The sequence below is a fragment of the Apium graveolens genome, chromosome 8, assembly GCF_009905375.1.
Source record: "Apium graveolens cultivar Ventura chromosome 8, ASM990537v1, whole genome shotgun sequence".
Taxonomy (NCBI): domain Eukaryota; kingdom Viridiplantae; phylum Streptophyta; class Magnoliopsida; order Apiales; family Apiaceae; genus Apium; species Apium graveolens.
Window position 1 is genome coordinate 80,947,248 of NC_133654.1, and position 72,089 is coordinate 81,019,336.

Below are 72,089 nucleotides of genomic sequence, written 5' to 3' on the forward strand. Positions count from 1 at the left end.
TTCATCATAATCAATTCCCTCCTGTTGAGAGTATCCTTTTATAACCAGCCTTGCTTTATTCCTTGTAATTATGCTATCACTGTCATTTTTGTTTCTGAACACCCACTTTGTACCAACAACAGACCTGTTCTTTGGTCTTGGCGCTAGGGTTCAGACTTTATTTCTTTCAAATTCATTTAACTCTTCTTGTATTGCTTGCACCCAATCAGCATCTTGAAGAGCTTCTTCCATTTTCTTTGGTTCAGTCTGAGAAAGAAAAAAATGATAGAGACATTCATTTGATGTAGCTGTTCTAGTTCTGACACCTGCATCAGGATTTCCAATAATTAAGTCAGGTGTATGTGCTTTAGTCCACTTCCTTGCAGATGGAAGGTTCTCTCTAGAACTGGATGCTCCCCCATCATTCATGCTGTCTCCATCAACATTTTTCGATGCTCCCCCTGAAATTATGCTCTCTGAGTTGGATCCTTCAGAATTTGAGTTTCCAGAAATATCAGAACATGAGTTTCCAGAATTATCAGAACTTGGCCCATCAGAACTTGACAAATCAGAACTTGAAGAGCATGTTATAGATTTTGATGCTTCTTAAGATGTGGTTGTATCTTCAGTATGCTCCCCCTGCACAGGTGCATCTTCCTTAGGCATAGTCACCATAGTTTCAATGACAACAGAGTTTAATCCATCAGAGTTTGCAATATCAGGATTTAGACTGTTAGGATTTACAGAATCAGAATTTAAAGCTTCATTTTCAAATCTCAGCTGATCATGATCATTGAAATCTTCAAGTCCAGTAATCTTCTTATCATCAAAAGAGACATTGATAGATTCCATGACCACCCTTGTTCTTAAATTGTAGAATCTGAAGGCTTTTGTAAAAAGTGGATATCCAACAAAAATTCCTTCATCAGCTTTTAGATCAAATTTGGATAGCTGTTCGGGATGAGTCTTAAGAACAAAACACTTGCATCCAAATACATGAAAATACTTCAAATTTGGATTCTTTTTCTTCACCATCTCATATAGTGTTTTTCCATGCTTGTTGATAAGTGTTGCATTTTGAGTAAAACAAGCAGTCTGCACAGCTTCAGCCCAAAAGTAGGTTGGCAACTTTGCTTCATCAAGCATAGTTCGTGCAGCTTCAATAAGAGTTTTATTCTTTCTTTCAACAACTCCATTTTACTGTGGAGTTCCAGGAGCAGAAAATTCCTGCTTTATTCCATGGTTTTTATAGAACTCTTCCAAGATCAAGTTCTTAAACTCAATGCCATTATCACTTCTTATGATCTTCACAAAATCTTTGACCAATTTATCCAGTTGCTTGACATGATCAATCAAGATAGATGCAGTTTCACTTTTTGTGTGCAAGAAATACACCCATGTGTATCTTGTGAACTCATCCACTATGACCATAGCATATTTGTAACACCCAGTCCCACATCGAGGAGATTTGGGACCTCTGTTTAGTTTATAAGGCAAAGTACTATTACTATGTGCACCAACAAATCATGATCTTTTGGGGGCCTGTGGTGGGCTTGTCGTAACCCAAGTTGGCTGCACTCGGGACAATATGCTTCGACTTATTTCGGACTCGAAATCGGGACTTGACCCGGTTTTCGAAAAAGGCTCGGGATTTGACTCGGGTTGTCACATATGGTATCAGAGCCGACTCTCGAAAGCTTGATGCGTCAAGTTGCCGGAGGTGGGGACACGAAAGCTGGTGGTATTATCCCAAAATGGCAAGAGGTCCGGAGGTGGGGACACGAAGCCAGCTGGTATTATCCCACAATGGCTAGAGAGGTACGATCTTGGTCCTATGGGTTGTCTGTTCGGGCCTGATGAGGATGTCAGGAGTTTAAGTGGGGGAGTTTGTAACACCCCAGTCCCACATCGAGGAGATTTGGGACCTCTTTTTAGTTTATAAGGCAAAGTACTACTACTATGTGCACCAACAAATCATGATCTTTTGGGGGCCTGTGATGGGCTTGTCATAACCCAATTTGGCTGCACTCAGGACAGTATGCTTCGACTTATTTCGGACTCGGAATCGGGACTTGACCCGGTTTTCGAAAAAGGCTCAGAATTTGACCCGGGTTGTCACAATATTTCTTCTTTGCAATAGACATGACATTCACTGGACCAAATAGTCAACATGTAGTAGGTGATAAGGCTCAAGAATTAGTGAATCAGTTTTGCTCTTAAATGAAGATTTTCTTTGTTTTTCCTTCTGACATGAATCACAAAGGCTATCAGGAGCAAATACTGATTTTGGAAGTCCTCTCACAAGATCTTTCTTGACTAGTTCATTTATATTGTTAAAATTTAAATGAGTGAGTTTCTTGTGCCCATCCCAGCTTTCTTCAATTGATGCTCTACTCAACAGACAGATTGCAAAACCATTAGTACTTGTTGAAAGCTTGGCTTCATAAATGTTACCATGCATGTATCCTTTCAGAACAACTTTGCCTGTAGATTTTCTTACAACTTCACAGTGTTCTTCAAAAAATCCACATGATAACCTCTGTCACAGATTTGACTCACACTCAGTAGATTATATTTAAGTCCTGGGACCAGAGCTACTTGTACAATGATGACATTCCCAAGATTAATATTGCCATATCCCAGAGTTTTTCCAATATTGTCATCTCCATAAGAAACACCTGGGTCAGCTTTCTCCACAAAGTCTGATAGCAGGGCTTTATTTCCAGTCATATGTCCTGAACATCCACTGTCCAGAACTAAAATGTTTTTCCTGTTGCCCTGCAATCACAAAGACCACTAATGATTAGTTTTAAGGACCCAGACTTGCTTGGATCCTTTGGCCTTTTTAAGTTTGTTAACGTTTGCAGCGGATTTAGCATCAGAGTTTATGTTAACAGTTTTCTTATCAGAATTTGCAATATCAGACTTTGCATCAGAACTTACACTAGAAGGAATAATGCTAACTTTCTTTACAGAAGGTTTTATTTGATAATAATCATAGTACAAACAATGATATTCCTTACAAGTATAAATGGAATTCCACAAACTACCACAATAAAAATAAGGATTTTATGGCTTATATCTAACAGACTGACTTTAACTCCTGACTTTGAAGGTAAGGAGTTTATGTTCTTATTCTTCCTACAAAAAGAAGCCAGATGGTTAGAGTTTCCACAGTTATGACATGTTTTTCTAGGAGCATTAGGAACAGGCTTATAATTGTTACTTTTGTTCACACCTTCCTTTCCATTCCTATTTTTCCTAGGTGGCTTTACCTTATTTACATTCTTAACATCTTTCAGCTTATGTTTAAGCTGCTTCTTAGTTATTAAGCCTATGTTAACTTCAGTTGGCTTATCCTGTTTAGGTTTGTCAGAAGTTACTTTTTCCTTAACTTCTGATTTCTCAATATTAGACTTTGTAGTTACAAACTTAACAGGATTTACCTTTGGTTTTTGTTTAACAACTATAGGCTTAGTTTCTACAGTTCCCTTACTGTTCTTATCATCTCCATAACCTAAGCCCTCTTTCCAGTTTCCACTACTAAGAATATCCTGAGTTGTTTTACCAGAGTTAGTCCAAGTCCTGATAATCTCTCTTTCCTTTTCTAACTCAGTTTTTAGAGATTCATTCATTTTTAGCACTTCATCCCTAACATAAAAGGCATCATCTCTATCTTTCTGAGTTTGATGGAACATGACTAACTCTTTTTCTAAATAATCATTCCTCTTTTTATAAGCAAGCTTTTCAGAAGTTAATCTTTCACATGTTAAAGTTTGATCTTTATAACTAATGAACATAGTTTTAAGATATCTTCTCAACTCAGTAATATCATCAGTATGAAAGGCATAAGTAGTTTGAGGTACCTTTAAGTCAGCAGTATCAGAACTGTTATCAACATTTGCCATCAAGTCATAGTTTTTCTCATCCTCAGAATCCGAAGCATCTGACCAGCTTTTCTTCTTTGTGACAAGAGCCTTGCCTTTGTCACTCTTCCCTTTTCTGCAATCAGGAGATATGTGGCCTTTCTCACCACAGTTGTTGCATTTAACATTTGAGTAATCTCCTCTGTCAGACTTTCCTCATTTGCCTTCAGATTTTCTGAAACCTTTCTTTTCAGAACTTACACCTTTCTTGGAAAACTTCTTTCCTCTCCTGAATTTCCTGTATGCAATCTTTGTGATTCCTTTCACCATAAGAGCACATAGCTTTATCATCTCTTCATCAGGGTTTATCTCAGGTATACTTTCAGTTTCTGAGTCATCATCACTATCAGAACTTGATGACTCAGTATCAGACTTTGTGATGAGAGCTTTTCCCTTACCTTTTTTTGAGGCTGCAACTTTGGGACTTTCCTCCTCAGCCACAAAAACAACTGTCCTTGACTTTCTTCCATTCCTCTTGCTTCTTTGTTCCATCTCAAGTTCATGAGTCTTGAGCATCCCATAAATTTCATCAAGAGTTGTTTCATCAAGATTATTATTGTGGCCTTCAAATCCCATCTTTCAGGAAGAGCTAACAGGAATTTAAGATTTGAATAGCGGAGGCATTTAGGAGAGTAAAGGGAAGGAGGTCGTAGGTGGCGGTAGCTCAGGTTCCGTAAAGCAAGAAATCTTTTGAGACAAGTAACTATGCCTTATATTATGAATTGATATAGAAAGGATATTACTGATGCCATGATGAAATGAAAGTTCTTTGTTATACTTGTTATTGATTCTTGAGATACCCTAAAATTGTTCCCTGGAATAAGCCCGTTTAAGTCCATATGACGATCCCTAACAGTAACCTCTTATTTCTAGAAGTTGTTACCATATCCCTGTATCTTAATAATCCTTGACCCTAAAAAGAGATTTATGAACTTTTCACATGTTATATCATGTTAACCGAGATGCCCTGTTATTCCTTATACCTTGTTACGTATCGTTCTTTAGAACTATCCTTATTGCAAACTTATACACTTGTTCAACGATTGATCAATATCTTTAACATATGACCCCTGCTTACTCTCGATTTGTTCACTTTCCTTGTTTTCTTAAATTGAACTTAAGAATGACTTTCGACTTAAAAGAGTCCAAATGATTTCATCGGTAATGTTAAAACCGAATTTAGATAAACTTTCTTGTATTCCAATGCAAAGGTTTTCCAAATGAATTCATTGAAGATTGGATAGATACGTAAGAGGCTAGTGAGACTAGTCCAGTTATATAAGAGGCTAGCGGAGCTAGTCCACTATAAAGCTGAAATAATGTCATAGGTAACTTAATGACCGGATGGAGGTCAGTACGGGCTGATCGCCCGTATTATATTTGAAAGACGGATATTTCAATCAAGGGTTTTTTAATGTTTTATAAAAAGGGTAATATATATCTTTGATAAAGCATCTTGCTTAATTACTTGAAATGAACAAAATGAGTAGTATCTTCCTCAAAGTAATGAAATTTGATCGAGAACCTTGTCACTTTACGTTGTTATTGATCCTCGAAACTTGAATGACTGCTTCCTTTGAAATGAGAAACTCCTTGAGAGCCCTGTTGTTGATTTATGATGAATGTCAGTTTTCTTCCAAACTTTGAATCTTGAAAGTCCAGAACCTTTTTTTCAAAGCCTTTACCTAGCCGTTAAAAGAATACTGCCATCTAGTTCAGTTTTATACAGAAATAGAATGTCTCAGTTAATATCGTTTACGTTGATATTTAGAACTGTTATATAGTTACTTGTTGAGCGTCTTTACACATTTATTTGCTTTGATCTAACCATGGTAGTTAAGCGAGAAGATAGCCAGACTTAGGTGCACTGCTCGTAAAAGCGTTCCTGACGGTCCCTACCGTACTGTAGGATTTCAGATGTCAGATCAGGTAGATGCTGTGTGAGCAAACGATGGTGGGAACTGTAATAGTTGAATCAAATACTTTTGGATTATCTGTCGATTTCAAGTCGGAATCGAATAAATTGAATTTATTTATATTTGGGTTGTAATAATTATATTTTGGTTGGTAATTGTAATTTTGTCTAATTTTTTATCCTGTTTAAATTCTGTTAATATCAGAGTTTATTATATTTTTGCTATTATGGTGTTAGTATATTGATGTGTGCTTATTTATTTCCTAATTCTGAGATTCAGGGCGTCAAATCAAGGAGAGTGAATATATTCAAGCCAGATCAAGTTAAGCTACATCAAGTTTTCGTCAAATTTTTATCCAAATATAACATATAAATTTTTGTTAAGAATAGGCCAAAAAAATTTTGAGTTGGATAACTGAGCGCTCAATTGCAAGTTCTATTAACCAAACGCCTTACAAATGATTTAAACCGGCAAAACCCAACCAAAACCCTTACCAGCGCTAGATCCTACCTCCACCAACAAGCATGGCCTCCATTGCTGCCAGATCCGTCTTACGGTCCGCCCGTGCAACATTCGCTTCGAAATTAAAACCACCCAAATCAGCCCCTTCTCCCTTTCGCTTACCCACTCTAAAACCCCCTTCTCATCGCATTTTGAGGTAGCATCTTACTTTTTATTTACTTATCAGTATGTGTTTGCTTTTTTTGAACATCACAATGATATTTATTCATATTAACTTAAAAATTCGTTTAAATATGTGATATTTTAATGGCAATAGGTCACCAGTTGAGATGAGCTTTTGTCTGGACTCAATGCTTCCTTATCATACTGCTACTTCCTCTGCTTTGCTTACTTCCATGCTTTCCTTCTCTCCTCGTAATTTTGCTTGGACTCTGGAAGGTACATGTTATATGTTTATATTTATTTCGAGATAGATTCCACGCGACCTATATTAGGTTCGTGAGAACCGTTATGCAAATTTGTTATTAATTCAAAATTAATAACAAATTTTCATAACACAACATTGAAAATGTGTATTACAAGTCTCTGCTAAAGTAGTTTGAGTCGAACCTTAGCCTATAAAGGGTCCAAGTTAACATGAATTATGTGCGAAATTAGAATGTGAGAACTAGATGTTTTGCAGCTATGTGTTTTTCTGCTCTTTGTGCTCAAACAAAACATTTTGTATTCACCTCTCACATGTAAATTTATATGAACCTATTTATATCAACACCTTTTTAACTTTTGAAAGTTGTAAACATGCTTTTTAGTGCCTTATTTTAATTGTAATCCAGTAATTTCAATATAATTGATCTAGTATTGTTCCCCATTAAAAAACTTTTGGTTAAATTGGTCAGGTAAATGTGTATTTGAACGGAAATTTGTCTATTGAGTACATATTTTTGTTTTTCCATGTACTTTTGTGTTTGTGCTGAGTATATGGTGATTAAGTTTCTGCATGTGTTAACGAATTGACATGATAACCTATTTGGTAGTATGTTTTTGAATTAGACTTCTTGGCGTTGTGAAGTTAGGGAAAGAAGTAATTCTGTTGATTGCAGGAAAAAAATTGTACCTATGGAATTTGAACTCATTTAATATATCTTTCCTACCCTTATATAGAGTATATATTAGAGTAGTCCATAGGCCATAAGTTTATTGACCAAACAAAAAGATGTTCACTTTGCGATGTTAACTATTTGTCTAATGAACATACAGTAACTCATGGATCCTTTTATTTTTTGACGTTATCAGATTTATAGCTTGGACAGGATAGCACCTCTGGTAAATCACAATTAAGGTTAATCCCAACTTTTTTAATATGCATAGCTATGTATAAATGTAGTAAGTTTTATGGGTTAACCATGACTTTACAATCATCTTCAACAAATAAAAATAGTACCATTACTTTAAACCGCCATTTTCTGCCCAATTCTTGTCCAAACATGATCCATTTTTATTATAATATTCCCAGTTTGCTGCATCTCTAATGTGCTCTGAATCTCGAAAATATCATCCCTATACTACCTTGTTTCACACGGTACTAGAAACTTGTTTCAAATTTTGAAAAGATATTAATATTGTATGATACTATTGAAGCAAAATACATCAAAGCATTTCATACTTCTTATGTGTATAAAATGGGGTTTTTATTGCTTTCACAGCACATAGTTTTAGTCCTGTATGTAGTGTGTAAAACTGTTAGCTATCGTTGTTCATATATATTAACTAGCCATCTTATAGCTGAATTAAGTATCATACAGAGTCTGAATTGGTCAGAGATGACCTTCATATTTACAGTCTACATTTTCTAGTAATATGAATTTAATTTTTTGGTGTAGAAATCATGCTGATACCTTCTATTTAATCAGAATGCAACAATGATGTATAATGAAGGACACTGGGTTCGGGCAAAGTTGTGTGTACATGCACCCTCAGTAGAATAATAGCAGCACTGATTGTGCTCCACAAACTCAATATTGTCTCTCTCTCTCATTTCCTTTCATTTTCTTATAATGGAATTAACAATCGGATGAACTAAATGATTAAATAATTGAATTATTTTTACCTTTATTAGTAAAGATATTTCTTTAGCTCTTTCTATCTTTAAAGAAAAATAATTAGGGTGAATTTGACTGTTTATTTTTTATTACCGCTACTGCATACTACTTTTAACTGCTGCTAAGCTAAGATGTTGGCAATAAATCTATCAAGCAAGAAACATGAAGATAAGACGAAACTGGTGTATAAATCTATCAAGCAAGAAACATGCAGTCCAATATTCCGTTTGATCACACTTAATTTTCTTTTGTTCGATGCAGAAGATAAGACGTAACTGGTGTATATATATATTTGACGAGATGATTTTTCTGGGAAATTGAAAGAACAGTCATGTCCTTGTGGAAAAGATTTACTTGCATATTGCATTTGGCTTTTTTTTTTGTAGTTCATGATCTAAATCCTTGTGTGCGTGGACTCTGTAGCTTGGAGATATATTAATAAACTAGTATTGTTATGCAATTAATATATATTTCTCCGCAACTACATTGTAGATGCCTAGATGGAGATGGTTGTTGCAAATTGATGGCTATTGATGCTAGAGGACACTGTAAAACTGCAGGCGCTTTCTACTTGCTTTTGGAAGTACAATATATATAAGGGAGACTTATAAGAACTTATGTTTCCTTGGCAATTTTGGAGTGTTCTCTTCTTATTTGGTAGGGGTTGTTTTTGTTAAAACTTAAAATAGTGAAATTGTACTCCAGACTTTAATAGTTGCAGGCATCAGATTATCACAGTGCTCATTTACAATTAGTGGCATATAACCTGTGCGATGTATGGATTGTTTTTAACACTCGAATAATTTTTAATAATATATGTTGTCTTAAAAATTAATAATATATTAATATAGATTTTCAATAGTTGAAAAAAATATATTGAAGAACATAATAAGTTATAATAATATATGTTTGATGATAATTTGAGACTTGACTGAAAATAAATAATATAATATATAATATGTTATTTACGGGAATTGAATCTTGAATATGTAGAATTTGTCAAAAATAAAGAATATAAAAGTTTAAATATAATTTGTTAACGGGATTCGAACTCTGAACTTATGAGAGCAGTTTAAATATTAATATAATATTATTTTATTATTACATTTAAAGATTTCGATTTATATTTCTTTAGATTTGACGGTTGTTATTTATCGCATAAATAACCGTAAATAAAAGGTGTTTAACTTATAATAGTATAGTACATATAGATAGATTTGTTGCTTGGTTTGTTATAGGAAGTTATTTAATATTTATTATGAAAGTTTCGGAAATACAATAGTCGGGAAATAGGAAATATAATTTATTCGATGGCAATATTTTACTTGACAAGCCTAAGTTATTAATGAAAAGATTGGTGAGCAACTTCTCATGATCGATCGATGAGTATTCATTCTTCCAAAAATTAACTTCCCTTACTTTTTGTTAATCAAACAATTTCTTCAAATCACACTTACTAGGTATTTCAAGTTCGGGGGTATTTTAATTTCAACCAAATTAAATGGTACTTTGTGGGTATTTTAAGTTTGGGGGTATTTTAATTTCAACTAAACCTCTTAGTATCATCTATAATCTATAAAACAATTAATAGTCCATCCTTTTGAAAATAACTATCATGCTAACTTTCCTGAAAAAAAAATCATAATGTTAACTTTTGACACAGTATTGAAATAATCGTTTCTCAATAATTGAAAATTATACATCAATTTAAAATTGAAAGATATTAATTTTTATTTGGCACAATTTCAAATTAGTAAAAAATTAACAATATTTTTACCCACATGCCGTGTCATAAGTTAAAAAAAACATTTTCTAGAAAGATGCAACTGATATTTAAATTTACTTAATTAAGTTTTAAAAATACAACTATGATTTGTCACTTTCCATTGACTTTAAATTAACTAATTCTTTTTCAATATTTTTTTCTAATCAAATTACATAAGAAAAGGCCCTGGGGTCTAATTCCCACCACAAATGGTGGGACAGGAGCTCAACCACACATCTTATTCCAATCAACTCCAACTTCCCCTGTCATCCCTTTAACTCCCAACATGCCACTGTTTTGAACTTGATCTACCAAGTCCATAACACTTCATTGCCAAAGCAGAAAAAAGCAATAAAACAAAAATAAAGCAAGCTCACACTTGAGACTCACATATATCATATATCACCTTCTTCAAAAAGCAAAATCTCTATATGAGCATGGTGGAAGCAACTGAAATCGGAGCATGAATAATTTTACATGCCAGCTGATATAACACCAGCTACTCGAGCCAACAAAAAGTTAGACTTTATAGATGATTTGCTATTGCCACCCTTTTATAGTAAACCTTCTTGCAGCACTTTGCACATTAGTAGTATATATATAATCGTTCAACATTCTTGAGTAACATAACTAATTTGTACACAACTAGAGACGGATTGATATCTTCTTGACTCCAAATTTGGCGGGTTCAGTGATTACAATGCGTCCCCATTCATCGATACCTAGCCTCGTAGAACATTAAGACATAGAATTTAGCATTCCGTATAATTACAGTTGCTCCTGGCATCATCAACTCAACTGCAACAAAAATAAATGCATCATTACCAACAAGCAATATGGCAGGATAAGGACACAAAGGGATATAGATAAAGATTGTATGGCAATCCAGTATCGAGCCGACTTCTAAAGAGTTTTTATCGAAGTAGATTATCAGTCTTATTCCAATATAACTAAACAATTCATAGTTTCAACTAACACAGCATTACAAATGTTTAATCAGGTAAATCATGATCACTGTCAAGTAATGAAATGTAACAACTGCTTAAACTGAATTATCCAATAGTCTTATTAATCAAGAATTCAAAATAATGATCCTAATTTATGTACACTTCTTAAATATAACAGCCCACTGTCACATATAAGGAAATTTATGTATAAGCTTAATAAAACTGAACTGATAAAATAAATGACAGCCAATTATACCTGTACATTAAGTCACAGTGCATCTCCAACAATTTCTTAGTAAACTCTTAAATATCATATAAAATATTAGGCTATTAGTAATTTAGTACATTTTTAAGAGGCTGAACTCCAACAATACTTTACTCTCTATTTATATTCTATTCATATTTGAACATAAAAGTGAGACAAAAGTGGGGTAAGAGTTGGAGGCAATGAATATTTTATTAATAAATAGAAGTTAAGAGTCATGTCAGAGAAAGTCCAATAGGCTCTTTATTTGAGCTCTTAACTCAAAATATAAAGAAGAGTAAAATTTCAACTTTAACGGACTCTTGGTGGCTCCTCAACCATTAAGAGCCTCTCTTCCTCCTTTAATTTTAAGAGTCACAACACACTCTTAATTTATATATTTTATAATATAATAATCCATCCACTTTCATTCTCTCTCTTCTTGTCAATCTCTTTCCAAATTTATTATCATAACAATTATAAGGAGTGAGTATAGGGATCATTGTTGGAGTTGAAATCCAAAATGATGTCCTAATTCGCTAAAATTCATTATTTTATAATATTTATAAAGAACCAACTAAGACACTGTTGGACTTGTTCTAGCTTTTAAGTTTGAGGAGAGAGAATAGACTCTTAACTTTTTAAAGAGCCTCTAGGAGCCTAATGGAGCTCTCATTTATGCAATGCTCTTTATTTTTGAAGTTAAGAGCCTGTTTAAAGAGCCTACTGGAGATGCTCAATGATATAAGTAACATATAAGTACCTATTTCTTGCTCCACGTACAATATCTTTCACAAACTCTATTATACACTGCACATAATTACCACAGCCAACAAGTAGGATTAACTGATATTAGTAAATTTCAGAAAATATCTAATTGTTGGTTTTATAATGCATCAAAGCATGAGATGTAATATTTGTTGCAAACTTATTTAGTTTGAGTGCTCTTTATATAGAGCTCATAACAAACAAACAAGCATGATTATTGCCACATTATTAAGTGATTAGCTTAATTGAAATAAAGTAATAATTCACATTATTTTTTTAGTTAAATGGCTAATATATATAAAGAAAACAACTTAACAATATTACTTAGGCAAGCCACAATTAACTATCTATAATCAGTCTTCATTCTGAAGATTGAAAATAGAAAGAAAGCAAGCAAACTCAAAGAAGCAAAATAAACATGGTAGAGGAAGAACAGCCTCAAGGAAATCAGCATTAAAGCCAAGTACAAATAATAGGACGAGTACCAATGATTTTAGAAATCCATGAAGAAGAATGAACTCTAACTAAAGATCATCCATGATGCCATCGGGGATCTTATAAGGCGAGAAGATCACTTTTCCATGAGCATGAGCCTTTCGCTCCCTCCAAATATGATAAGCAGAGATTTACAGAAAGAGTAGATTGCTCTCTTGTGCAACCCCAGAATATCAACTAAAACATTTGCCTGATCTTAATCAAATGTGATTGTGAGGCCCATAATTTGATAATGAAATTTCTCTAAATTGATCGAGAGTAAGAGCATGATGTACAATTTCATGCCACTCTATACAGAGAACACAATGTGGGTTAGTAGCAATACCAAAACGAACAAGGAGAGCAAACCAATGAACAGAATTTGCACTCGCCCGAATGCTATCGCAAATAATCCGAGGTTTAACTTCGTGAGCAGGAGTATTGTCCCAAAGAAGAATATTTCTTTTGTCAAGATCAAAAACCAGAAAGTCAAAGGAGTTGAGCGACCTGGATAAGGTAGTATTAGCATGATGGTGAAACTGGTTCTGTCTTATTAAAGTCCAAGTCCCAGAATTAATCGAGTCATTAACCGTAGCAGAATATTGCAGCTTGCATTATGAATGATAGGGTTGGTCAGCGAACAAGCTAGACTCTGCCCACCCCACCAGGGGTCAAACCACAATGAAAAGTCAATGCCTAAATCTCATATTATAGGAGATATAACGTTTTGCTTCGTTCTTAAGCTTAAGAAACTTTCTCCATATTCATGAGCAATTGAAGGGAAATAAAATGCACCAGAAAACTTTCTTTGAAGAACTGTTCTTTGAAGAACTGTTCTTTGAACCCAAAGTGACCATAACAATGCTACGGCCCAGCAAAAGATGGGGGCCCAACAAGGTAATGGGCCTATGCTAATCACATATACGAGAAAGTAGAAAAAAAAAAAGCAAATGAGGTCGGGAGCAATATAGCGAGGGCAGAAAAGTAATTAACAGGGAAAAGGGTTTAAGTAGTGGAAAGAGAATGGGAGAAGGGGGAGATATTTTGGTATGAGAGTTGTCGTTTAGTGGGAGAGTACCAGCCTCTCGAATAGCTGGGTACTGTTTAACATACTTCTGAGTTGTAATTGCAAGTTGTGTAAGCTGAGACTTATAATTATTAGTATCATTATTGAGAACCTTGTTTCCCAAAGCGGTGTTATTAAAGTTTTGTTTAGTAATCTCTAGCAAAGTGGTATCAGAGCCCCTTTCTACGGTCCATGGCACCTCCCACGGAAAAGGAACGCTTGGAGAAATTAGAGGCACAGTTAGAGGCCATGAAAGGTTCGATCCGTGAGACTGTGACAGTGGAGGTCTCGGCGGCGATTAAAGGAGCAGTAGCAGCGATGCAGCAAGTGCTAGTCGACAGACTTGTCGCAAGTTGTGATGAGATTTCTCACCAACAAGATGCGAAGTTGGATTCAGCAATTACACGCATTGAAGCACGGTTGACTAAATCAAGAGACACACAGGAAGCCCTAATTACGGCTATGAGGGATGATCAAGTGCGATTTCAAACAGATGTCAGATCTACTTTGACATCGATACATCAAGCGAAGTCTAAACAGTCTACAGAGGTTCCACGACTGCGGCATGATGGTGTTGTATTTGGGGAGGAGAGCAGTATTGGGGGCGGTTTAGGAACAATTGGGTTTGGCATTCCCATCGGAGGGTCAGGTTCCGGACCGGGGCATAACTGTGGAGCCGGGTCGGGTTCCGGGCCGGGGCATAACTATGGAGCCGGGTCGGGTTCGGGTGGTGGACCCGCGTATAACGGAAACAGCAAAAACGCCTGGAGGCATAAGAAATTAGACTTACCTTTGTTTGATGGAACCAACCCAGATGGCTGGATCCTTCGAGCCGAGCGATTCTTTGATTTTTATGGGCTTACTGAACAAGAGAAAGTGGAGGCTACTGTGGTTGCGTTAGAGGATCAAGAAGACAGTTTCGTGCCCAATCCTCTGGCACATTGCAGGAACAGTGGCTAGCTCATCGCCAAGCGGGAACGGTTACGGATTATCGGCTGAAGTTTATTGAGCTATTAGCACCCTTAGAGAATGTGTCTGAGGAGCTTTCTCTGGGTCAGTTCTTAAATGGTTTGCGTGAGGATATCCGAGCTGAAGTAAGATTGTTGGGCCCGGTTACGGTTGATCATGCCATGGAATTGGCTCACATGGTTGAAGATAAACTACGATTTGGGAAACAGAAGAATGGGAATGATAGCAAGTCGGGCATTTTCTCTTGGGTCAAGTCTAACCAACACGGGGGCTCATCATCATTCTCACCCTGCTCGTCATTCTCAGGTAATCAATCCTCACCTAAATATTTCTCAAATATCTCCCCATCTGGAATCTCTACTGCTGGCAGTCCTATTTCTACGTTAAAGACAACTGGGAATGTTCGTAGATTAAGTGAACGAGAGTTGCAAGACAAGCGAGCAAAGGGGTTATGTTTTCGGTGTGACGGGAAATGGAGTGTGGGGCATAAATGCCAAAGGCGAGAGCTCAGTGTGTAGCTTACTCAAGAAGAGGGATCAGGGGATGATGAATTTATTTCGGTAGAGTCCAGGGGGGATGAGGAACCCGATCATGTTGATGAGGACGCCCACCCTGAGATTTCTCTTAACTCGGTGGTAGGGATTACTAGCCCGAAAACTTTTAAGTTGAAAGGGGAAGTAAATGGGAGCCCGGTTATAATTATGATAGACCCAGGGGCCACTCATAATTTCATCTCTGTTGAAACTATGACCAATCTGGGCATCGAGTGTATTTCGTCGAAGTGTTTCGGAGTTTCTTTGGGCACCGGGGACACGGTTCTAAGCCAGGGCGAGTGCAAGTCGGTAGTTCTGCAAGTACAGGGGCTTACAATTGTTGAAAATTTCTTACCTATTGCCTTGGGAAACTCTGACATGATCTTGGGTTTACAATGGCTCGAGAAATTAGGAACTATGTCGTCAAACTGGAAGACTCAAACTATCAAGTTCAAACTGGGAAATGACATTGCTGTATTGAAAGGGGATGCGTCCTTGGGGCGGACGGGTATTACATTGAAGGCAATGATCAAGACCTTGCGGAAGGAGAAAAGGGGTTTTTTAGTTGAATTCAATTATTTGGGGGCTGTGACTGAGCATTCACAAGAAACAGGGGAGGAGGTTGTGCCGCCTTTCCTCTCGACATTGGTACAACAATGTGCAGATGTTTTCGAATTGCCTAAAGGACTTCCGCCTATGCGTCGACAAAACCATAAGATTATTTTGAAAGAAGGGGCAGAACCCGTGAACGTACGTCCGTACCGATATCCACAAGTCCAGAAAGATGAAATAGAGCGCCTAATCCAGGACATGCTTTTGGCTGGAATAATACAATTGTCAGACAGCCCATTCTCTAGCCCGGTCCTCCTCGTTAAAAAAAAGATGGGTCTTGGCGGTTCTGCGTGGATTATCGGGCGTTGAATAAAGTTACAGTTCCTAACAAATTCCCCATTCCTATAATCGACGAGCTGTTGGATGAGCTCCATGGTGCCTCTATTTTCACTAAGTTGGATCTAAAATCTGGGTATCATCAGGTCCAGGTACGAGAAGAAGATGTACCTAAAACCGCATTTTGCACCCATCAAGGCCATTACGAATTTTTAGTCATGCCGTTTGGGTTGACTAACGCGCCGGCAACCTTCCAGGGCATTATGAATGAAGTATTCCACCCTTATTTACGCCGCTTTGTACTCGTCTTTTTTGACGACATCCTGATTTACAGTCCCACACCCGAAGAACATGTAGAGCATGTGAAGATTGTTCCGGAAACCTTAAGGCAACAACAGCTTTATGCGAACAAAAAAAATGTATCTTCGGCAAGGTGGAAATCGCCTACTTGGGTCATCCCCAAGGAGTTGCTGTTGATTCCGAAAAAGTGAAAGCAGTGTCATCCTGGCCGATTCCAAAGAACTTGCGAGAGCTCCGTGGTTTTCTTGGTTTATCTGATTACTACCGGAAATTCATCCGGAATTATGCAAGCATTGCTTTTGCTCTAACAGAACAACTTAAAAAAGACTGTTTCGGGTGGAATGAGGCCGCTACACGGTCTTTTGACAATTTAAAAAAGGCCCTAATCTCTGCCCCAGTCCTTGTTATGCCAGATTTCAACCTGCCTTTTGCTATCGAAACTGATGCGTCTGGGTATGGCTTAGGAGCTGTTCTTCTGCAAAGGGAACATCCGGTAGCATTTTTCAGCAAGACTTTGGGAACACGGGCAAGACTCAAAGCTATTTACGAGAAAGAGTTGATGACGATAGTGCTATCGGTACAAAAATGGCGTCCTTACCTGTTAGGACACCCGTTTATTATTCGCACGGATCAAAAAAGCTTGAAATTTTTGTTGGAACAACGGGAGATTGGATTGGACTATCAGCGATGGGTCAGCAAATTGATGGGGTACCAGTTTAAGATCGAGTATAAGCCTGGGATTGTTAATAACGCAGCAGACGCATTATCACGGATTAATCCGACTGAAGTAGAGTTCAGCGCAATGACATCAGTGGCTGGTGTAGACTGGACTGATCTTGTGCAATTAATACAAAAGGACCCTTTCATTCAACAACTGCACACTGATCTAGTTAATCACACAACTAGTTTAAAGGGGTTTGAACTCGTGCAAGGGGTGGTACGATACAAGGGACGTCTCGTAATTTCCCCATGACTCGGAACTGGTCAACAGACTATTATATGAATGCCATGACTCCCCGATTGGAGGCCACTCTGGGGAATTCAAAACATATCAGAGACTCAGTAGAGAATGGTACTGGACTGGAATGCGAAAGAAAGTGTCACAATACGTCCGGGAATGCTCCGTTTGCCAAAGACAGAAAACCTCATCTTTGAAACCTGCAGGGCTGCTCCAACCTCTCCCAATACCGTCTCGGATTTGGGAGGATATCTCTCTTGATTTCGTCGAAGGGCTTCCAAAATCCATGGGGGTTGATACCATTCTTGTTGTAGTGGACCGCCTCTCGAAATACGCACATTTTTTGGGGTTGAAGCACCCGTTTACAGCACCTACAGTAGCAGTTATCTTCATCAAAGAGATAGTTAAACTCCACGGATTCCCTTCCACCATCGTCTCGGATAGAGACCGTGTCTTTCTCAGCTTGTTTTGGAAGGAGTTATTTCGCCTTCAAGGGACTGGATTACAAAGAAGTACGGCCTACCATCCCCAATCGGATGGCCAGACCGAAGTGGTCAATAAAACCCTCGAAGGGTATCTCCGTTGTTTTGTAAATGGAAAACCAAAAGGATGGGCACAGTGGTTACCATGGGCAGAGTACTGGTACAATACTTCAACCCATGCTTCCACCAAGTACTCTCCCTTTGAGATTGTGTATGGGCGTGCACCCCCCCAGCTAATCCGTTTCTCTAATAATAACACTGCTGTAGCCACACTCGAGGAACAGTTACTCGAGAGGGATGCTGTTTTAGAGGATTTGAAGGTCAATTTGCTTAAATCACAACAGCGAATGAAGGTTCTGGAGGATAGTCACAGAAGGGAGTTGGAATTCCAGGAAGGAGAGCGAGTTTTCCTAAAGCTCCAGCCTTACCGTCAAAGCTCTTTAGCTCGCCGCAGTAATGAGAAACTAGCTCCTAGGTTCTATGGACCATTCACGGTGCTCAGCCGAGTGGGAAAGGTAGCTTACCGTTTGGAGCTACCAGCTACAGCTAAAATTCACAATGTCTTCCACATATCTCAGCTCAAGAAGGCTTTGGGTACCACCCCTGTCTCAGCCAACATTCCACCACATATATCTCCAGAACTGGTGTATGAGGCTGAACCAGACGTAGTCCATGATGTACGGACTGTATACCAAAGGGAGCAACCAACTATGGAAGTTTTGATTCAGTGGAAAAAAGCACCAAGCTGGGAATCTACATGGGAAGACTTTGATGCTCTAAACTGCCGTTTTCCTGATTTCCACCTTGAGGACAAGGTGGCTCTTTGGGCCCGGGGTAATGCTACGGCCCAGCAAAAGATGGGGGCCCAACAAGGTAATGGGCCTATGCTAATCACATATACGAGAAAGAAGAAAAAAAAAGCAAATGAGGTCGGGAGCAATATAGCGAGGGCAGAAAAGTAATTAACAGGGAAAAGGGTTTAAGTAGTGGAAAGAGAATGGGAGAAGGGGGAGATATTTTGGTATGAGAGTTGTCGTTTAGTGGGAGAGTACCAGCCTCTCGAATAGCTGGGTACTGTTTAACATACTTCTGAGTTGTAATTGCAAGTTGTGTAAGCTGAGACTTATAATTATTAGTATCATTATTGAGAACTTTGTTTCCCATAGCGGTGTTATTAAAGTTTTGTTTAGTAATCTCTAGCAAACAACTTGGTTTTAAAAGCCACTGCCCAAATATGAGACATGATTTGTGCAGGATTCCACTCCATCTTATTCTTAAGGCCCCACCCTCTACCTTTGGTAAGCAAATAGTGTTCCAAGACACCTTAGCTTCCCCGACAGAATGAATGTCTCCTTTAAAAAGAAATTTAGTCAGCAAAGGTTGAATAACGCGATGAGCAGATTTAGTTAAAAGGAATGCCGAGGCCAAAACACTTGCATTGCAAAAATAAAACATGAATCAGTTACAAACAACCAGCAAAGAAAGGAGAGCCGAGGTCCAACTAGCAATTCAACTAGTTATCATTTAAACCAAGGGCATGCAGTCATTGACACACAAATTTGAGGAAATCAGAGGTATGCCAAGAAACTTAACTGGAATAGTGCCATGAGGGATATAAAATCTGCTACCAACGAACCATATCCCTTTCACAGTTGTTAAGGTAATAGTCACTCTTATAAAGGCTTGGATGAAGCCTACTCAAGTTTGAGAATTTCTAAAAGTTTTTCATAAGGTGCAAATAGAAGACTTATTTCCTGCGAGAAAATAAAAGCACTACGTCCGAGAAGAAAAGTTGGGCGAGACCCAACTCCGTACAACGGCAATAAAATTTAAAAGCATTTGGATGAGAATTCAAGATGCAAAATACCTCCATCGCTATAGAAAAAAGATACGAAGAAATAGGGTCTCCTTGGCGATCCCCCTAGCCCCTTGGAAATAACCATTTGAAGTTCCATTTATTTTGATAGAGTACTTTGTTGTGCAAATACAAGCCTCAATACAACCTAAAAATCATTCCGGAAAGTTCATTTTTCGAAGGTAAGCCAAGATAAAATCCCAGAGAAAGGAGTCAAAAGCTTTATGAAGGTCCACTTTTAGGAACAATTTAGCCATCTCCGTTTCTCTTCCATCTCCTCGAAAAAGCTCTCAAGCAAGAAGCATACGCCACGGTGTAAAAGCGGACTGCACCATTGTCCGCAAATTTATACACGTCTCACTAACTTATGGGAAATTATTAACAATTCCCTCCACTGTAGTTTTCACTTGAAACTCTAAAAAATTAGCCCATCAATGACCACTAGTGCCATGGTTTCTTTCTAGTCATTATAACATGGATCTATTTGATGCTTATATTCATTAGATCCTCCCTCTTTTCATATTGTTCCTTGGAAGCTTTTTTGATTCAACTTTATAAGCCCTTATTTAGTTTAGTGTTGGATGGATTCCAAGAGGTTGCATCTTCTTAAGATTCAACCCACTTCAACAAAGCTAAACCTCTTAAATGTGTTTACATTTTGTGAGAAAGGATTGATGTTTAGTTTCACGATGTGATGCTCAAACTCTTCGGACGTGTCGACAGGACACAACACGGACACATAAACTTGGAACCGGATCCGAAAGCCATCTGGAAAATAGAGACTTCATCTCAGAAAACATAAGATAACCCATCTCTAATGGTTTGTAGACAAGATAATTTAACCCTTTAACTTTTTACATTGTACCTGTTACAAATTTATATATATAATAAAATTTCAATTTTACCCTTTTTCAAAAGTTTATATATTATTTTATATAGAATGATAGGTATTTGTTTATAAAAAGTATCATAATATATTAAAAATAATAATTGTTGTGTCCAAATCTAAGTACTGGATCCTTATAAAACGTGTCCCCAAGTCTTTGATTTTAGAATACAAAGAATCATAGACTCTAATTTGTGTCTGCGTAGTATCCTTCTATTCCTTCTGAAAGTGTCTGAGCATCTTAGATTTCATGTAATATAATATATATATATAGCGAAGTTATATTTTTACTCTTTACATAGAGCTCATATCAAACAAACAAGCATGATTGTTGTCCCCATAAATGGCTATTTATTAAGAGAAATCAAGCAATAATAACACACAATCATATCTTTAAGTTTTCAATTACAATTTTGGAGAAAACAATTTAGCACTGTTCCTTCCACCAACTAATCATAATTTTCGGTCAAATTACCAGTTGAGGCTACGACTTTATTTTGTATGTTAAAGTATCTAGTACATATAAAGGCTATTTATTTTGTATGGTTTTCCCCAAAACTTAAGATTTTTGAAGTATTTATAATTATCTCATTTACAAACATGAAACATGTAGCCAATCCTATATAATATCCAATTATTTATCACGACAAATAATGTATTTAATAACAATTTATTTATTATTAGCATACGGTATACACAATCTAAAAAGATTCTAGTAATGGTAATTCAATTTCTTTGTATATTGGAAGTGAATCATATCAAACCAAAGAACCTCGAGATACCCCGTCGTATAGGGCATATTCCTTTATCGAGCGAGGCTAAAGAGGGTAATAGTTACACATGTAACTTTGACGGTATCTCTACCGCTCCAAAGAGTAAAGTAAAAGTTTAGAATGATAAATGTCAATATGTTATTTTTTTTAAATTATATTAAACTTTTCAATAAAAATTGATGGCCTATAATATCGAATTATTAAAGCATAAACAAGAATCCAAATTATAAATAAATGATATATAAAATATATTGACATAGATATACAATTAGAAATTTAAAACGGTGTGGGTTGGTAATACTCCGAATACATTGAATGCAACATTAAATTTGAATATTAAAATTTGTCGATGAAAGATGCTAAAAAAAAGGGAGGAAAAAACGAGGTAGCATGGAAATATAAAGCATAGTTAAAGTAATGTAGAATGAGCATATTGTAATGCAACACGAGAAATTCCGAGGCATGCATTGCCAAGGAGAAAAAGTGCCATCATAAGATTAAAAATTAAGAAAAAATAATTATTTTAATCATAAACAGCTGGCGAGCTATGCCAAGAAAGTAATTACAACTTACGTGAAGTTGTAGATAAATCCAACACCTTTAAGGTTATGAATTAAAAAGAAGCTACGAGACAGCTGTTCAACATGCATTCTCTCACGAAGTCACGTGGCAAAACACATTCTCCTTGTATACACTGTTGTGCAACATGCATTCTCTCACGAAGTCACGTGGCAGAACACATTCTCCTTATATACAGTGTTGTGTCAGTAAACACATCTATTCAGTAACACCACTTTCATATCTATCCCAACCTTCGACCATCGATAACACAGCTCGCTTCATTTCTCTCTGAATTCAGGTGATAATCAACTATTTCTTTCTGTTTATATGTTTTAGGATCTCTCTTTAGAAGTAAATTGATGCTAATCTAGTATGTATTAATTAAAAAAATCTTAAGTTATAAGATTAATATTAGTTGAACTCTTAATTAGCATAACTAGTACTTAATTTGCCATCAATCATCAATTTTAAGCCATATTTTACAGTTTTTTAGAGTTATTTTCAAATCATTGTTTTCGAATTTGGGGATACTAATTTCGCAAGCTAGGGGCTACATTCCGTTTTTGTGATTTTTTGCATTTTAATCTTCTAATTAATTTGTTTAAATTTTGTGTTAGCTGTCAAGATGCCTGAGGATCCACAAGAGTCAAAATACAGATCAGTCCCCATTGGAGATTGTAAGTAATCGATGCTCTGCTAGAAATTATTTGGTTTTATTGTTCTTTGTAATTTGAAATTTTATGTATCTTTGTCATGTAACTATTCTGAAATAAAACTATTCTTTTGTGTTATACATTCTAAAATCTCTATATGCAGGTAAATTAATGCCCACGTTGTATATATTGTTTAATAAATCTAATATTATACGAGTAATATTAGTTAAACTCTTAATTAGCATGAAGTATTACTTGCCATAGATTATCCATTATATGCCATATTTTATAGTTTTTTAGAGTTATTTTTAAATCATTCTTTTAGAATTTGGGGATACTAATTTCGCAATCTAGGGGCTAAATTCCATTTTATTAATTTTTGCATTTTAATCTTTTAATTTTTTGTTTAAAATTTTGAGTTAGCTGTCAAGATGCTTGGGGATCCCCATCGGTCAAAATACAGCTCTGTCTTTGGTGAAGATTGTAAGTTATCAACCTTCCGTTCCTAAAAATACTTTGTTTTTTTGCTTTCTGTTATATAAAATGTGTATGTATCAATAATGAGTTTCATTCACCACATATTATAAAAAACTTGGTTAATACACAGACTTTTCTATCAATAATGAGTTGATCATCTTCTTGGGTTATGATTCATACCTCTCCTCCATTGAACCACCGCCGCAAAACTCCATGGTGTTGAATGTTCTATGATTAATTCACCCAAGTTTATCATGTCATCTCTACTTGACTTTTCTATCAATAATGGGTTCTTCTTGGGTTACAATTCATACTTATTCCATTGGAAAACTCTTAGGGTGGTGAATGTTCTATGATTAATTCACCCAAAGTTATCATGTCATCTTTATTCAATAAATCATCATTCTCAAACCTTGTCCCACATCACCAAACCTTTAAATAAAACCACTGAACATTCCTCGCTCACATGAGGGGAGTTTTATTACTCGAGACCCGATCAGTGGCTTTCCTACACTGTAACCTTTCGGAAGTATCGACATCGACCATCTAACATGTAACATATAATTATATTAAATAATTATCTCAATTCAAATATATGTATGAAACATAAATGATATTAAATTCTTTATCAAGAAAAATAGTGTATTTCGTTAACGGGACAATTATTCAATGGGCATCTACATAATCTAAAATAGAATTTAGTAATCATATCTTAATTCTTTCTATATAGAAATTTTATAAAATTAAATGTAATCCCCTTGTAAAGCAATTGTAAAGCAATAGGGAGGGTAAAAATATTATATCTGATCATAAGAGAAAGAGAAGAGTACAAAAAAATGATAACATTGTAATGTTATATATCAATATTGTTTTTATTATAATTTTCATTATACTTTTGTAGAATATTTGATGGCTATTAAGTGGAAAAGTAATAGCACATATAGAGCGAAATAATCCAAATGATGCATAAAAGATATTATAAAAACAAATTGTCATAGATATATAATATGTAGGACATAAACAACATTAAGGATACCACTCTAAATGCATTGGATACAACATTAAATTTTATCATTGAATATAGGCAAAGGCAAATGGTAAAGATTACGAGAACAAAAAAGGGTAAGATGACCATACAAGGCATGGTTAAGTAGGTGTTCCAAAGTAATATTAAATAAGTATATTGTAATGTGACACAAGCATGGTTGTCACGTCGATAAGTCGAGTCAAGTCGATGGAGGTCCAGCTTGTTGACTAGTCGTAGACTAGTCGTCGGCTAGTCGAAAAATTAATAATATTTAAAAAAATAATACCTAACAATATATATCTTATATATGTGATTACCCAAAACAAAAGTCTAACATTCCTTTACTCATGTGTATATCAATCACAAAATAGATATGTTAAACACAAAAATATCTTATTTCCTTTCTCTATACTCACATCGACAAGCCGACTATATAAATAGATTATACTACATGTATATTCAGTGTTAATCAATTTATGCATAAATAAACACACCCACATAAAGATATATAAGTTGAAATTAGCATGTTGATTGTTGATTGTTGATTGTTGCTTGGTGCTAATGATGAGTAGATTTTTAGAATTTATATTTTTTGTTTTAAGTTTTGATTGGATTCTGCACTGGTCAACCGCCTAGTCGACAATTCGCAAATCGAGCTCTTCAGTCGAATTTCTCAGACCGACTAGTTGTTGACTAGTCGAATGCCATGACAACAATGGACACAAGGAGGAAATGAGAGTCATGCATTTTTTTTGTTAGCGTCATGCATTTTTAAGGAAATAAGATGTGATGGCAACATTTAAAATTTATATAGTTAAATTTTTTATCATAAACAACTGGAAAGCGAAATGGTATATGAGCATAGTAGTATAGCTTAGGTGGAGTAGGAGATAATTCCAAGACTTTTAAGTTTGGATTAGAAGGAGTCAAGCCGCAGAGGATGCATTATCCCATGAAATCACGTGGTAGAACACATTCTCTTTATATACTGTTGTGTTGGTAAGCATAATATCCATTCAAAAACACCACTTTCATATATATATATATATATATATATCCTAAGAATCCAGGGAAAAAAAGATTTTCTCTCATCCTTCAACTATCCCTAACACCACATCTCCCTTTTTTTGTCTATAAGGTGATGATTGATTAACCATCTCACTCTCATTCTGGGTTCTAAGATCTTTTTTTAAAAAAAAAAAGTGATGCCCATGTCGATATGTTCTTAATATGCATTATTTAACAAATCCTAAGTTTTAGACATTTGTATTAGTTAAACTCTTCATTGGCATTAAGTAATTTAACATGCCATCAATTTTCTACATTATCTTCTACATTATGGTTTTTGATACATGGTTTCAAAACATTGGTTCTGAATCTTGAGATCTTAATTTTTTATTCCAAGTACCATTTTGTAATTTTTCTTCTCACTGATATTCTATTTTTTATTGATTTTTTATTAAACTTAGCTGTCAAGATGCCCGAGGATCCACATCTACAACAGGAGGAGGAGTTCAGCTTCCCCACCAAAAGAGACCGTAAGTTTATCAATGCTCTGCTCTGCTTATAATTATTTTACCATGTTGCTCTGCTCATATTAATTTTACCGTGTTGGTAAGCATAATATCCATTCAAAAACACCACTTATATATATATATATATATCCTAAGAATCCAGGGAGAAAAAGATTTTCTCTCATCCTTCAACTATCCTTAACACCACATCTCGCTTCTTTGTCTATGAGGTGATGATTGATTAACTATCTCACTCTCTTTCTTGGCTCTAAAATGTTTTTTTTTTTAAAATACAGTGATATTCATGTCGATTTGTTCTTAATATGCATTATTTAAAAAATCATTCATACCAGCCACTCTCATCTCCCATCTACTTTATCCTTCCTTTAATTGTATATCCTTGCTTTGAATATATAGTTTTGGCCACAAGCTCCTCATTCCATCCTATACACCCTTTAAGCAAACACATTCTACCTATTCTAACAAAAACTGTATACTTAACCTCTAAACGTACCGTACTCATCACTCCTTCAAATCAACCATCTTAATAAGATATTATCAATTTATCACACACTTATTTAGTTTTTTTTTTAAACATGATAACGGAAATGTCCTTGTTACAGTAACACAAAATAGTAACACAAATCACATATATAACAGTCACATATATAACCAACCACATTATAAATGAAAAGAAAGAGAGAGCAAAGTTTTCGAGTTTTCGACCTTGTACGAGGAGTGAAAAGAATGGAGGCAGTGTGATGAGCAATACGACAATCAGGAATGCGAGTATTTTGGGCTCCAGGCTTCAATTCATGACAAACAAACTGGAATTCTCTCGACTATTAGACTTCCCCATGATGTCTCCTTCTGTGTTCCTGTGTAATTGTTTTGTAGTAGACATTGTAATTTGTGAGACTTGTTTTGTTTGTTTTAAAACCCTAATTTCAACTTTAGGGGAAAATACTACTACTATCATGGTTTGCATATTTGAAATGTTTAATAGTAGCACGGATATTAGTAATTGTTCGATATTTTTTAGAATTATAACAAAAAAATAAAGAGTTTTGGATTAAACTTGGATTGCAGCGTTAGATGGATTTGTGTTTAGTCAGCAGAGGAGGATGGAAGGCCTGCAGAGATTCATGAAAAAGAGAAAATTGCGCGCTATTCCTGAATGTTCAGGTGAAGCCCTTTGTACATCCCCTTTTTTCTTTTTCTAATTTTTACGATTAATATAATTATGTTGCTACCAATGAGATTGGTAAGTGAAGCACTTGGAGCATCTCTAACCGGATGCACCTGTTAGCTATAAAATCTAGTTGGTAATCAAAAATTTGAAAAATATACCTAATATATAAAAAAAACACATCTCCAAGGTAGACACCTGTTAGCAAAATTTTTAGATAAGAAAACGCTACATATGTTGAATGATAATCCATTATCTATATCAAATTCAGGTCATTTCCCTCCAAAATAAATGTATTCTGCCCGCTATAATCCTAGTATATGTATATATATTCATAATTTAATAGTTATAATATATATATATTATTTATTATATTTTAATTTTATTTAATGTTAAGTGTAAAATTATTTTATTATAGAATTATAAAAAAATTCATTGTTTGTATCATGTTATCTAAATTTATTAATTACTTTTATAACTATTTTAATGTAAATTATGTATTTATAAAAATTACTTATAAACGATAATAAATAAAATTAGTAAATATTTTATAGTATATATATGTAATGTTTGTTAACTAGTTTTTCAGATGTTTAGATTGTAACAATTATATCAAAAAAATTATTAATTATATATTTTATTTTTACTTGTATTAAATAAAAAAATTAAAAAATAATGATAACTCATTTACAACCTTTTTTTTTCAAAAGATAGATATAAAATATGAATAAAACAATTAAATTTTAAAAATAACAATCAATAATATTTTTCAAATATGGCTAACCATTATAGCTAATAGATTAAAGCAAAATTTCTTACAGATTCAACAAATTTTAGATAATATCTATTTTACCCTGTTTTAGCTAATGAAAATAGCTAATCCCATACTCTTATCTCTCACTCGTCCCAACTCTTATTATCACTCTTAGTAATCAAATATTTAATAATAAAACATATAATAAAAAAAGTACTCCTCACTCCATCCCATTTTAATAGTACATTTTGTAAATAAAATATTTTCCAAAATATTTATCATATTCTCTATCCCATGTAAATTTTATAATTTCACTATTGACTAAATTAAGTTACAAGACTCTTCCCATAAAATATCATTGTCTAAAAATTTGAAATGCATATTATTTAATGACTTTTGTGAGTGTATATATATACTTAGCTCTTGAATTATGTGCAATTAATATATTGTATAAAAATTAAGTTATATTGTTTTGTGAAAAGGAGAAAAATAAATATTGCATTATCTACTTTTTAATATGTGAGAAATTTGCAAAGTGAACTATTAAAATGGGATGGATCGAGTAAATAAGAGTATGGTGACGGTGGAAAAATTAAAATTAAAAAATATGTATTACCTTTTATACTTAAATATATTGTTTAATTAGTTATTTATAGCTTATAAATCCGTAAAGACTTATGTCATATAAGATGAATTTATAAGTTAAATTTACAATTTATAAGCTGATAAGTTAGTAATGATGTGTTTTTTTCAACTTATTTTGAATTTTTGGTTTTTTAACTTTAATTTTAAAATATTTCAAAATATTTTTCTAATTTCAAATTCATGAATTAAGATAATTATATTTAAAAATTATTTATTTTTATTCAATTAAGTAAAGTTATCAAATTGTAATTTATAAGTCATTTATTTATATTAAATTATAAATTATTTTTTTTTAAATTTCCTGAATGGGTACCTAATCTCGCCCTCGTTTTATTTGTAATAAAGTTTCAGTACACATGGTAAGGCGGTTTTGGTTAAATATGAATTTAAATATCAAATTTTAACGAATATTTGAAAAAAGATTAACGAGATTTGTTATTACAGTTAAATCTAGATAAAAGAATATTCTTGGTACCGAAATATTTTATTCATAAATCTAGAGTATTCATTTATCGGGATAAAATATACATTGTCTTTATAATATTACAACTGAAAAAAAATATATTCATTTAGCGAGATTATTCATTTATCAAAATTTTACCAGTTAAACCTCGATAAATATATACCTTTGGGACTAAGATATTTTATTCACTAATCAGGATTATTCATTTATTGAAATCAAAAATATATTATCTCTATTATATTATGACCTAAAAAAATATTTATTTATCAAAATTATTCATTTATCGAATATTAATTCACCTAGATTCCACCGTATTCATTCAGAAATATCGAGTGACGAGGATGGCCATCAGTCACCAAAGTATGCTCCTATGGATTCTTCCTCTGTTACTGCTCCTGCTACAGGTACAAACCCACATTTCACAATTTTACCAAGTACTATATTTCTACAAATTTAACTTATACAAATTTATACATTATCAATACCTGTAACTTGTAAGGAAAATATTTTGGTATCTCGGATCCCTAACGTCTTTTATAAAAAAAATTAATTTTATTGTATAATTTATTTTTAGTTTAAAAGTAAAACAGTACTACATATTAAACAATTGTTTAAAAAAATCCCAAAATAACGTATAGCCGAATATTTTTCACGAGACAACTAAATATTTTAAAATAATTTTTGAAATGTTATTAATAGAGCTGACAATTCGTTCGTTTCGTGTACCTTCGAGTCGTGTACTTTCGTGTTTCTTGTTATGAGTTTTTAATCCAAATCTGAACCGTTAAGTATTCGTTTTGTTTCGTATTCGTGTAATTTCATTTCGTGTACATTCGTGTCGTGTTTCGTATAATATAAAATTAATAATAAAAATAAAGATAAATAAAATATATATTTAAATATTAGGTTTTTACTAGTCGAGTATTAAGTCAATAAGTCATAAATTTAAATTTGAATCTAGTTTGTATCTATTTTCTATAAATATTATATGTAAAATATATGTATTCATATAATTTTGATAAATTTATTTAAATATTTATTTATTTCGTGTATATTCGTTTCGTGTCGTGTACAGTATCCAAGTATAAACCCAAAATCGATAATAAATTTATTCGTAGACTTTTGTATTCGTGTATCAAAAATATCAAATCAAACCCATTATTTTCATATTATTTTAGTGTCGTGTATGAAATTGGGGATTCTAATTTTCAAGAAACCTGACATTTCTCTAAAAGCGAGTAACCTCTAGTTTTATTCCCGAAAATGGTAATGACCTCAAATCTTAATTTTTCTAAATAAATTATGTACACGTACTTGGATATTTATTGCAAGATTTTCATATTTACAAGCATGTAAGTCAGAATAAAAAGGTACCCATTTTTGTATAACAAGAATCTTTATATCCCAAAATGAACAAATTTTAAGCTCTGACAATTTCACCTCGTAATCGGTGAAACCCACGAGTACATATAAACATGATGTCTGAAACTGATGTTATATCAGATGTCAACAAGTACCCCTAATCTCAACAAGTCAAAACTACTCTTTAAACACCGTTTCAGATAAACAAGACTTTACTACTTATCATCCTCCTTACAAGATTTTATTTATTTCTTCATTTCTTGGTTTCATATTTATTTTTTATTTTAATGTACAATTTAAAGGGGGTGAAAATAAACTAATTTATTTGTTGATGGATTCTGATTTTTGGATGTCTAGACTTGCTGCAGCTAAGAGACAATTCTTTAATCACCACAGTTATCATCTCAATGCCCATCTGGGTTTGTTTTGATTGTTTCTCTTTGTTTTTTTTAATTGAGTTTTTTTACATGTTTGTAGTGAATGTACATGGTTCTTGAATTTAATGTTTTATGTGGGAAGAAAAAGAAATTTATTGGGTTTTTTTGGGTTTTTGCAGATAGGCTGATTGTTGATGAAATGGAAGTTTATGAAGATGATGATGATGATGAGGTGACATATCCATGCCCCTACTGCCATGCGGAATTTGAACTCTTACACCTTTGTGATCATCTCGAAGAGGAGCACTATGATGATGACACTGCTGCAGCTGTAAGCTTCTCTCTATAATTCATAACCTGTGTTTCTTTTGGATTAGTATTGGGTTATCGTATTTGCAGTTAATGTAGTGTTTGATAGACTGAGATTTCAGGATGTTGGTTCAATGTAATGTTGTCAGCATAGTTAAGTGATGTTTGCTTTAAACTAGTACTCTGGTATAGTTAATTTTCGGTATATTCTTGGCATCCTGTTTCTGAGCAAGACTGAAGTTTGTTAAACTTTAAAAGCGAAGATAATATTTGCCCTTAATAAGAGGATGAACCACTTGTAATCGGTATATGGGCTATCTGCTTGTAGTTCATTTGCATAATTTAGGAGATATTTGTGACGGTTTACAAAATTGGAGACGTCAGTAACCCTTAAATTGCTAGTTTGAAGTTATGAAAGATGCAAGTCAGAGTCAACATCATGAACTTGTTCACAATGAGAAAATTGATTGTTCCTTGAAGAGTGGATATAAGGAATTTTGTAAGTCTTTGATAACTAATCAATGCATCTGTACTGTTTTGTGTATAAGCTACATACAGTAGAATGTTAGTTTGTTTTTTGTTTGACCGCCTATCAGGGACTGTCAGTTGTTTAGTTTTTCTGAACACTATAAATTCACCCTAACTTCGTAATTTTCATTTTTTGAATCACATATTCCAAATAATGATATGGAAGTTTCTCTATTACATGTAAGAAATTTTATGTTGTATTTGGTTTTGAGGAAATGGAATGAATGAAGATAAAGGGAAACAATGGAGGTAGTAGGAGGGAATTGTTGAAAAACAAAATGAGAAAGTGTGGGTATGATGGAGAATGGAGCTCAGTGTCGGTTGTTAGGAATGGAATGGGGTAAGAAAATGAAAATTCTAAACTTCTACCATGAAGTAGTTCAATTCTCTCCAATTTCATCGATACCAAAAACAACATCAGTGTTACTTTCGTATAACCATGTACATGTACATCTATCAGAAAAACTTTTTGTAAACTTACGCAATATGTCCTCTTGCAAGCTATGTTTTATAATTCACTCTGTTATGCCTTCCAGTGCTTTGATATGTTAAGATTTGATTGCAAAATTATGAACTAATTAAATCTTTATAGTTATTTTGTGTTTTAATGCTGCTTCTAAAAAAGGTCATAGCCTAGGCCACGTATGTGGCAATATTTTTTTTTTTTTTGTTTAATATGAGCTCTACATAAAGAGCATTAACGTACTGGTATGCCAGTCATACGTTTCTTGTCTTTTGTATAAAAAGCTGATATATTTCAAATGAAATAAGAGGGAATTGTAAGGGTATAAGTAAATTGTAAGTGGCACTTGCATTGTAATTAGGAGCATCCCCATTGTTAGTTCAGAAAACATGACTGCACCACTTTCACCATGCTAAACACAAAATAGAATGTCGGTACAATGACATTGTTGAGAGTTGTAACCTGAGAGTAATTGTTCTCTCTCTCTCTCTCTCTCTCTCTCTCTCTCTCTCTCTCTCTCTCTTTCTCTCTCTTCCTCTCTCTCTCTCTCTAGCTATCTATCTGCGTGTGCACTTTTTTCGAGTCTTAGCATCCAATTTTGTTGCAGGTTTGTTCAATTTGTAAGCACAACATCAGAGGGGACATGCTCCGTCATATTACAACCGAGCATGAAGCGCTGTTCAAGATATCCTTTACAATGAATATTAGTAATTGTTTTTTTTCCTTTTTTTTGTGCACATAGGTATACTGCTATCGGTCCAATTCCTTTTTTTAATTTTTTTTAAACAGTCCAATTCCATTTATTTTTCTTTAACCACAAATTACATGGCACTTCAGCAAGACAGATTACATCAAATTCCAGATTCTAGAAGTCAGGAACTGTCCCTCCTGGCAAGGGATTTGCATGACTTTCACTTGAGTACGCAGTTTGCAGACAAGGGGCAACCAAAATCAGGTAGTGGTATGATGGATCCCCTGCTGTCATCACTAGTTTTAAACTACCCCGCTCCTGGAGCGGAAGAAATTTCAAAACTAGTGACCTCCTGTGCAGAGGGCTCATCCAGCAAAAGTGAGCCTGCAAAACCTATCTGGCAATCTAGGTAACAAAAAGCCTTCCTTATCCCTATATTTTTTAAAACTCATTTTTTGTTTTTCTTTTTCATAGTCCAACTTTTTAACCTCCTTCATTAAGGCTCTCATTAAATCATCTACTAATCCGGGTGATTATCTGCACAAGTTTTAGCTAGCTTGTAGGGTGAAAGCCTGAAATTATACATAATACATAATATCAATTGATGAATACAGGATATGTTTGTTTAGAGAAATGGAAGATGGAGTAAAACATCACTACCTCTTAAAGAAATGTATCCTATGTTTATTTTTAGAGGAGGCATTGGATTGATAGTCAGACTATTTGTGTATTTAAACAAGCTACCAAGAGAAATTATGCAATATCCTATCTCTCTTAACCAGATGTTTGAAGGGATATAAAACACCTGTAACTTCCTTAGGAAAAAGTACCCTCCATTCCATTAAATTTGTTTCTAATATGCAACACTAATCCACTGTATGCTCATACTTTGACATTAGTTAGAATGTATTAGTCCGGTCAATTGATAGTCCTATTTAAAGTTCTATACCATTGAAACACCGAATGGATCTTTTCAAAGTATTAGGAAATCAAAGTGTCAGTAATGATTTACTACAACTGTTGAAACTTGAAAGCAAACATATTCAAAGTAATTAATAGCCTTGGGTAGTTATGTACATCAATGTACAAGCTCTTGCATACAACCGATTATCTGTACTAACTTGGATGAGACTGTCAATTTTGAAGCAATTCTTTATATTATCTGAAGCCTTTCCCCTAAATGTCTGTGCAACTTTTTTCTTGCTTTCTCCATTATGCAGTTTTGATCCGTCTTTAAGCAGCGAAGAGCGGGAGAAAAAAAGAAGGCAGGCTGCTGGGAAAGCAGCTTTTGTGCAAGATCTGGTGTGCTCAACCATGTTTTCAGATTAACTTGAGTAAGTAATGTTGGGTTGAGTTAATCTCTGGTAATGAAGAGGCTTGTGTTGTAATGGTCCATACTTTAAACAAGCCATTTTGTACCTTGTTTGGATGCTTCTATGGAGAAGTTAGATTAAGGGAATTTTATCAGAGAGTCATACTTTTTCCTGTGTTGCTGACTTGTACTGTGCTACTGGTTGTAAAAGAATGGATGGTTGTTTTTTCCTAAAGTAAAGATTAGATGTTTAGACAAGTTCTTTACAATACATACAGATTTTTCTGCTTGAAATGGATCCCGATTTTTCTGCTTGAATTGCTATTTGCTACTACTGGGATCCATAGCTTGGCCTGTTCTCGATCTAGAAATTGTCTAGTTTGGTGCAAAAGTTGCACTATTGTGTAACAGGTAAACAAGAATATTTTCTCCTTTCTTATCAGTTGTATCGGTGTGATAAATTTTTAAATTCGTATATTCTTCTTTCTATTTTATCCCAGTGGTGCTGTAAGTTGTAGAAGAACATCTTTTCGCATAGAATTATAACAAACTTGACAAGATCATTTTATATAAATGCTAGCTGATATAACCTGGTTTGTTGCGGGGGAGTAAAAATTGTCGTCAGATATATTATTATACTCTCGAAAGAAAAGAAATACTTGTGAAACAAACCTGTCCACAGTGCTTGTTTTTAATTGGAAGCTTTTAAGGTTATGTTTTCAATTTTGGATCAACGGGAAGCAAATTACGGTGAAATACTGATACCAGTAGATCATGTTACCCACATAGCAACCGAAACCAACCTAGCCTTTGGGGCTCATATTCCTCAAGTTCGAAGTTACCTACATTTCATGGCTAAGTATCCATAGTTCTGCATTTAGTGTATTTGTCTAACCGTGTCAACGACATTTTAGTTTCATCTCACACACATGCGGACTGTTACACAACCAAACAGCTTCATCTACATTTACATTCAGAGTCACGGCAGGCTAGTTTGAGAATTTTTATGACCGGATTATTTTGTGCTCATCAACAGTTTGTAGCGTTTGCGGACGGTTGGGTTAAGCAGCTCCGGCAACCATTTATTTGGCCGCTGTGTTGCCTCAGTGTGTCATTTTCACATCTCCGGGTTGCATCCCTTGTTGCACTGAACATTATTACTCAACCACTAGATAATTTTCACCTATATAATAATCGTAGGAAATCCTTTGCTAACACGGATGGTGCAGGCACTAACACTTAGAAGAAAACTTCAAGCAAATGAAAAGTTCATGTAAGCTTTAAAACTAATTCATCAATAGTAGTACCGCGACATTTTACAATCTAAAAAGACCTACTATCTATTTGATACAAAAGAAGAACTCATAAAAACAATTATCAGGAACATGACATCGACACAAAAGAATATTTCTTTAGTAAAGTTGTATTCTGTCTTGAAAGAAGACATTCAAGACCTACTAGTGCCTTGATAAATTTACATTTTAACATATACAATATTAAAAATAAAAGCAATTCATTTTTCTATTTGGATCCTCATATTGAAGAGTCCTCCGACATAATTATCAAAAGGGAGTATTTTACTTTGACTCTAATCCTCCCTCCATCCACACAAAGCTTTGCACCGGTGACCACCCAATAACCTGGTGGTTCTTCTGGGCCTCTGACCATTTCTTTCGTATCTACAAAAGAGAACATTTTTGGTGCTCTTGCTGGCGAAGGAGGTCCCCCAGGATAAACTGCTGAATTCAAATCTACCTTGGTTGGCACCGCTGGTTCAGTCAACGGAGAACTAAAAGGTGTTGTGATCAGCATCGACATCAACCCTGATTTCCGTGACGACATTGTATGTCCATCCCACTCGGACCTTCTAATCCTAGCAGATGCTACAACGGAAAATCCAAGCCTCAAGTAGAGAACTTTTTTCATACCAATACCCTTGACCTCAAACCATGCCTTCGTCACAATAGAGGCAGAGTCATCAATCCGAGCTCCATTATATTGCACTGGTTGAGTGCATACATGCGAAAATATGCTCCACTTGACAGCCTCTAAATAGCCTTTTTCTGCTGGCTCATCATACGGTTCATAACTGAGATCATCAGATAGTTGCAGAGTCTTTGGAAGAGTTGATAGGTGCTGAAGATGGATGGCCAGATGGTCACTCTTCTTACCTTCCAAGTATAATCTCATTCCAGTCACAGGCCGATTTTCAGAATCAACCTGAAAAAATCTTTGCTATACATTTCAAATGGAAAAAGTGGTTTGAAAACAGAAAAAAGTTTGCTTAATGCAAACTTGCAAACTACCCCGCCCATAAACTATAAGCCCTTCCAATAAAACATAAACAATGTGTAGACTTAAATGTGATTTTTCTCGTTGTGTTTCCTAAAAGGTGGGACAAGATTTGTGGTAGAAAGGATTGAAGCAGATTCAACATGTCAGAACTTATAGCATTTCGATAAACCATGTTGATAAATCAGGACACTGCTTTTCCTGTTGTCCTTGTTTTTGTATTGGCTTCTTAAGTATCAAGAGTGTCTATAAAGACAATTTAATAATTCGAAATCACATCAAGCCCTAGATATTGAAAGAACTTTGACTACTGGCTGTCTGGCTTACACTGAAGCATTTGTGGTGCACTAACATCAAATTTTGAAATATGTGATGCAGCATCAAGAATTTACCTTTACAGTGTTGACATAAAGTTTAGGGCCCATAAAAGTGAACTTTAGTGATGGAGAAGCTTGTTTCTGGCGTCTAGGAGCAAGTGGAAGATCACCATATGCCGGAGCCCACTGTCGAGGTACTTGAAACTCTAAAAATTGTTGGAGTTCCTCCATAGGTGGTTTATCTGCAAAAATTAGTCACTCATCAGGCATCGGGGACAGACATCGGGGACAGACAAAGCAAAACGGCGATTGTGGTTAAACATGTGTATTTCAGTCAGATACTGAATATGAACTTCATGGACATGCTCTACTTAAGAAGGGGCTATATACAGTATATGATAATATTATATAAATTAAACTACAAAAAATACAAGTAAAATAACAAAACATGTCAATTTGTTTGCATCGAAATATTAGTACTTTCTAAAGCAGGAAAAAAAATCTATATTGAAGTCAGGATGAATAACAAGTTCAACAGTAGCTCAGCTTCATCAAGATAACCAGGACTCGATAATACTGAGTTCTTGAGTGGCATTGCAGCAGAGGCACCCCTATCGTAAAGCGGCTATGCTCATTCATTAAAGCTTTAGTTCAAGATCTAGGGCAACCTATTTTGTGTGGTAATTATTATTTGTGAAGAGGTTAGGTTTAAAGTATCACTAAAACCCGACTGACCTCATCTTACGTGCTGAAGGCCTACTATCGTCAACTTCTGAGGAACTTTGGGATGCACATTTTCTCGTGAAATGATTAGGCACCGACTCTTAACCACTTAAATGATTTTTAGACACTTGGGATATTTATTTTTCCGCAAGATCAATACTCCCGGACGATTGGCCTATTCAAATTTTCTACTATATTCCATCGCTGACTTTCCCCAACAAAATTTTATTCTAGAACTTCATTTCTATGGGATTACCAACATCTAACGAGATGAAGGTATTATATCCACCCCCCCCAACAAAAAAAAGAAAAAAGAACTGGAAAGTCACAAAGAATAGTTGATGGGATTATTTAAAAGAACTAAACAATATAACACGAGTGCTTCTGTAAATAGTCTGCAGATTTAAAATCCTTGCTAATATACATAGGTTTGAAATAAAGGCCTTGTTTTTCTCTGCGGAAACTCAAGTTGAATGATAATTTACAATTTTTTGCACCAAGTATCCAAATTCCAACCACCAAAATTTAATGAAAGTTCAAATGTTCTGGAGGTCGTCATGACTCATGAGTATACATGATGTGCTATGCAGACCATAATATGCAAATCAGTTGTGCATAACGGACTAAATGATTGACACCTTACTTCCAATTTTGCACCAGCATACACCAAGAGGATATTCTAGAAATGACTTTTGAGATCAATGCCTAAGGAGATTCGAACCTTATGCTTTTTGTCCACCATATTTTTGTAGACAACCAGAACAAATTTACTGATACATGATTTTTGATGATTATACGCAAAGTTTGAAACACCGAAAAGGTGCCTACAGAAAATCAAGAGGACAACAATAAATATCATACTCACATCTAAGGTAGAGATTGATTGCATGGCTTAAAAATCCACTCCCACGAACACCACTTAAAAGTGAAGATATTGGCACAAAGGACATTGAAATAGCACTAGGATACTGTGACACAGTTGAAAGCCACTTTTGATGACTTTGCCCAGCATCAAAACCCCCACGGCGGATACGGATGCTTAACAAATCCTGAGCAAATTAACAAAAAAATTGTTAATATTCATTTCTCCGGTACATGCCATAACATACTTCAATATGAATATTAGATACCTAATTTGAATATCCATAAGCTTACATCATTTTTGGAAAGAGAAACAACAGGCGATCTTAGCGTATTTGAAAACGGCACTTTGAGATCCCAATTTAAAGATTTTCCCTCCTGTAACAAAAATTGAAATATCAGGAAGAGGGCGAATTTGTTCTGTATGAAAGTTCAGAAAATTAGTTATCTGACTCATAACATTAAATATTGTACACTTTATCAAAATACACCATGCATTAATAAAAAATGAAAATTCAGAAAGAGAGCAAATTTGTTTTTTCTGAAGTTTAGAACATTTGTTATCTGACTCATAACATAAAACATTGTACATTATAAGCCACGCACTTCTCCAAAATATACTATGCTTGTGACAAATTTGCAAATCTTGAAAAAAAAACCACGAAAATTTAGCATCAATATAACTTTCATATAAGAGCAAGTTTTATTAAGATGAAACACTTGCTATGCAATGGTATTTCTGGCCAAACTGTAGGAAGCCGGACATTGGATTAAAATCAATTAACAGATGCAGGAAATTGTTGAAAAACACTTTCTTCCTACTTTTTTTTAATTATGGTAGGAATTAAGTTTATGGTAATGCGAAACTAAATATAACATCAAGAACTAATAGCTTTGACGGGTTACTATATTATGCATTCTAATATGCAAGTGGAATACACAGCACAGCAGCAGGGTGCAGCTACGGGGAACAACTGTGTATGCGTGTATGAGCATCTAATATCTGATACTAAAAACTACTAGACCATGCATAATACTGAGCTTCACAGTCAATGTATATTTTTAATTAAACATGGAATTTCTTATTCTGCAACCTACAAAATACAAAAGACAGGACGATGAATGATTATACAAGTTATATGCAAACAAAGATCTAGTATAGCGAGTTGGCATCGCAGCAGCCCTGAAAATTCAAAAATTATTCATATAGCTTCATTATTATAACATCTTACACAAGTCCAGACAGAATTATTTAAATTGAATTTTAATGATTGTATTTCTAGTGTGTTGTGTACCTTCTGTGTTCCTGATGATTTATCAGGATTTTGTACAAGGCTTTCATTTACATCTTCAGAAAATCGTTGATCGGCTACTTGCTTTAAGATTTTCTGCACCTCAGTTGGCTGAAGATTTGATTTTTGTAGCTGCTTAAGGTGGATTACATCTTTACCTCCCATTGTTACCCCAACAACAATATGTGTACCAAATTTTTCAATAAACCTGTGAAGCATTTAATGTAATTAATCGCTTTAATAACCAAAAGTAAATAATAATTGAACATTAATACTAAAAAAATGCTTTAGATGGCGCTCATACATCAGAAGGAAACTTATATTCTCAGCAGAGCAATGACTACAATAAAAGATTGCTGGTAATTAATCATTTACATTTTATTCAGATTCCAGGTAAGAGCACGAAAACAAACCGTGCATAAAATTCTAAATTGTTTGTCTAGATGACATTTCAATGCAACTTATTCTGTTTCATTAAATGTCCATTTATTCAAATTGTTTTAAATACTCAACACTATAAAAATATTATTAGCCAATAGGAATATAAATTTATAAATAAATAGTAACCAATTACATCTATACTATATTATAATAGACGAAACATTAAAAGTTTGGTAGTCGGCCGGTCGGTATTTGCTGAAAGTACTTAATTGCCCTTACTTAATTGTTCTAATTCTAATTATTGGGTCGATCAATTCTAATTCTAATTGATATTGAAGTCAACTTTCTCTATTACTTTACCAATTTTAATTCTATTTTATATCGAACTCTATATCTCTATAATTTATATTAAATTCAACTTCTTCTACCAATTTAAGTTTTAATTCATATCGAGTTCTATATCATTCTAATTTGTTACTTCGGGCTAAATTAAATATAAAAAAAACTAAATATAATTCCAAAGATTTGCTTGATAGATAATGTGACTCGGGTTAAGATAAAATAATAATACTATCAATCATCCTAAAAAAATTATACTAATGAATTTGAATGAACAAAATAATATATTTTATTTATTCAGGATTAAAAAATACATTATACAATTGATTCAGACTAAAACAAAACTAAAATAAAAATACAATTCGACCAACAAAAAAACATATATACTAATTATTCAGTCTAAAACAAAATTATCTTATTACTCCGGAATTAAAAAATTAAAATTAAACTAAAAATAATTAATTTGATTTGGTCAGTGTATTGGGCATCGGGCTAAAATAAAATAATGTAAATCACTGATCCGAGATAAATCAAATTAATATTAGACCCAGTATAATTCGTATCCTATTCATGTGAAATAAAAAATCAAATTTTATTTAAGACATATTTTTTTTAAAAAACACTTAAAATTTTCAATAAAACTATATCGTTAGAGTTATAGTTAATCGATTAAGTAATCATCATGCTAAAATAATAGTTTTTTTAAGGTACCAACATAATGGAGACATTATATTTTCACTCTCAATAAAATAATAATTTCATTATAATAATATTCCCCCTTACCATGTTATCACTTTAAATAAGTTTAAATGTTCTAAAAAGTTATGAACATATATGTTTGCTTATATAATTATCATGAAGTCATATCATTTAAAGTTTTAAATGAACAAAATTAAGAATTGAATTCAAGTATTTTTTGAAAATTATGTAATATTAAAAAAAATTTGTACAGTCCGTGCATCGCACGGGTTTTAAACTAGTATAAATAATGAGAAAAAGGTTCCTAAAGTTAACTTTAGGAAAATTATCTAAAGTTATTGTGATTTTGCATATAAAGTGGAATGGCATTTTTGTAATAATAGAATTAACCCCCTGCGTTTACAAAAATAGCCTTAAATTTGTATTGAAGACTCACTTTACTTCAGATAATTATCTAAACTTAACTTTAGGGTCCTTAAGCCCTAACAAAGCCCTAACAAAACTGTTATTCCTTACTTTTCAAGTTTCAAGATAATAGTAATATCAATCTCTCTTAGCATATAGATGTCATTCTCTGATTCAGTGATGGTACTAAGATCCATAACTTAGACATTAAATCATAAGAAAGGGTTACATAATGTTTCTTTATCATTAAATTTCCAATCTATTATCCTTAATATAGCTGATACTGATCTATGATGCTTCTAAAAGTCAGTATAAATGCAAATAAGTTGTAAACATATTAATAGCTTCAAGACCTATATGAGCTAGTAAAATGTCAGTTCTTAACTGTTCATATATAAAATATATACATATATATACGTATGTATCGCACTGAGCACAATTGTCGGACACAAAGCACATACAACAGTTTTTAGTCATAACACGAGTACTTTTAAATGTGTTAGCTGCAGATCAGTAGTTAAATAAAGAATAGCAGATCAAGTGTTTTTTTGTAACATCCGACACTTGCAGGTCATTACTTCAACAAGCCTCTGTCTTAATTGGCAGTTCTAGATATCTATTATCTGCCAAGACTCGTCCAAGATTTCATAAACATTTTTTTCATCTAATAGAAGTTCTTTTAAACTAAGCCATCTTACTTTCCAAAAATATATCATTGTGTCTTATATTTCTTATGACAACATCATTTTTGATTTCACACTTTATACTTTCGGCTACTATGCATGCATCCAAACAATTTAGAACTAAATCAGTTTCTTGATATTGTGCGCCTGAAATTAGAATTTTTACATGGAGCACCTAACTAGGCATTAAGAGAATAAGATAACAAATATCAAGAAACAATAGTACCAAACTAAGCATTAAGAGAATAAGATAACAAATACTAAGAAATGAATAGGAGCGGGATCTTACTCAGCAAGTGCATCTGGATCCCATGAAGAAGGCACTTCTTTCTTCACATGTTCCGATAGTGTTATCTGGGATTTCGATAGAACAATATTGTACATTGTAATTAACCAGCCATCGAAAGCTAAAGTTTTTGTGGTAGCAGCATCCTTTTGCCAGCAACCCTTAAAATCAAACATCATGTTGAACTGACCAGAAGGTATTTTTCCGGATAAGGATATATCCTGATTAAATTGCTCCGCCATCTATACAGTTAACGATTATGTTAGCCAAAGCAACAACTAGAATGGTAAAAGTCATTTAGAATAGATGATCAAGATTCTAAGCAATTTCTCTAGATGGTTTACAATATACAGAAGTCGCTAGCTTCATAAAAACAGCAGCACCGTCAAACTCTCTTCCATCTGTCAGCCTAGATTATTTAAGAAACTGGACTTCCAAATGTTAAAAGGACACAACGACATAGATAACTATTACTCTGTGTTGACCTTCCCACTTTGGAAACCGAAACAATCCTAGAAGTTGAAATAAACTACTTGATTACATGCTTCATGAATCATATATGTAAACAAGAAGAAATCTGGTAATAATCATTTGATCATTGCAAGTAACCCATCATCTACCATAACAAATGTGAGCACGAGCATATAATAAGTTTGAATTAAAAAATGCCAACAAACTAAATTATTTAAACCCGAAGTGCAGCAACACATATAACAGTGACTCGAGCCAACTCTAGGTCTTCTACATTCCAAATTCTTGAAAAAACTCAAATATATAGCAGACCTTGCCCATTTCAATTATACATTTCTGTGCTAAAAACACACAACAGATCTTGCACAAAGACTTACACCTAAAGACAATTTTGCAACTGTTTCTCAGCTCCCAATCATACCTTCATCCCAAAAAAAATTCCTTTATAAAAAAGGAATTCCTTGACTTATAATATTCAAAATTATGGGGGGGGGGGGATTGTATGAAGGAAGATAATTAAGCACTAGTATACGACTTGTCTACCAAACCATGGATTGAGAAAAACAACAAACACATGAAATATCGCCTGACCAGCTGAACAGGACAGTGTTAATTTCATCACATATCATTTGGGCCAAAAAAGCAATTCATACAATCATTTTTGAGCATGAGTACACAAGGTCATGAACAAACAGCTGCTGAATATTTTCAACTCTAATATCATCACAGGCACAAACAAATATAATAATTTCCTAATACCGCAAAAAAAAACAATAAACAAAAGTCAATCACATTCAAACACAATCACTAAACAAAAACGAGAAACACGCAACAACCAAACATTCAAACCAAACCAAAAGAAATGATGGACCTGAGCAAACGAAAGAACATCGGAACTAAACCTCGTCCGGTCCCCTCTCCCGCAACTAATCGAAGGCGAAACACTGGCAACAACTCGTCCACAAGGCAAAACCATCTCCTTCTTCACACTTTGATCCATCACAATCAAACTACTCCCCTCTTTACAACCAGATAATCGAATATCATCAGTAATATCATAGCCTGATCCAATAGCTGACACAGCTTTCTCAGCTGCTTTTTGAGGATTCAGCCTACTTGCCATACTTAAAAATATCACACAATTGTAATAACAATAAATAGTAAGTTCGTTTTTAATATAAATGAGTCACGAGTACTGATAAGGTACACAGGACTTATAAGTTTGAGTGTGTTAGGGTTTATTGATGAGTTTGTAGTAATAAATGTATTTGTACAAGTTGTTGTAATAAGCAGAGGAGATGATCGAGTAAATTAGGGAGATTGACACGCAGTAATTTCGGGGGGAGAGAGAGAGAGAGAGAGAACGAGTTGAGTTTGAGTTGAGTTGTATGGAGTTTGATTATGTGTTTGAGGATTGACTTGTGTGTTTGTGTTTGGTAATGTGAATGGAGTTGGCGGCTGACGGCTTGTTTTGCCACGTTGGTTTTGACTTGGTTTACTTGGGATTCAACCATTGGATTTGACCTGATAGGATAGGATTGTCATTCTGACTTGCAAGAGCATCTCTTAACTCATTCTTCAAAATAATATTAAAAAAGTGACTCTTCACAATTTATTACATAATTAATGTGTCAAACTCCAACATTACTCTTTATATTAGCTCTTTATTTATAGTTTATTAATAAATTAATTCCACTATAACCAAAGGTTGTGTCACAATTGGTAGATATTCAATTTTTATTAATAAAATATAAGTTAAGAGCTACTAATTACTCTTAAAAGAGAGGAGTGAGAAGAGCCCCTTAGAGTTTTAAAGAGCCTCTAAGAGTCTCTTGGAGCTTCATTTTGGGTCATACTATTTATTTTTAGACTTGAGAGCATGTTTAAACAGTCTATTGGAGATGCTCTAAGTTTCCTTTTTTTTGCTGCACAGTAGATTTAAGAAGTTTAATTTGACACGGTTAAAAAATTAAAGTTCAAAAACTAATTTTACGTTATCTTATTAACAGGATACTAACTTTATAACCTGTGTTATGTACCGGCCTTCCAAACCAAACATATCTGGTATATCCAGTTTTCGCAGGATCTGCGGAGGGTAAGATGTACGCAGTGTTACTCTCATTCAGACGAATAAAGATGTTGTTTCCCGAAATACCCCCGGCTTGTGTGTATATGTGTACAATATATAAAAAGTGTCAAAATATTTCAACTAAAAATATAAAATTTGATGTATAATATAAAAAGAGGTCGAGACAAACCTAAGTATATGGTCTTATTCACATTGGACATATCTAAATCCAATTGTGTTTAACATTACTCGAATATCGGGTAAAGTTTCTATATTCTAGGGCTGAGCATAAATTAGCCCAACCGACCGAGACCGTCCAATCCAAACCGACCAAACCGAATTTTACGGTTTACTAACGGTTTGGTTCAGTTACGGATTGGCATTTTAAAAACTGAATTTTTCCGGTTTGGTTTCGGTTTTTACCTCCAAACCGACCGATATAACCAAACTGAACCAAATATTTAAATTAAAATATTAATATACATATATTAGTAAAGTGTAATTAATAATAAAATGATAATATACAACATATGTAAACTAAAACATATAAAAGAACTAATCATAATATATTTTAGTCTAAGATATAAATATTTATGTATGTGTTATGTTTTCACTATTTTTATTTTTATTCAATAAAAACATAAGAATTGGTCACATTTTTTTCAACTTCTTGCCTTTTTATTTTTCAAAGTCATTATTTTTATATATTCTTTTTGAATTTGATTATAATAGAAAATATAATTCTATCATATGATACAAAATTTTAATTATTATTAACAAATTCAAGTTTAATTTAATTTCTAACTTTGTTTATAGGAAAAACGGTTTAAACCGAAGCCAAACCGAACCGAACCGTTTTAAACGGATTGGTTTGGTTTGGTTTTTTCACATAACGGTTTGATTTGAGATTGGATTTTAGGTAAACCGCTAATTTCGGTTTGGTTCGGTTTGGACTCTCCAAACCGCCCAAACCGCCCGATGCTCACCCCTACTATATTGAATTATTATACCACGCTCCCTCTTAATAACCTTTCACCCTGACTATGAACACCTCGTGCCCTTCCGCGCATATTATCCCAAATCGAATGCACACCATACAAAGAGAATACAAACTCGTAAATCCAAATTGCTTACCACTCTGGTCGCCATTCAAATCAAGTAGCCTGGTGAATAGAGGTTGTTTGGGTTGAGAATAAAATTTGCAATGTCACATGCTCCAACAAATTTTTACACATACTTTTAAACACGTGCATTTGGATGAAAGTAATGAACACTCCAAAAGAGGGTTAACATCACTGTGCCAGTATTTGGATTCTTTGGAAATGGAAGAGAGATGATATTTTTATTATAACCGCCACAGAGAAAAGAGCGAAAGATTGTATGGGTTATCGTAAATGATTGGACAATCAAAAGGCAGTGTCTTTTTCAGGGATCAGGACTCGTTTGTCACTTTTCTTGGGAGTACTTTTTTTCCCTTGTAGATTTCAGTAGCAATGATGGTGGATATTTGTGGTTTTACTAGAAATTTGTGTGTCGGATATGTACTGACCTTCATTAATATTATATATATTTCTTTTTTTATTTATAATTTTAATATATAAATTAAAATATAAACATTAATTATTATAAAATCACAATCTTATTCTGAAATTTTTAATTTGAATATATATATAAAATTTAGCTAAGATCAAATAGTATAAAACAGTATATGATTGATAAAATTCCAACCACTAATCTTGTTTGTATTTTTATATATGATAATATTAATATATGTTGTTTGCCATATTCAAACATGAGAGCTTATTTTTATTTTTATAAAAATAAATAATAATACAAATATTTGTTGTTAATGTGATTTGAACATACAGAACTTAATAGTGTATATATAATAATATAAATATTTGTTGTTATGGGGATCAGAGGGATTCGAATCTGTCAACTTTAATTGTTTATATGTTTAATAATTAAATCTAACGGTGCTGATTATTTAATTGTCAGGGCATTATCAAGGATTTTCTTCCAAATATAATCCAGATATATTTCTTTACAAGTGTATGAATTAAATGCAATATCTTAATTTAGAAAAAAGTTGTTCAACGACAGTGAGTAACCTACAAAGTTACTACTTAGATAGGCTTGTTTGAAAATATTTATCATGCATATCTCTCTAACTAACAAGTTTAACCTTTGAAATTCATTTTTTAACTAACTTTTTCTATTATATATTGTTGGGCGCTTTCAATATCACAGAACGAGGGTTTGAATGCAGTATAGTTAATCTCAGATAATTTATTTTTTTAAACCAACTATCTACGATCTAAGAGTAAATTCAACAAATGTCTTTATATTGTCCTAAGTTAAAATTTAGGGCACTTGATAATCAGATTTAATTTATTAATCGACTAATTAATTAACATATTTTAATTAATTACGTGTGGAGTAGCACACACGTTTTATCGAGCCTATATAATATCGTATCAGGCTTATGATTTTTCATTCATTCGACATACACAAACACAGTCGCCTCCTAAACATAAATGCCCCTCTCTCTCTCTCTCTCTCTCTCTCTCTCTCTCTCTCTATTTCGGTGATAATTTCTTGCTCCATTTTAATTCCTGTTAGTCCCTAACAATACAACAAGAATTACAGAAGGGGGGTTGAATGTAATTCTGGCTACTTTTTGAGATTAATGAAAAATGGTTCTATCTTAATAATATATAAGTGCTTGAGTTCTAAGGTGCATAATGAAAAGTTAGATAAATCAAAACACAAGTAATAAAAACACAAGTCTTTAAAACTTTCTGGTGGATTTGAATGTATCCACCATATATATATATATATATATCAAGAGAACCCTGTGAAGCTTGAATAGCTCACAGCTGCTTACAAATATGAACAACTAAACTTACAGAGAAGTACTACAGGATACATCTTACAATTATTCCTCTGAGAATGTATTTGCTTAGTCTTCTTTTTGTTCTACTTGCTACTCTTGGTTTATATATCACCAAGGTTACATAGTAATAAGACAAGATAATAAAACAAAACCTATCAAGTCTAATACCATGCTGCCTCACTACTCTATTCCAGCATCTTTGAATATCTTCATAATAACATGAAAATGGTAATGCTTCTTTGTCTCCAAAAACCCAGCTGAATAGGCTGCCACATTCCTTTTGCAAACACTCGACGCATATGACTGTGTTGTCACTTTCAACAGATGTTTGAATTGATCATCCGTCGGGTACATGATTATCATCCGTCGGGTTGCCTTGTTGATCATCCGTCGGGTAGCTTTGTTGATCATCCATCGGGTAGCTATTTGACACTTGACTTCATTTCATTTATGCAGAATTACAAGACATCTTATATTTATAATTAATCAACCTATTCTGCATATCTAATTAAAGTCAGCATGACTTATATGCTACTACAGAATCTATACAAAGGTTTTTACAGAAATGTGCTACATGACTTATTGTTACATAAGATACTCACTCGATGGATGTCAAATCATCATCCGTCGGAACTATATTGAGTCATGCGTTGAGATTATATTTGATCATCCGTCGAGTGCTACATTTTTCACTAAGTTAAATCTACTAAGGTGTTTTGTTAATATAATCATCAAGTTCAAAACATATTCCCAACAATCTCCCCCAATTTATGCCTACTAGAATTGTAGTCATAAATTAAGAGAAACTTGATGATAACAAAACACTCTAAAAATACAGATTTGAAAAGTAGTAGATAAAATTAAAAAGTGCTGCAAAATTTACTAAAAAATTTACAAGGCAAAGTGTACAAAGTTTTGCTCACAATCATTTTCAAGGTGCTCCTCTAGTCCAAGCAGATTGATCTATTTCCTTGATTGTATGGATTTCTTCCGAAGTCTCCTGTAGTTTTCTTCTATCTAATTTTGGAGCTGTATGCGGAATTCAAGTTTATTAGATTCTGAAAGATCTAGCATTCCTTGCATTTCTAGAAGAGTCTTATTGCTAGAGATGCTCAACTGGTCCTCTAATCTGAAAAATCTTCTAACTCCCTTATCATCCATGAATTCCATCAGCCAGTAGGGCCTTAGATGCACTGTACTCCATGTGTAAGGAATAGTTAAGGTCTTTGGGAGTGCATCTTTGACTCTAATACTCCTCAGTTCTTCAATCTTTTTTAGAACTAATATTCTAGCTGTCACATTGAATCCAAAGTTCTTTTTAAAGGATGAATAAACTTTTATCAGTACAGATCGGCTCTCTTGAAGAATCCTGTGAAGTGGCCATGATATCTCTTTTCCTTCCTTGTACTTGAATACTAACCTTTCAGGTAGATTCCTGTAAGCATCAATCCCTCTAACTTCTTCCAGTTCATCTAGATAGAGGTTTAGATCAGAGAATTCCTTGATGTCACAGATGTACATAATATCTCCCTTGTTGACCTTGGTTTTGGCTTTGGTTAGGGACTTGGATCTGAGAGTTGATGGCTTCACTTTCTTGACTGCTATGGTCTTTGTCTTGTTTGGGTTCATGAAATGAGGTAGATTGAGTTCACGAATTGGTAGACTATCCCAGTCTATTGGCTCATCCTTTGGAATGATAGGTTCACCATGGAAATTCTTGGATGGATCTATCTTGAATTCTTCATGTGCCACAGAGGGCATGGATGTTTGAGTTGTTGTAGAAGTAGACTCTTTGGAAAATTATCATTTCCATCTCCCCATCACTGAAATCCAACTTTCTCTTGATTCTTTGCTTGGACCTTGGTTTCTTTGTCTGTGGAGGTTCATCTTGCACCACTTGATCTTGAGATTCGCAATTACATATGGTTGTGCAGAAATTCTTTAGTGAAGATTTTGGGTAGTTCACATTTGGCTTTATGATTAGATCTGGCTTTGGAGATTTGATGCAGGATGTCTGGCCTCTTTCCAGATAGTTCATGCTCATATCATTCACATAAATTTGCTAGACTTGAGAGTGATGAATGGCTGATTTTTCTGGCTTCTTTGCTAGACCAAACTTCTTTTGAATATCCTCATCAATTTTCTCCCAGTTTATTGGATTAAATTACTTCTTCTCAGCTGCTCTCAAAATGGTTGCTGCTTCATTAATTAGACCAATGCTATCTTTACCTGGTGGCTTTGTGAAAGAAATTGTTGGCATAATTGCTTTACTCACATGAATGTTGAGCACTTTTTGCTCCCCCTCACTCTTAGAGCTCTCTTTCTCCCCCTTTTTTTTATCAGCAAGTTGAGTAGAGGAGGAGGTCTGTGCAGCCACCAGTTTCTGAAGCAAGTCTGTTTATTGAGCTTGGTGTAGATGGATTGCTGTAAGAGAAGCTTCCATAACAATCATTTGTTCAAGGAATCCACCTTGGTTGCTGATAAGTGGATTTTATATCCACTTCGAACGCTTCATTACAAGCTTAAATTGGTGTTTTGGACTCAAGTTGTTGGTATTTTGATGTGTTTTTGTGTTATTGCATTTCAGGTATCAGTTATATGAAGAAAAGAGCTTTTAAAGGAAATATAATAAAAAATGATCAGAATTGGAAGTCAAAGCCATTTTCAAGTTGTAGAGAATCTCAATAGCTTCGCGTGGGCAGTTAAATCGCCTAATTCTGATGAGTAGAACTCAAGTTATGGGCAAAACAAGATTCATCAAAAATTTTCCCAGTCAGTAGCTGAGCACCCGCTCAGTAGAGCTGAGCGGCTGCCCAGGAGCTGAGCCCCCGCTCAGGAGAGCTGAGCGGCCGCTCAGGGCGCGGCTGGTCGCTGATTTCGCTGAAAAAGCTTTTTTTTAGTGGAATTTGACGATTTTAAGGGTCCAGGTCCACTAGGGGCGTATATATACTTAAAAAAAGGGTTTTCATCATCCGTGAAGATTGGGATACCAAGGAGAAGACCTAGAAGCACAGAACAACTCCGAAAAAGAAGATCTTGTTTTCAACTTGTGATTCTTTGAATTAGTTGTAACTTTGGATGCTCGTTTTCGTTTTTGTTGAACCTAGATCTCGTTTATTCGTACTTTAATTATTATTTAGTTATTAAGACCTTCTTTAATACCATGCTTTCATTGGAACCCATGGTGACGATGAGTTTGATTATGGGCTAATCGTTATCATGGGGTTCTAGCGGATTTACTTATGGATTTCAATAGTTAATTGTTTCGATATCTTGGTGTATGGTGATTGATTGATATCCTAGTATTGGTTGTGCTTATTCGTCTTATGTGCGTAGCTAACATATAAGATAGCGTGTTAATCTCTATTGAAGCGACAGTGAATATAGAGGTTTAGAACTTGCCATGCTAGCATAGGTTCATGTATGTGTATGCATGATTCGTAGGTAACTCTAACCATTTTACTTGCCCTATGTAATCAAGATAGATAACTTGTGCTTAAACCGTTATGTTGTTAAATTCTATAGACATATAGGGTCTCAATATAATTGGTGCCTATTCAGCTTCTATCTCTTTTGTGGATGTCTGGTAGAATGGTACTCGTGCAACGAAAGTTGGCGTTTATCAGTTTCGTGTTATCTGATTAGTGTCATCACCATCACATGCTAAGGTTAAGAATGAAAAGGCTATTGAATGAAGTAGTAATGAAGTTAGAATCCCATGTTTGTCATAAATAGTAATTCAACCTCAATTCTCTTAGTTAATGTTATTTAGTATAATCTCTTAGTTTAATAAAAACCCAATTTGTTATTTGTCTTAGCATTGAGCGATAACCATACATTGTTGCATAGGTGCATAAATTGAACTTAACCTAAACCAGTCTCTGTGGGAACGAATCTGATTTATATCTTATACTACTTGCGAACGCGTATAGTTGCGTGAATATTAGCGCGTGTTTTCGCCCTAACAAGTTTTTGGCGCCGCTGCCGGGGACTCGGTGTTAATTTTTACTTTATGTGCTTGTCATCAGTAGTCGTTAAAGTTCACTGACTCGGATTCTTTTACTTTCACGGTTTATTTGTTTGTGTTTCAGGTACTCATTACAATGGGAGATCCAGCAGCACGAATGAAAGCCTTGATGGATTTTTCTCAACCCAAGATCAATGACATTCAATCTAGCATTATCCGGGCAGCTATCACAACTAATACCTTTAAGATCAAGCCTGACATAATTCAATGGGTACAGACTTCAATCCAGTTTGGGGTTTCTCCAACGGAAGATCCCAATATGCACATTAGGGATTTCATTGAGATCTGCGAGACCTTCAAGTTCAACGGTGTTTCTAAAGATGCCGTGAAGCTGAGACTGTTCCCATTCTCTCTGAGGGATAAGGCTAAAAGCTGGTTACACTCTCTACCAGCTGGTTCGATTACTACTTGGAAAGATCTTGCTTAGAAGTTTCTTACTAAATTTTTCCCTATGGCGAAGACAGCTGCAATCAGGAATGCTCTTACTCAATTTGCGCAGCAATCAGGAGAATCTTTATATGAAGCTTGGGAGCACTACAAGGAGATGCTTAGGAAGTGTCCTCATCATGGAATGCCTGATTGGATGATCATCACTTGTTTTTACAATGGGTTAGGAGCACAGTCCAAACCCATGCTCGATGCAGCAGCAGGCGGAGCATTATCGGTAAAGACCTATAAGGAAGCTTATGATCTAATTGAACTGATGGCTGCTAATGAATATCAGTATCCAACCCAGAGATGTCCACAGGGCAAGGTAGCAGGAGTTCTTGAATTGGATACAGCTACGGCTATCACTGCTCAACTAAAGGCGTTGTCTATAAAGATCGATTCTCTGGCTAACTATGGTGTTAAGCAGATAATTAGTGTTTGTGAGCTATGTGCAGGTCCGCATGTGACGGAGCAATGTGCTATATCTATTGACTCAGCTCAGTTTGTGAGCAACTTTCAGAGATCACAGCAACCAGTTCCGGACACTTATCATCCTGACAACTGAAATCATCCTAACTTCAGCTGGAGCAACAATCAGATTGCGATGCAACAGCCGTTCCAGCAGTTTGGAAATAAGCTATTCAACCCTCCTGGTTTTCAGTAACAAATTACACCAAAATAACAAACTCATGGTGCATGTCTATCTTCGAATGAAAAATCTGGATTGGAGGAGTTGCGGCTTATGTGCAAAAACCAGGCTCTTATATGCCAAGCCAGGGTGTTTCTATCCAGAATCTGGAGAACCAAATAGGGAAAATTGCTAACGCCTTATTAAATCGACCACCAGGAACGCTTCCTAGTGATATAGAAACATATCCAGGCAAGAGGGAAGTTGAAAAACAGGTGAACGCCATCACCTTAAGGTCTGGAAAGGTCGTAAGCCCCCAAGTTCAGCAAGACGAAGAGCCTGAAAAATCTCAAGTTTCAAAAAATGCAGTAGTGGCTGAAGAAGGTGTGTAGAAGGAAGCAGAAGTGGAACCAAGGAAGACTACTGTGGAACACACTCCTCCTGAGGGTAATACAAGGGAGAAACAGATCTATCCTCCACCTCCTTTTCCTAAGAGGTTGCAGAAGAAAAAGCTGGATAAGCAGTTTGAGAAGTTTTTGGAGGTGTTCAAGAAACTTCATATCAACATACCTTTCGCTGAAGCTCTTGAACAGATGCCTAGCTATGCGAGGTTTATGAAAGGTATTCTCTCTCGGAAAGTGAAGCTCGATGACTTAGAGACCATTGCTCTAACGGAGGAATGCAGTGCTGTGATGCAACAGAAGTTGCCTCCGAAGCTTAAAGATCCTGGAAGCTTCAATATTCCTTGCACCATCGGAAACTTGTCATTTGACAAGTGTTTATGTGATTTAGGAGCTAGCATCAATCTGATGCCCTTATCTATCTTCAAGAAGCTTGGTCTGCCTGATCCGAAACCAACATACATGTCATTACAACTAGCTGACCGTTCCATCGCTTATCCACGAGGTATAGTGGAGAATGTCTTGGTCAAGGTGGATAAACTCTTCTTCCCTGCTGACTTTGTAATTCTTGATTTCGAGGAAGATAAGAAGATTCCTATTATTTGGGAAGACCATTCTTGGCTACAGGCCGAACTATGATCGATGTGCAAAAAGGAGAGCTTTCCATGAAGGTTTATGATTAAAAGGTCACTTTTAATGTGTTCAAGGAAATAAAGTTACCCACAACTAAAGAGGAGTGCTTTAAAGTAGAGCAAATGCAGGTTTTGAATGCACCTTCATGGAAGAGGAAGTTGGATTTGCCATTCGATTCTCTTGGGTTAGCAGAGCAGAAAATTTCTCATGAGCGTTTTGAACCATTTATTCAAGAAGCTCCCATACTTGAGCTCAACCGAAAGCCAGATCACTTGAGTTATTCATTCTTAGGTGCACCCCCTGACAAGGGGTTTGGATATACTTTTAAAGATGTAGAGGGTGACCGGCCGGTTTCTTCCGTGCCTATAGAGGGTTCTTCTCATGTGCAACAGGTAGTTGATAGGACTGGTATTGGTGATGCACAGTACAGGCGAGTGACTAGGCGTATGGAGGCCATGCACGACATTCACCATCATTTTGCTGAAGATTTGACACACGCTTTCAGTACTGTTGTCCGAGACACTGGTAGTGAGGTTAATTGGCCACCTGATCCTCCACCCAACGAGGGTGACTCTCCCGCTAATTAGGTATGCCCGAAATCCTTATTATTACCTTCAATGAGGATATTGAAAATTTTAAGTTTGGGGGTGATAATGTAAGGATTAATAGTGTGTGTCCATATAGATTCATATAGATTCATATTGCATGTTTAGTTGTAGTTCATTCATATTTTTGTATGATTGTTCATTTAGGACATATTTGTTTGTTTTTATGTGATTTCATATAGTTGTATTTGCATGCATATTTAGCATGATCCCTTAAGATGAACTATGATATTTGATAAGTTGATGTTGATTTCAGTGTGGTGATGACGAATAGAGGGATGTTCAAGTCTTAATGAATTGATTTGCATGCCAGAAACAAATATTTTCACAAGTCTTATAGGGTTGCTTTTGATCTAGATCATGATCATACTTGTTTGTTGTTGAGATTTAATCACTTGGTTATATTTAGAATTTGTGATATTCTTGTAATGACGTAAAAACACTGATTTTTTTATCTGGAGAAAAACTTGGATTTCATTGCTAGTTGTTGTAAGGCTAGGCGTCAAATGGCTAGTAGCCGACTCATATTTTTATGAGTAGTCTAGGGTTGAATGAGATGGAGCGAAACACACTCATTTGGAAATTGTTGAAAAAAAAAGAAAAAAAAAAGAAAAAAAAAGAAAGAAAAAAAGTATGTGTTTATGCATAATTGATCAAGAGTGAGCTCTTTAATACTCAAGTTATTAAGTTTTAGGGGACTTTGTGCCTAGTGACCTAAGGCTTTTATAGTCTGGGATCCACTAACCTAACGCTCGCTACATGGGTATTATTGTATAAGTCTTTTGGGACCTCATTCATTGCACGATCAAATAAGCATCTTTGTTATGTGTTCAATAATAGTGTGAATCCTTGTATAAATATAGTAGAATGGAGGTGTTGTGAGTCATAATGCATTTATTTTCTATTCTGTTTATAAACTTTTGATTGTTTCGATGATAGATAAGTTATGGTTATTGATCTAGTATCGAGAGTATATCTGTTAAGCATCCACACACGCACGTTTCTGGTTTGTGAGTTGGTTTGTGGGATTTATTCGAACTCTGTTTAAAGCCATTGCATTCTTAGAGGCATTGGCTTATTCATTTGGTTATGGTTATTCTGAGAGGATCGATTGCATTATCATTTAGTTGCATTCACGAAGTTGCATTCATGCATTAGGTTTGTTTTATAGTTTTGAGTCTGTTTATGCTTGAGGACAAGTATCGATTCAAGTTTGGGGGTGTGATAAGTGGATTTTATATCCACTTGGAACGCTTCATTACAAGCTTAAATTGGTGTTTTGGACTCAAGTTGTTGGTATTTCGATGTGTTTTTGTGTTATTGCATTTCAGGTATCAGTTATATGAAGAAAAGAGCTTTTAAAGGAAATATGATAAAAAGTGATCAGAATTGGAAGCCAAGGCCATTGTCAAGTTGTAGAGAATCTCAATAGCTTTGCGTGGGCAATTAAATCGCCTAATTCTGACGAGTAGAATTCAAGTTATGGCCAAAACAAGATTCATCAGAAATTTTCCCAGTCAGTAGCTGAGCGGTCGCTCAGCAGAGCTGAGCGGCCGCCCAGGAGCTGAGCGCCCGCTCAGGAGAGTTAAGCGGCCGCTCAGGGCGCGGCTGGTCGCTGATTTCGCTGAAAAAACTTTTTTTAGTGGAATTTGACAATTTTAAGGGTCCAGGTCCACTAGGGGCGTATATATACTTAAAAAAGGGTTTTCATCATCCGGGAAGATTGGGATACCAAGGAGAAGACCTAGAAGCACAGAACAACTTCGAAAAAGGAGATCTTGTTTTCAACTTGTGATTCTTTGAATTAGTTGTAACTTTGGATGCTCATTTTCATTCTTGTTGAACCTAGATCTCGTTTATTCGTACTTTAATTATTATTCAGTTATTAAGACCTTGTTTAATACCATACTTTCATTGGAACCCATGGTGACGATGAGTTTGATTATGGGCTAATCGTTATCATGGGGTTCTAGCGGATTTACTTATGGATTTCAATAGTTAATTATTTCGATATCTTGGTGTATGGTGATTGATTGATATCCTAGTATTGGTCTTGAAGTTCAGATGAGATAGCTTCTTGTGCCATAGTCAACTTTCATCTTGACTTGCTTTACTGAGAAGACAAGTAACAAGCTCTGCATTTGATGAGTTGAAGTCAGCTAGGTACACATTTCCTTTTCTCACTCCAGTGAGAACCACTTTGTTGCTCCTCTTGTTTGTCACAACACAGGCTTCTGAATTGAAGGTTACTGAATTGCCTTTATCACAAAGCTGGCTGATAGTCAACAAATTATGCTTGAGACCATCCACTAAGGCAACCTCCTCAATGATGATTTTATCTTTCGAAATTAAGCCATATCCCACATTATAACCCTTGTTATCATCTCCAAAAGTAATACTTGGGCCAGCTCTTTCCTTGAACTCTGTGAGCAGGGTAGAATATCCAGTCATGTGTCTTGAACAACCACTATCCAAGTACCATAGATTTTTTCTGTTTCCCTGCACACATAAAAATCAAATCAAGTTGATTTTGGTACCCAAGTTTCCTTGGGTCCTGCCTTGTTAGCTTTCTTATTTTGTTTCTTAGGTTTGATCTCATTTAACTTGGGGATATCAGATTCATCCTTAGTCATCTGAGTTGTACCTTTGAAACCATTCATCAAAACAGAATTATCATGTACATTTTGATTAACAGGAAATGGCATGCTATTTGCAAACAAGTTATTCCAGTAGGGCATGCTAAATGGCATTTGAGACACACTAAATGCAGCATAATAAGGATTAGGTGCAAATGGCATATTAGCGAATTGTGCTCTCATATTCTGTGTAGACATAACATTCATAGGCATAGAAGGCATATCACTTATGTTGGGAAAAGAAGGTGGTACAGTCATGGAAGTAGGCATGACAAGTTTGCAATTAACATATAGATGATTAACACTACCACACTTAACACAGATTTTTCTTGGAGCATACTTATCAGGTGTGTAGTTGTTATGTCTTTTAATCCCTACTTTCCCATTTTTATTATTTTTCCTTTTAGCCTCTGTTTTAACCTCAATCTTTTCTAGTCTGTCATTCAATTGGTTGATGGACAGATGACCAATATTCACTTTCTTCTCCTTCTTCACTTAACTAGATTCTCCTGAAATAAAGTTTTTAGAAACTGATCCATATTTTTCATTTAACTTGGCAAGTTTGGCTTTACTCACAGGTTTGCTCACAGCCGACGGATGAGGATTTATGTCACTCGATGGATAATCTTTTTGATTATCCGACGGATGACTCTCATCATCCATCGAGTCTACATTGTTAGCAATCCTTCAACCAAATTGGATTCCAGCTTCTCTTTACTCTTTTTCCAGGCTGCATCACAAAAGGACTCAATACCTTGAACTTTGGTGATTTGAGCATGGACATCTCTAGATGATTTCCATGCTTTACTTACCTCTTGTTCACGATCAAGCTGCTTCTTTAAAATTTCTTCTTTCTTCAAGGACTCAGTTAATTACTCCTTAGCAATCTTATATTCTATTCTCAATTTTTCAAATTCAATAAACTGAGACTCTAGCACATTATTCCTCTCACTTAAAAACAAAATATTTTCTTTGATTTTAGCATTTTCCTTAGTGAGAGACTTAAGTGTAACACGCAAATGATATAATTTTGTAGACATGTCATTTATTGCATCATTACACTCAGCTTTAGATAAGTGTGCAAGGTTGGTGGTGATTACCTGATTACTTGAAGAACTTGTCTCTGTTTCATCAGACTTGGCCATTAGGGCTAGATTGACATAGCTGACATCTTCATCCTCATCCAGACCATCTGCTGCCCAGTCATTTTCTTGTGTAATAAAAGCCCTTTCCTTTTGTTTGAACAATTCAAAATATTTCCGTTTATAATCCACAGGCTCAAGCTTCTTCTTGCTGGAATCTGACTTTCTACACTCACTGGCAAAGTGCCTTGCCAAGCCACATTTGAAACACTTGAATTTTGATTTATATACCATGTTTCTATTTGGCTTAGCTACTCCAAAGTTCTTCTTGAACTTGAGCTTGACAAATCTTCTGAAAATAAATGCAAGATGTTCATCAATATCATCCATATCATCTTAGCTCAAATAATCTTCATTTTCTGCTACCAACCCCTTGCCCTTGTTTTCACAGACCTTTAAAGTAGACTCAACAGCTTCTATCTTCATCTCCTTCTCTTTCTCTAACTCAGCAACCAGTGCAATGGACCCTCCTTTCTTTCTCCCTTTCTCCATTCTTTCATCTTGCTCTATTTCAAACTCATAAGTCTTTAGAATGCCATACAGTCTCTCTAGTATAAACTCCTTGTATTCTTGTGAATTTCTCAAGGAGACTGTCATTGGTTTCCATTCTTTTGGAAGGGATCTCAGAAATTTGAGGTTAGAGTCTTTGGTTTGGTAGACTCTTCCATGCAGCTTCAGAGCATTTAGTAGCTTTTGAAATCTACTAAAGATATCAGTGAGAGTTTCACCTTCTTCACAGTGGAAATGCTCATATTGCTGAATTAGTAACTGCATCTTGTTTTCTCTAACTTGTTCAGTGCCATCACAAATTATTTGAATGGTGTCCCAAACCTCATTGGATGTTTTGCAATTGATGATGTTGTCAAACATGTCACCATCAACTCCATTGAATAAGATATTCATGGCCTTCTTGTCTTTCCTGACTTGTTCAATATCAGGATCTGACCATTCATGCCTTGGCTTGGGAACAGATGGCTCATTTCCAATTGCAGCTCTCATTGGTACATGAGGACCTCTCTCTATGTAATCCACATAGGCCTCATCTTGAGAAAGTAAATGAAGATGCATCTTTACCTTCCAGTGATGGTAATTATCTTTGTCCAGAAAAGGAATCTTGACTCCAACATCCTTCTTGTTCATCTTGTTGTTTGTTGTGATCTTTAAACTCTTTGTGCTTCTTCAAGAGTTTGCTCTGATACCAATTGTTAGTCCCTAACAATACAACAATAATTACAGAAGGGGGGGGGTTGAATGTAATTCTGGCTACTTTTTGAGATTAATGAAAAATGGTTCTATCTTAATAATATATAAGTGTTTGATTTGCAAGGTGCGGAATGAAGAGTTAGATAAATCAAAACACAAGTAATAAAAACACAAGTCTTTAAAACTTTCTGGTGGATTTGAATATATCCACCAGATATATATATATATCAAGAGAACCCTGTGAAGCTTGAATAGCTCACAGCTTCTTACAAATATGAACAACTAAACTTACAGAGAAATACTACATGATACAGCTTACAATTGTTCCTCTGAGAATGTATTTGCTTAGTCTTCTTTTTGTTCTACTTGCTACTCTTGGTTTATATATCACCAAGATTATATAGTAATAAGACAAGATAATAAAACAAAACCTATCAAGTCTAATACCATGCTGCTTCACTACTCTATTCCAGCATCTTTGAATATCTTCATAATAGCATGGAAATGGTAATGCTTCTTTGTTCTAAAAAACCCAGTTGAATTGGCTGCCACATTCCTTTTGCAAACACTCGACGAATGTGACTGTGTTGTCACTGTCAACAGATGTTTGAATTGATCATCCGTCGGGTACATGATTATCATCCATCGGGTTGCCTTGTTGATCATCTGTCGGGTAGCTTTGTTTGTCATCCGTCGGGTAGCTATTTGACACTTGACTTCATTTCATTTATGCAGAATTACAAGACATCTTATATTTATAATTAATCAACCTATTATACATATATAATTAAAGTCAACATAACTTATATGCTACTACAGAATCTATACAAAGGTGTTAACATAAATGTGCTACATGACTTATTGTTACATAAGATACTCACTCGATGGATGTCAAATCATCATCCGTTGGGACTATATTGAGTCATCCGTCGGGACTCCCTTATCATCCATGAATTCCATCAGCCAGTAGGGCCTTAGATGCACTCTACTCCCTGTGTAAGGAATAGTTAAGGTCTTTGGGAGTGCATCTTTGGCTCTAATACTCCTCAGTTCTTCAATCTTCTTTAGAACTAATCTTTTAGCTGTCACATTAAATCCAAAGTTCTTTTTGAAGTATGAATAAACTTTTATCAGTACAGATTGGCTCTCTTGAAGAATCATGTGAAGTGGTCATGATATCTCTTTTCCTCCCTTGTACTTGAATACTAACCTTTCAGGTAGATTCCTGTAAGCATCAATCCCTCTAACTTCTTCCAGTTCATCTAGATAGAGGTTTAGATCAGAGAATTCCTTGATGTCACAGATGTACATGATATCTCCCTTATTGACCTTTGTTTTAGCTTTGGTAAGGGACTTGGATCTGGAGTTGATGGCTTCAGTTTCTTGACTGCTCTGGTCTTTGTCTTCTTTGGCTTCATGAAATGAGGTAGATCGAGTTCAGGAATTGGTAGACTATCCCAGTCTATTGGCTCATCCTTTGGAATGATAGGTTCACCATGGAAATTCTTGGATAGATCTATCTTGAATTCTTCATGTGCCACAGAGGGCATGGATGTTTGAGTTGTTGTAGAAGTAGACTCTTTGGGAAAGTATCCTTCCATCTCCTCATCACTAAAATCCACTTTTCTCTTGATTCTTTGCTTGTACCTTGGCTTCTTTGTCCGTGGAGGTTCGTCTTACACCAGTTGATCTTGAGATTCAGCAATTACAGATGGTTGTGCAGAAATTTGTTGTGTGGGTTTCATAGCTTACAACTTAGCCAAGATAGCAGCTTGCTCCTTCTTTTGTTTGAGCTTTTTAGCATCTAGAGCAGCTTGCTTCTTTTCTTGCTTCAATCTTTCCTTTTCTTCCTTTTTTGTTTCACCAAATTGAGGGTGTCCAACCACCACAAAAATTTCGTTACCATTTCTGAAAACCTTGGCAATTCTCCTTTTTAGAACTGAATCTGCAGGATCCTTGTAGAATGCTATAGACCTGGCCAACAGCTTCTTCTCATCAGGCTTTGGTGTCTCATACACTGTGTCCAAAGGATTCTTTAGTGAAGATTTTGGGTAGTTCACCTTTGGCTTTATGATTAGATCTGCCTTTGGAGATTTGATGCAGGATGTCTGGCCTCTTTCCAGATAGTTCTTGCTCATATCATTCACATAAATTTGCCTGACTTGAGAGTGATGAATGGCTGATTTTTCTGGCTTCTTTGCTAGACCAAACTTCTTTTGAATATCCTCATCAATTTTCTCCCAGTTTTTTGGATTAAACTGCTTCTTCTCAGCTGCTCTCAAAGTGGCTGCTGCTTCATTAATTAGATCAATGCTATCTTTAGCTGGTAGCATTGTGAAAGCAATTGTTGGCACAATTGATTTACTCACCTGAATGTGGAGCACTTTTTGCTCCCCTCACTCCTAGAGCTATCTTTCTCCCCCTTTTTGTTATCAGCAAGTTGAGTAGAGGAGGAGGTCTGTGCAGCCACCAGTTTCTGAAGCAAGTCTGTTTGTTGAGCTTGGTGTAGATGGATTGCTGTAAGAGAAGTTTCCATAGCAATCATTTGTTCAAGGAATCCACCTTGGTTGCAAGATCAGAGTTTTTCCTGAGCTATCTTTTGATGTCTATCATTGTTGTCTCTGGAAGTCTGGCTTCCAACTTGTCAGACATGTCTTTCTTGAGTTGATCAACTTAATTTTTAATGAGGGAGACATTTTGACTCTGTTGGTAGCCTGATATTTGTTGTAGTTGGAGAGATGCAAGATGTGCTTGCAGAAGCTTTTTGGTGCTAGCATTTGTGGCTGATTGAAGTGCAGACTGTGTTTGGCTGATTCATTGGATGAGAGTGGTCTTGAAATAGTGTTCATCACACTGCTTTGAAAATGCCCAAGATGGCATGCCTGATCTTGAACTAGGGCCTACTTCTCCCCCTATGTCCAATGGCTCTTCTTCACTATCTCCACCTTCACCTCCAAAGAATTCTTCTGAACCACCAGTCTCATAATCAACATCACCAGCTGTTAAAGGCAAAGCTATGATGGTATCTTTAGCTCTTTGCATGGACTGTGTGGTGTGCACCAAATTTAGCATCCTTTCTGCATTATCATTGCCCTGTCCAGCTAGAAGTTGATATGCTGGAACAGGGTGAGTAAATGTCTCAGCATCTAAGGAGGTAAAATCTATAACAGCTTGAGTTTGCTGAGATAGTCCCTCCCTGTCTGCATCCTGGACATTCATTAACTCACTTACAATGACATCCACCCTTATGTCTCTTGTACCTGCATTTCTCTCATTATCTCTCTTTTCTTGCATCAAGGTCTCACCTTGGCTCCCCACCCTCACACCCTCACCTTCACCATCTAAGGTGTGACTCCTCACACTCACTTTTTCCAATCCTGAAGAAATGGACTGCATTGGATCACTCTTTTCCTCTCCTTTTTCCTGTGAGCAACCCAGACTCTCATTCATGTCACTACCTTCCCTCAATCCTAATAGTGATTGCACAATTACTAAGTCATCTGCACTTGTAACTATAGTTGAACTTTGGAGTTGTGCAGAGACACCCGATGGATGAGAAATATCCATCGGTTTAGTAATTTGACTATCCGACGGATGACTGCTGTTAGGCACATCCGTCGGGATACAATCACTACTCAACGGATGAACAATATCCATCGAGTGAGTAGAAATGAATGAGTTTGGAGTTGAGACTATTGTGGACTCTGTGCAGATTGATGAAAATTTTGGCACAGATATCTCAACAGTCTCAGAAAGAAATGGCAAGTGAGCCAACAAATTATCTAGAAGATGATGCTCACTTGCATGGATTTTTGGCTTCTCCAACAGAATTAAAGATGGAGAATATGGTTGTGATGTTTGAATCATGTCAACATCCAAAGATTGTGTGGGAGAATTTGGTGTTTGAGGTGTTTCAATTTGTACAGATTTTGGCTCTGACTCCATATTTGTTGGAGCCACATTAACTTGACTTTGAGATGGTGCAGTGACTGGGTCTTTAGCTCCAGTTTGCACTGTATGTTTACCTTGTGCATCCCCAAGGGTTTTCGTTTTCTTCTTTCTTGTGTAGGTTTGTGGTGAACTTGTGTCCCTACCCCTTTTGTTCAGTGCTCCTGGTTGAGAGCTTGTTTCAATAGTTACATCCTTTTGGGAGGATTAAACTAAAATTGAGCTTTTATCCTTATTAACAACCACAGTTTGTTGGGAAACTGTGGTGTGGCTTGGTTTGGGTACACTATGCTCACCATCCTTATCTTTAGGGCTTCTTTGATTTTCACCCTGTCCCTCACCTGTCTTTCCCACCTTCACACTCCCCTCTTTGTGTTTAGTGGATTTGACAACTGGCATCTTTTGAGAGACACCAGAGGGGGCTTTCCTTGTCCTTGGTTTTGAAACTTTGGTTTTGGTAGCTTGGGTAGGCATCTGTCTGGTCATTGACACAGATGCCACTGCTACACTAGAAGGCAAAAAAATGGTTGAGGTTGGAAGAGTAAAGATAATTGAAATTACCTCACTTACCTGAGGTGCCTTAATTACTGGAAAGTAGAAGAGTGGCACCTCTTTGCGGTGATCTGCTCTATTGAGATCTGCAATAATTCTTCTTTCTTGAACCCAACAATCTAACTTGTTGGTTGGGTTCTCAAGCACAATATCCTCAGAGAGGTGGTTAACAAGCATCATGAAAAATCTAGCATAATAAACATTCTTACCCCTCTTATTAAGCTCCCCTAACTTAAACCCCAACTCAAACAGGACTAGATCACTAAAATTGAAGTATTTATCAGTTACTAGCATATAAAGCATGTTGAGCATGGAGATATTAACAGAATCAAAATGGCTAATTTTACCAGAAAAGACTTTAGTAACTACATCACACAGATAACTCCAGTCTTTCCTAAGACCCAATCTCCTAATTTCACTTAATTTAGAGATGGTGAGTGCATAACCCATGGAGTTTAACATGTTAACAATATCAGTGTCTGTGTGTGGAGTAGTGACAGTATTATCAGGAATCTTAAAGCATGCTTTAACAATGTCACTATTAACACAGAATTCCTTACCTTTAATAGTGAAAGTGATGGTCTTGTCAGTTGAGTTGTACATTGCATGCATCCATATTTCCTCCACAACCTCACAGTAGATCGTGGGGGACCCCAACATGGCATATTTGAGCTTACAATCTTGTACAAAATCCATCATTTTATGGTAATCGCCAAACTGTTGAATCCCCTTGTTCACTAGAGCCATGAAATTGTTCTTCTCTTAGATAAAGCCAGTTTGCGATATGATTTTGACGACTAGTGCCATTGTTAGAGAGTAATAGTTAGAGCAGATGAATTGAGAATGATAAAAGAAAAGAAATGAAAATGAATTTTGCTTTTATACTATCTCAAAAATAACTGTCAAAAATAATAAAGTAAAATAAAGTGACCAATAAAAATTGCCCAAAATAGCCGTTTAAAAATAAATTATAAAAATTCCATCACTTATCCGTCGTGTTATGGTTACAAACTGTAAGTATACTCGATGGATAATGTTCAGAAAATCAACTGCTAGGAATGAGATAATTTAACGAATGAGGATAAATCAGTTATCCGCCGAGTTATAAAAATTCCAGAAAAATAATTGATTTTATTAACAAATTGTATTCCAATGGATGATCAAACTCGATGGATAATGATCATCCGTCGGGATGTAAATTTTGACTTAGCCAAAATTTCAACCAAGATTGAAAAATCAATTAAATTTCTGGCTGCATTACAACTTGCAAATTATCTAAAAAGATTCAAGAGTAATTAAGCATACCTAACTCACTTACCAACCTTAAAAAGGTGGATTCATCCAGTGGCTTGGTAAATATATTTGCAAGCTGTTTTTCACTTGGAACAAAATGTAGTTCCATAGTACCATTCATTACATGTTCCCTTATGAAGTGGTACTTGATATCTATGTGCTTTGTTCTTGAATGCTGTACTGGATTCTCAGTGATGGCAATTGCACTTGTCTTATCACAAAAAATGGGAATTCTTTCCACTTGCAGACCATAGTCTAGCAATTGGTTTTTCATCCACAAAATATGTGCACAGCAACTGCCAGTAGCAATATATTCAGCTTCTGCTGTAGAAGTAGAAACTGAATTTTGCTTTTTACTGAACCAGGACATAAACTTGTTTCCTAGAAATTAACAGGTTCTTGTTGTACTTTTCTATCAATTCTACAACCTACATAATCTCCATCTGAATAACCAGTTAGATCAAAACCAGAATCTCTAGGGTACCAAATGCCAAGTTTTGGTGTACCTTTGAGATATCTGAAAATTCTCTTAATAGTAATTAAATGAGATTCTCTAGGATCACCCTAAAATCTAGCACAAAGACATGTAGCAAACTTTATATCTGGCTTACTAGCTGTTAAGTATAGAAGTGAGCCAACCATGCCTCTATAACTTGAAATATCCATAGACTTTTCAGAAGTGTTTAATTCAAGTTTAGTTGCAGTGGTCATGGGAGTTTTTGCAGATGTGCAATCCATTAATTCAAACTTCTTTAAAAGATCATAAATGTATTTAGTTTGACTAATGAATATTCCATCACTAACTTTCTTAACTTGCAAACCAAGAAAATAAGTTAATTCTCCCATCATGCTCATTTCATACTTACTTTGCATCAATTTGGCAAACTTTTTACAAAGTTTTTCATCGTTAGAGCAAAAAATAATGTCATCTACATAAATTTGAACAAGTATGCTAAAGCCATTAACATTTCTAAAGAATAAATTTTTGTCTACAGTACCTCTAGTGAAGTGATTCTCTAAAAGAAACTTTGACAAAGTGTCATACCAGGCTCTAGGTGCTTGCTTCAATCCATAGAGTGCTTTTAAAAGATTGTATACATGATCAGGTAGATTTGGATTTTCAAAACCAGGAGGCTGACTAACATAGACTTCCTCCTCCAAATCTCCATTTAGAAAAGCACTCTTGACATCCATTCAATAGACCTTGAAATTGGCATGGGCTGCATAGGCTAAGAAAATTCTGATGGCTTCAAGTCTTACAACAGGAGCAAAGGTTTCATCAAAATCTATTCCTTCTTGCTGATAATAGCCCTTAGCAACCAATCTAGCTTTGTTCCTGATTACTATGCCAATTTCATCCATCTTATTTCTGAATACCCATTTGGTGTCTATTGGATTCTTTCCTTTAGGCTTGGGTACCAGCTTCCTTACATTGTTCCTTTCAAATTGGTTTAGCTCTATCTGCATAGCTAAAATCCAATCAGGATCCAATAAAGCTTCTTCTACCTTATTTGGTTCTTCCTTAGATAGAAAGCTGCTATATAGACATTCTTCTTGAGTTGCTCTCCTTGTTTGAATTCTAGAAGATACATCACCAATGATGAGCTCAAAGGGGTGATCCTTTGTCCATTTTCTTTGTTGAGGTAATTTAGCTCTAGATGAAGAGTCCTCATTGTTGTCTTGATGTGTGATTGAGTTTTGATTATTAGAAACTCCCCCTGAGTTTGTGAATCTATGATTTGAGAAAAGGGAACTTTCTGTAAGTGATCTATTCAGACTTTCAGCTTCTTTTGATGACCCGACGGATGGTGAATTTTGAGTTCCGACGGATGAAGTTGATTGTCTCCCGATGGATGATGCAGATTGTCTACCGACGGATGAAGCATTTTGTAACTCGATGGATGTTGAGTTATTAGCTTCATTAGTTTTAGATTTTTCTGCACTATCCTTAGTTGTAGTTTCTTGATCACTTTCATCATCACTGTCATCACTAACCATCTCCACATTGTTGAATTTTAGGCTTTCATGGTAATCTCCATCTTGTAGTCCTTCAATCTTTTTATCATCAAACACAACATATATTGATTCCATAACAATGTTGGTTCTCAGATTGTAGACTCTGTATGCTTTACCAACAGCATATCCAACACAAATTTCTTCATCTGCTTTAGCATCAAACTTCCCATTTTGATCAGTTTGATTTGTCAAGATATAATATTTGCAGCCAAAGACATGAAGAAAAAATAGAGTTGGCTTCTTGTTCTTGAACAATTGGTAGGGAGTCATGCATTTTGCTTCATTAACCAGAGAAATATTCTGAGTGTAGCATGTAGTATTTACAACTTCAGCCCAGAAGTATGTTGGTTACTATGATTCTTCAAGCATTGTCCTTGCAGCTTCAATACGTGATCTGTTCTTTCTTCCTACTACTCCATTTTGTTGTGAAGTTCTTACGCTGAAAATTCATGCATAATCCCATTCTCTTCACAAAATACTCTCATAACAGAATTCTTGAACTCAGTTCCATTGTCACTCCTGATTCTTCTAACTTTGAAATTAGGATGATTGTTGACTTGCCTTATGTGATTGATGATGATTTCACTAGCCTCATCTTTAGACTTTAGGAAATATGTCCAAGAGAACTTTGAGAAATCATCTATAATTACTAGAGAAAATCTTTTCCTTGAGATGGACAACACATTGACTGGTCCAAACAAGTCTATATGTAGCAGTTGCAAAGGTTCTTCAATTGTTGAATCAAGCTTCTTTCTGAATGATACTTTGATTTGCTTTCCCTTTTTGCAAGAATCACACAGTCCATCCTTAGAAAACTCTACTTGAGAAATACCTCTAACCAGTTCTTTCTTTACAAGCTCATTCATGGTCTTGAAGTTCAGATGGGATAGCTTCTTGTACCATAGCCAACTTTCGTCTTAACTTGCTTTACTTAGAAGACAAGTAACAGACTCTGCATTTGATGAATTGAAGTCAGCTAGGTACACATTTCCTTTTCTCACTCCAGTGAGAACCACTTTGTTGCTCCTCTTGTTTGTCACAACATAGGCTTCTGAATTGAAGGTTACTGAATTTCCTTTATCACAAAGCTGGCTAATACTCAACAAATTATGCTTGAGACCATCCACTAAGGCAACCTCTTCAATGATGACATTGTCTTTTGAAATCAAGCCATATCCCACAGTATAACCCTTGTTGTCATCTCCAAAAGTAATACTTGGGACATCTCTTTCCTTGAACTCTGTGAGCAGGGTAGAATCTCCAGTCATGTGTCTTGAACAACCACTATCCAAGTACCACAGATTCTTTCTCTTTCCCTGCACACATAAAAATCAAATCAAGTTGATTTTGGTACCCAAGTTTCCTTGGGTCCTGCCTTGTTAGCTTTCTTCTTTTATTTCTTTGGTTTGATCTCATTTAACTTGGGGATATCAGATTCATCCTTAGTCATCTGAGTTGGACCTTTGAAACCATTCATCAAAACATAATTATCATGCACATTTTGATTAACAGGAAATGGCATGCTATTTGCAAACATGTTATTCCAGTAGGGCATAATAAATGGTATTTGAGGCATAATAAATGCAGCATAATAAGGATTAGGTGCAAATGGCATATTAGCGAATTGTGCTCTCATATCCTGTGTAGACATAACATTCATAGGCATAGAAGGCATATCACTCATATTGGGAAAAGAAAGTGGTACAGTCATGGAAGTAAGCATGGCAAGTTTGCAATTAACAGATAGATGATTAACACTACCACACTTAACATAGGTTTTTCTTGGAGCATACTTATCAGGTGTGTTGTTGTTATGTCCTTTAATCCATACTTTCCCATTTTTATTGTTTTTCCTTTTAGCCTTTGTTTTAACCTCAATCTTTTCTAGTCTGTCATTCAATTGCTTGATGGACAGATGGCCTACATTCACTTTCTTCTCCTTCTTCACTTGACCAGATTCTCCTGAAATAAAGTTTTTAGAAACTGATCCATGTTTTTCATTTAACTTGGCAAGTTTGGCTTTACTCACAGGATTGCTCACAGCCAACGGATGAGGATTTATGTCACTCGACGGATAATCTTTTTGATTATCCGACGGATGACTCTCATCATCCGTCGAGTCTACATCTGTTAGCAATCCTTCAACCAAATTGGATTCCAGCTTCTCTTTACTCTTTTTCCAGGCTGCATCACAGAAGGACTCAATACCTTGAACTTTGGTGATTTGAGCATGGACATCTCTAGATGATTTCCATGCTTTAATCACCTCTTATTCACGATCAAGCTGCTTCTTCAAAATTTCTTCTTTCTTCAAGGACTCAGTTAATTCCTCCTTAGTAACCTTACATTCTATTCTCAATTTTTCAAATTCAATAAACTGAGACTCCAGCACATTATTCCTCTCACTTAAAAATAAATTGTTTTCTTTGATTTTAGCATTTTCCTTAGTGAGGGATTTAAATGTAACAAGCAAATGATATAATTCTGTAGACATGTCATTTATTACATCATTACACTCATCATTAGATAAATGTGCAAGGTTGATGGTGATTGCCTGATTACTTGAAGAACTTGCCTCTATTTCATCAGACTTGGCCATTAGGGCTAGATTGACATAGCTGACATCTTCATGCTCATCCAGGCTATCTGCTGCCCAGTCCTTTTCTTATGTAATAAAAGCCCTTTCCTTTTGTTTGAGCAATTCAAAATACTTCTATTTATAATCCACAGGCTCAAACTTCTTCTTGCTGGAATATGACTTTCTACACTCACTGGCAAACTGCCCTGCCAAGCCACATTTAAAACACTTGAATTTTGATTTATCCACCATGTTTCTATTTGGATTAGCTGCACCAAAGTTCTTCTCGAACTTGATCTTGGCAAATCTTCTGGAAAGAAATGCAAGATGTTCATCAATATCATCCATATCATCTTGGCTCAAAGAATCTTCATTTTCTGCTACCAACCCCTTGCCCTTATTTTCACAGACCTGTAAAGTAGACTCAACAGCTTCTATCTTCATCTCCTTCTCTTTCTCTAACTCAGCAACCAGTACAATGGACCCTCCTTTCTTTCTCCCTTTCTCCATTCTTTCATCTTGCTCTATTTCAAGCTCATCAGTCTTTAGAATGCCATGCAGTCTCTCTAGTGTAAACTCCTTGTATTCTTGTGAATTTTTCAAGGAGACTGTCATTAGTTTCCATTCTTTTGGAAGGGATCTCAGAAATTTGAGGTTAGAGTCTTTGGTTTGGTAGACTCTTCCATGCAGCTTCAGAGCATTTAGTAGCTTTTGAAATCTACTAAAGATATCAGTGAGAGTTTCACCTTCTTCACAGTGGAAATGCTCATATTGTTGAATTAGTAACTGCATCTTGTTTTCTCTAACTTGTTCAGTGCCATCACAAATTATTTGAATGGTGTCCCAAATCTCCTTGGCTATTTTGCAATTGATGATGTTGTCAAACATGTCACCATCAACTCCATTGAATAAGATATTCATGGCCTTCTTGTCTTTCCTGACTTGTTCAATATCAGGATCTGACCATTCATGCCTTGGCTTGGGAACAGATGGCTCATTTCTAATTGCAGCTCTCATTGGTACATGAGGACCTCTCTCTATGTAATCCACATAGGCCTCATCTTGAGAAAGTAAATGAAGATGCATCTTTACCTTTCAGTGATGGTAATTATCTTTGTCCAGAAAAGGAATCTTGACTTCAACATCCTTCTTGTTCATCTTGCTGTTTGTTGTGATCTTTAAACTCTTTGTGCTTCAAGAGCTTTCTCTGATACCAATTGTTAGACCCTAACAATACAACAAGAATTACAGAAGGGGGGGGGGGGTTGAATGTAATTCTGGCTACTTTTTGAGATTAATGAAAAATGGTTCTATTTTAATAATATATAAGTGTTTGATTTGCAAGGTGCGGAATGAAGAGTTAGATAAATCAAAACACAAGTAATAAAAACACAAGTCTTTAAGACTTTCGGGTGGATTTGAATGTATCCACCAGATATATATATATATATATATATATATATATATATTAAGAGAATCCTGTGAAGCTTGAATAGCTCAAAGCTGCTTACAAATATGAACAACTAAACTTAGAGAGAAATACTACAGGATACAACTTACAATTGATCCTCTGAGAATGTTTTTGCTTAGTCTTCTTTTTGTTCTACTTGCTACTCTTGGTTTATATATCACCAAGATTACATAGTAATAAGACAAGATAATAAAACAAAACCTATCAAGTCTAATACCATGCTGCTTCACTACTCTATTCCAGTATCTTTGAATATCTTCATAATAGCATAGAAATGGTAATGCTTCTTTGTTCTCAAAAACCCAGCTTAATAGGATGCCACATTCCTTTTGCAAACACTCGATGCATGTGACTGTGTTATCACTGTCAACAGATGTTTGAATTGATCATCCGTCAGGTACATGATTATCATCCGCCGGGTTGCCTTGTTGATCATCCGTCGGGTAGCTTTGTTGATCATCCGTCGGGTAGCTATTTGACACTTGACTTAATTTCATTTATGCAGAATTACAAGCATCTTATATTTACAATTAATCAACCTATTCTGCATATCTAATTAAAGTCAACATGAGTTATATGCTACTACAGAATCTATACAAAGGTGTTTTCAGAAATATGTTATATGACTTATTATTACATAAGATACTCACTCGATGGATGTCAAATCATCATCCGTCGGGACTATATTGAGTCATCCGTCGGGACTATATCTGATCATCCATCGAGTGCTACCTTTTTCACTAAGTTAAATCTACTAAGGTGTTTTGTTAATGTAATTATCAAGTTCACAACATATTCCCAACAATTCCCCGAAGGTGTTGTTCGCGTGACATCACCATCTTCTCGTTTTACCCTAGGAGGCTATCGAATCGCATATATGATGAGAGACGAATAATTTTAAGGAGACAGTTATACGAGTGGTGTACATATACCTGTAGTACAGATGCACATACCGACTGTCACACATGTAGTGCCTGTTGCACATGTTATGCCAACTGTGCCAGCTGCACATGTTAATAAACCCGAGAAGTTCAACGGAATGAACTTCAAACATTGAAAACAAACGATGCATTTTTATCTGACCACGCTGCATCTGGATCGCTTTATGAAGGAAGAGGTACCGTTGCTCATTACTGAGAGCAACGTGCAGACTGTGTATGTTTTTAATGCTTGGAAGCACTCCAACTACATCTATCAGA

At 35.2% G+C, this 72,089-nt stretch overlaps 3 protein-coding genes, 2 long non-coding RNA genes and 1 other non-coding gene across 8 annotated transcripts; 3 read left to right on the forward strand and 3 right to left on the reverse strand.

Annotated features, from left to right (window-relative positions):
• Positions 1 to 7,574: 7,574 nt before the first annotated feature.
• On the forward strand, positions 7,575 to 9,197 carry LOC141676923 (uncharacterized). Its single transcript, XR_012557230.1, has 2 exons — positions 7,575 to 7,622; positions 8,875 to 9,197. It is a non-coding gene; the product is annotated as an uncharacterized LOC141676923 (long non-coding RNA).
• Positions 9,198 to 10,212: 1,015 nt separating this feature from the next.
• On the reverse strand, positions 10,213 to 26,860 carry LOC141677439 (uncharacterized). Its single transcript, XR_012557420.1, has 2 exons — positions 26,249 to 26,860; positions 10,213 to 10,945 (listed from the first exon to the last, which is right to left on the reverse strand). It is a non-coding gene; the product is annotated as an uncharacterized LOC141677439 (long non-coding RNA).
• LOC141677438 (uncharacterized) lies at positions 22,005 to 34,054 on the forward strand. Of its 3 annotated transcripts, XM_074483372.1 has the most exons (9): positions 22,005 to 22,149; positions 22,469 to 22,528; positions 22,928 to 22,987; positions 25,478 to 25,546; positions 26,612 to 26,707; positions 28,897 to 28,977; positions 30,492 to 30,643; positions 32,220 to 32,712; positions 33,524 to 34,054. In XM_074483372.1, exons 2-8 carry the CDS (start codon positions 22,477 to 22,479, stop codon positions 32,352 to 32,354), a joined length of 645 nt encoding a protein of 214 aa, XP_074339473.1. In that variant the 5' UTR covers positions 22,005 to 22,149; positions 22,469 to 22,476; the 3' UTR covers positions 32,355 to 32,712; positions 33,524 to 34,054. The 3 variants fall into 3 exon arrangements, with proteins under 3 accessions (XP_074339473.1, XP_074339475.1, XP_074339474.1); XM_074483374.1 differs by lacking the exon at positions 28,897 to 28,977; XM_074483373.1 differs by lacking the exon at positions 22,928 to 22,987.
• Positions 32,438 to 33,632, forward strand: LOC141679711 (protein DEHYDRATION-INDUCED 19-like). Its single transcript, XM_074486134.1, has 2 exons — positions 32,438 to 32,712; positions 33,524 to 33,632. Exons 1-2 carry the CDS (start codon positions 32,438 to 32,440, stop codon positions 33,630 to 33,632), a joined length of 384 nt encoding a protein of 127 aa, XP_074342235.1.
• Positions 34,055 to 35,006: 952 nt separating the features above from the next.
• Positions 35,007 to 43,778, reverse strand: LOC141677441 (MACPF domain-containing protein NSL1-like). The gene is made up of 7 exons (XM_074483376.1): positions 43,236 to 43,778; positions 41,897 to 42,135; positions 39,104 to 39,308; positions 38,103 to 38,186; positions 37,813 to 37,996; positions 36,300 to 36,466; positions 35,007 to 35,835 (listed from the first exon to the last, which is right to left on the reverse strand). Exons 1-7 carry the CDS (start codon positions 43,485 to 43,487, stop codon positions 35,149 to 35,151), a joined length of 1,818 nt encoding a protein of 605 aa, XP_074339477.1. The 5' UTR covers positions 43,488 to 43,778; the 3' UTR covers positions 35,007 to 35,148.
• Positions 43,779 to 51,821: 8,043 nt separating this feature from the next.
• On the reverse strand, positions 51,822 to 51,928 carry LOC141682262 (small nucleolar RNA R71). Its single transcript, XR_012559663.1, has one exon. It is a non-coding gene; the product is annotated as a small nucleolar RNA R71 (small nucleolar RNA).
• Between the last annotated feature and the right edge of the window lie 20,161 nt (positions 51,929 to 72,089).

What these genes read in the sequence shown, in the direction of transcription:
- LOC141677438 (XM_074483372.1), top strand. Translation starts at nt 22,477, where the DNA reads ATGCCTGAGGATCCACAAGAGTCAAAATACAGATCAGTCCCCATTGGA. An exon ending in ATCAGTCCCCATTGGAGATT is followed by an intron (nt 22,529 to 22,927) that starts GTAAGTAATCGA and finishes ATTTTGAGTTAG; the next exon opens with CTGTCAAGATGCTTGGGGAT. An exon ending in ATGATGACACTGCTGCAGCT is followed by an intron (nt 30,644 to 32,219) that starts GTAAGCTTCTCT and finishes ATTTTGTTGCAG; the next exon opens with GTTTGTTCAATTTGTAAGCA.
- LOC141679711 (XM_074486134.1), top strand. Translation starts at nt 32,438, where the DNA reads ATGGCACTTCAGCAAGACAGATTACATCAAATTCCAGATTCTAGAAGT. An exon ending in AAACCTATCTGGCAATCTAG is followed by an intron (nt 32,713 to 33,523) that starts GTAACAAAAAGC and finishes TCCATTATGCAG; the next exon opens with TTTTGATCCGTCTTTAAGCA.
- LOC141677441 (XM_074483376.1), bottom strand. Translation starts at nt 43,487, where the DNA reads ATGGCAAGTAGGCTGAATCCTCAAAAAGCAGCTGAGAAAGCTGTGTCA. An exon ending in TTTCTCTTTCCAAAAATGAT is followed by an intron (nt 37,997 to 38,102) that starts GTAAGCTTATGG and finishes TAATTTGCTCAG; the next exon opens with GATTTGTTAAGCATCCGTAT. An exon ending in AATCAATCTCTACCTTAGAT is followed by an intron (nt 36,467 to 37,812) that starts GTGAGTATGATA and finishes TAATTTTTGCAG; the next exon opens with ATAAACCACCTATGGAGGAA.